At 50.6% G+C, this 69,406-nt stretch overlaps 3 protein-coding genes and 1 long non-coding RNA gene across 20 annotated transcripts; 3 read left to right on the top strand and 1 right to left on the bottom strand.

Annotated features, from left to right (window-relative positions):
- Positions 1-10,048: 10,048 nt before the first annotated feature.
- LOC118706428 (cancer/testis antigen 1) lies at positions 10,049-11,337 on the top strand. Its single transcript, XM_036415739.2, has 3 exons — positions 10,049-10,368; positions 10,682-10,810; positions 11,049-11,337. Exons 1-3 carry the CDS (start codon positions 10,049-10,051, stop codon positions 11,185-11,187), a joined length of 588 nt encoding a protein of 195 aa, XP_036271632.1. The 3' UTR covers positions 11,188-11,337.
- A 17,324-nt stretch (positions 11,338-28,661) lies between these two features.
- Positions 28,662-36,490, top strand: LOC118706418. Its single transcript, XR_004984025.2, has 3 exons — positions 28,662-28,673; positions 30,076-30,078; positions 36,358-36,490. It is a non-coding gene; the product is annotated as an uncharacterized LOC118706418 (long non-coding RNA).
- Positions 34,919-47,981, bottom strand: IKBKG (inhibitor of nuclear factor kappa B kinase regulatory subunit gamma). Of its 8 annotated transcripts, none has more exons than XM_036415705.2 (10): positions 47,411-47,981; positions 45,478-45,729; positions 43,597-43,808; positions 41,801-41,919; positions 39,349-39,501; positions 37,976-38,072; positions 36,501-36,644; positions 35,955-36,097; positions 35,727-35,776; positions 34,919-35,526 (listed from the first exon to the last, which is right to left on the bottom strand). In XM_036415705.2, the coding sequence occupies exons 2-10, from the start codon at positions 45,662-45,664 to the stop codon at positions 35,384-35,386; spliced, it is 1,248 nt and encodes a 415-aa protein (XP_036271598.1). In that variant the 5' UTR covers positions 45,665-45,729; positions 47,411-47,981; the 3' UTR covers positions 34,919-35,383. The 8 variants fall into 8 exon arrangements, with proteins under 8 accessions (XP_036271598.1, XP_036271597.1, XP_036271604.1 ...); XM_036415704.2 differs by having other exon boundaries at positions 47,524-47,981; XM_036415711.2 differs by having other exon boundaries at positions 45,478-45,656; positions 47,524-47,981.
- Positions 47,982-48,040: 59 nt separating this feature from the next.
- G6PD (glucose-6-phosphate dehydrogenase) lies at positions 48,041-65,941 on the top strand. Of its 10 annotated transcripts, none has more exons than XM_045573515.1 (14): positions 48,041-48,566; positions 48,788-48,876; positions 49,432-49,562; positions 59,254-59,291; positions 59,383-59,491; positions 61,074-61,291; positions 61,986-62,144; positions 62,275-62,400; positions 63,159-63,252; positions 63,992-64,178; positions 64,370-64,605; positions 65,154-65,230; positions 65,345-65,437; positions 65,527-65,941. In XM_045573515.1, exons 2-14 carry the CDS (start codon positions 48,792-48,794, stop codon positions 65,615-65,617), a joined length of 1,644 nt encoding a protein of 547 aa, XP_045429471.1. In that variant the 5' UTR covers positions 48,041-48,566; positions 48,788-48,791; the 3' UTR covers positions 65,618-65,941. The 10 variants fall into 10 exon arrangements, with proteins under 10 accessions (XP_045429471.1, XP_045429469.1, XP_045429472.1 ...); XM_045573513.1 differs by having other exon boundaries at positions 48,788-48,888; XM_045573516.1 differs by having other exon boundaries at positions 48,042-48,566; positions 49,435-49,562.
- Positions 65,942-69,406: the final 3,465 nt, after the last annotated feature.

Here is a 69,406-nt window from a genome sequence, read left to right as displayed (position 1 = left end):
GGCCCGGCCCGGACATGGCTCGCGGACAGCAGAAGATTCAGTCTCAGCAGAAAAATGCCGGCCGGGACCGGTTTGGCTCAATGGATGGAGCGTCGGCTTGGCTTGGGGACTGAAGGGTCCCGGGTTTGATTCCCGTCAAGGGCATGTACCTTGGTTGCGGGCATATCCCCAGTAGGGGATGTGCAAGAGGCAGCTGATCGATGACTCTCTCTCATCGATGTTTCTAACTACCTTTCTCCCTTCCTCTCTGTATAAAATCAATAAAAAATATATTTTTAAAAAATGCCAAAAAGCAAGCTGGACAAAAGAAGAAACAAGGACATGACCAAAAGGCTGCAGCCAAAGCTGCTTTAATATACACCTGCACTGTCTGTAGGACACAAATGCCAGACCCTAAGACCTTCAAGCAGCCCTCTGAGAGCAAGCATCCTAAGACTCCACTTCCTCCAGAATTGGCTGATGTCCAGGCATAAAGTTGTTTACAGGTGAATTCATGACACGTTTGACTCTTCTACTGTCTCAGACCTTAGGTAACAAACCTGCAGCTGCTTTTCTAACAAACTGTTGATCAGCAAAAATAAAGGGGCTACAGAAACACTCATTTTTATGCTGTTCCCTTTGGGCTTCATGCAGACAATTCTGTGTAAATGTACAGTTGACTCTAATTTGGAAATCTGAAAATCAGTCCATCCTTGTTATAAATTTTTTTTACAATTGTAATTATATTGATGTTCATATTGTGTAAAATAATTCATTTAATAAAGTAGTACTTAGATTTTACAACATCACAGGATAAATGGTTCTAGAAATTCTGTTCTAACTTTCCACATTATTTGCCTTATAAAAATCTAATGAATTCATCAGCTAGAATTGTAAGTGCAACTCTTAGCTCCCTCTCAGCTCAGTTGCAGATTTGTTAAACTAGAGCGGACTCATTCATTAAATTTGTGAACACAGTTTTATTGGCAGCCGCTGATCTAAAAGAATGACTTACCTGCTGCCTTGGTATATTGCGATCATGTGTCATTTCCCCCTCTGATTGTTTGCTGTGTTTGAGGTTGGAATATTTCAACTTGCTATATGACTTGGCTATAGCTACCAGCCAGGTATACCATGTAGATATGTGATAAATTCCTAAAGTTGTTAGATCGGTAGTAAGCCCTTCTGAAAAACTAGGTTTTGAAGTATGTGTCATAATGAAATAATCAGTAAGCCTAATCATTTATTACAAAATATGATGGAACATGTATGAACTGGTAAAGATTTATCTTTTATAAATTATGTTGGATTCTTTGAAAAGTCTTCAAATTCTTTCATTTGAAATTGAAACGCATCATTTTGGAGGAGTTTTTAGAAATTAATGATTTGATCAATTCTAGAATGAATTTTGCATTAACAGGAAGATTGGAATAACTTGTGGCTGGGTTAGTTCCCAGAGCCTTCTCCCTCCGTTCCTTTTTGAGTCATTGATTTTAGGAGTTTCCTTTGTACTGCTTCCTAAAATCAAAGACTGTGTACAGTATGATTTCTGTCTAAACTAGAAAGTATTAAAATAGGCCAGTGTCTAGATTGATTTGGTTCCAGGGATGGGGAAATGGGTTGGTTCAGATGGATGAGGTAAAGGAGACTAATTTTAGGGTTCTTCTAATTTGCTTTGTCAGCTATTAACTTTACGAGTGAAACTGCTGTAACTCAGTTGAAATTTTAAAGTTAATATAATAGGAAGAACACTCAAATATTTCCTGGTAATTGTTTAGAACCACAAATCGGATCCTGTGGATTAAAAAATGCATTCCCTCCTTGTGCTGCAACTCACTGCTGCATTTGTTTTGTAGCTGTGCATATTCTGCCCACCTTGTTTGTCTTCACTGTAAGTTTAAAATAAGGTATTTTCAAGGAAAATCTTCAGTGGCGATAGTTGCTTAGCAATTCCTATTCTTATACTATTACTTTAATGATTTTTTTCATGTATTTAATTTCCTGAGTTTCATATTTAATATGTTATTTCCCTATATGTTGATTATCAGAACATTAGAGTTTGCCTAATTGCTTGTGGTGGGTATTATAGAAGTTATGGTTAAATTACAATTTAAAAGTTTTTTAAAGTGCTTTGAACATATGTATCTTTATGTTTAGCAACAAATCACTTCAAAACTGCTTACAAGTTTTCGTTTAATTTTTTTCATTTGTTTGACTGACTCTAATTCAGAATAAAAGCTTTTTGTTCTTGTAGAAAAAAATAAAATAAATAAAAATAAAATAAAAAGGAAAGAAATAATCAATGTGAAATTCCCAAAATCATAGAAGGAGCTAGATATTCAAATACAAGAAGCTAAAAGAACACCTAATTATCTCAACACACACACACACACACACACAAAAAAAAAAAAAAAAAAAAAAAAAAAAAAAAAAAAAAAAACCTTCTCCGAGACACATAATAAAGCTGTCAAAAGTTAATGACATGCCGAAACCAGTTTGGCTCAGTGGATAGAGCATCGGCCTGCGGACTGAAGGGTCCTGGGTTCAATTCCGGTCAAGGGCATGTACCTCGGTTGCGGGCACATCCCCAGTGGGAGGTGTGCAGGAGGCCGTTGATCAATGTTTCTCTCTCATCTACGTTTCTAACTCTCTATCCCTGTCTCTTCCTCTCTGTGTAAAATCAATAAAATATATATTTTTTTAAGTTAATGACAAAGAATTCCCTGGAAGCAAGAGGGAAAAACAAGTAACCTATCAAGAAAACCCCATCACATTATCATCAAAATTTTCAGTAGAAACCCTACAAAGCAAGAAAGAACTGAATGACATATACAAAATATTGAAAGAGAGAAACCACGTGCCGAGAAGAACATATCCAGCAAAGTTATCCTTTAAATATGAAAAGGAAAAAAGGCTTTCCCTGCCAAAAGCTGAGAAGAATGTACCACCCCTTCCTTATAAGAAATGTTGAAAATATTTCTTCTACCAAAAATAAAAACACAATAGTATACAATATAGTAAGATGATGGACAGAAGGAGGAAATTGCAACTCCATCTCAGAATAGGATATTAAACATTTAATTATAACACAATGATTAAAGGCATTAAAAATAACTATAACTACTGAAAATTGGTAATAAATGGATAACATAAAATGGACCATTTGTGATAACAAAAGCATAAGAGAAGAGGAAAAGGACTAAACTTATATAGGTAAGTGAAGATGAGATGCAAACAGAAGAAAGAGGACTATTTTTTTTAATATTTTTATTGATTTTATTTTTTTAAATATATTTTATTGATTTTGTACAGAGAGGAAGGAAGAGAGATAGAGAGTTAGAAACATCGATGAGAGAGAGTCATCGATCAGCTGCCTCTTGCACACGCCCTACCGGGGATGTGCCTGCAACCAAGGTACATGCCCTTGACCGGAATCAAACCCGGGACCTTTCAGTCCCCAAGCTGACGCTCTATCTATTGAGCCAAACCGGTTTCGGCTAATATTTTTATTGATTTTAGAGAGAAAGGGAGAAGGAGAGGGATAGAAACACCCAATGATGAGAGAGTTATTGATCAGCTTCTTCCTGCATGCCCCCTACTAGAGATTGAGCACACAATCCAGGCATGTGCCCTTGACCGGAATCAAACCCAGGACCCTTCATTCCACAGGCCAATGCTCTATCCACTCTATTAACCAGCTAGGGCAGAAAGAGGACTATGTTATCTATGAGACATTTTTATAGATCTAATGGTAAAACAAAACAAAAACCCAGGACTGAAATAAGAAATACTAAAAAAAAATAATAATAATAAAAAATAAAATAAAATAAAAACCAAACCATAGAAAACCACAAAACCAAAATAGCAGACAAAAATATGAGGGAAAAGAAACAATAGAAATATACAGCAATCAGAAACAAAATATAAAAATATAAAAGGGCTGTAGTAAGTCCTCATATAGCAATAATCACTCTAAATGTAAATGGACTAAATTCAGCAATCAAAAGGCATAGATTAACAGGATAGATTAAAAAAACAAAACCCTACTGGCTAGTGTGGCTCAGTGGTTGAGTGTCAACCCAGAAACTAAGAAGTCACTGGTTCAATTCCTAATCAAGGCACATGCCTAGGTTCCGGGCTCAATCCCCAGTAGAGGCAGTGCAGGAGGCAGCCAATCAATGACTTCCTCTCTCACCAATGTTTCTATATCTCTATCCCTCTCCCTTCCGCTCTCTCTAAAAAGCAATTTTAAAATATATTAAAATAAGACTCAACTATATGCAACCTTCAGGAGACCCATCTCACCCTGAGAGACAAACAAGGCTGAAAGTGAACATGTGGAAGATGATACTCCAAACAAATGGCACTCAGAGAAAATTGGGTTTAGTTGTGCTTATATCAGACAAAAGAGACAAAGACAGGCATTTTATGACAAAAGGGACAATCCATCAAGAAGACGTAATAGTGCTGTCCACTGGTTCTCAGTGGTTAGAGCATTGCTTGTGTAGCAAAGAGTCTAGGATTCGATTTCCAGTAACGAGCATTTTCCTGGATTGTGGGTTTGCTCCCTGACACCAGTCAGATGTATGTGGGAGGCAACCAATCAATGTGTCTCTTTCGCATAGAGGTTTCTCTCTCTCCAGAGCCACACTGCAGCTGCTAGTTCTGCACTAGGCCTCCCTTCCACTCTTGTCCCTCCCTTCCTCTGTTTCTGAAATCAATGGGAAAATATCCAGTGAAGATTTTTTTAAAAACACGATATATATATATATATATATATATATATATATATATATACACACACACACACACACACACACACACACACACACACACCCAACCTGGGAGCACCAAAATATGAAACAATTATCAATATAATTAAAGGGGGAAATTGACAATAATAGTGGGGGACTTACTTACACCTATGGATAGATCACCCAGACAGAAAGACACAAGGATGCTGAAACCAGTGTGGCTCAGTGGATAGAGCGTCAGCCTTCGGACTGAAGAGTCCCGGGTTCGATTCCGGTCAAGGGCATGTACCTTGGTTACAGGCACATCCCCGGTGGGGGGTGTGCAGGAGGCAGCTGATGGATGATTCTCTCTCATTGATGTTTCTAACTCTCTATCCCTCTTCCTTCCTCTCTGTGAAAAATCAATAAAATATATATATATTTAAAAAAAAAAAAAGAGCCGAAACCCGTTTGGCTCAGTGGTAGAGCATCGGTCTGCAGACTGAAAGGTCCCGCGTTCGATTCCAGTCAGGGGCATGTACGTTGGTTGCAGGCACATCCCCGGTTTCTCTCTCATCGACGTTTCTAGCTCTCTATCTCTCTCCCTTCCTCTCTGTAAAATATCAATAAAATATTTTTTTTAAAGAAGAAAAGAAAGTCACAAGGAAATATTGCTCTTGAACCACACAGCTGGCTGGGTGGATTTAATGATATTTGTAGAATTGTCCATCAAATCACGATATAGAAAGAACATTCTGAGAAGGTGCTGGTGAGACACTGGGTGTGTTTTTATTTGTTTGGAGGTTCGGCAGCACACCCCTGGGTGCTCCTTTCTTGGGGCCCATGCAGATCCAGCAGCTAGCTGCAGTGTGGCTCTGGAAGCCACACACTTCCTGATACTAGACCACAGCCAGGGGGGGGGGGGGTGTTCCCGGAACCAGCGGTGGAGCCAGCAGCTCCCTGATTCCCCACCTCCCTGTGGCCCGGGGGCCGACGCCCTTGGCGGGTCTTTTCGGTGGTCACCGGGCCATTCCCGGCCTCAGCCTACATGCCACTCTGTATGTCTATACCAGCCCTTTACATGTTCTGTAAGCACCTGCTCCCTGTGTAAAAATAGCCAGAGGCTTGCCGTGCCTGCGAATGAACCACGCCCACTACATGAGGATACTCCAAGTCATCCTAAGAGCCTGCACCTGCCGATGGAGTGCCAGTCAAGGTGCCACAGGAAACGAGTGGAACCTGTGAGGTTTGCTGCTAAGTTGTGCTTTATGAAAGGACCATGCAGGGAGGTGCGAGCAGGGGCCAGGGACCAATAAGCAGAGGTGGGGCTCCCAAGAACTGAGTGTTAAATCACTGGAAATTTGGGAGTTGGATGTTCAGTGCCGCCAATAATAAAAGCTCATTCTATCCTATTCTCCTAAGCATTTATTGAGGTATGCTGAACAGGTAGAGGGCTGAGCGTATTTGATGTATACAACTCTACGAGGTTGGGGGTAAGCATACCCGTTAGCCATCACCCCCATCAAGGGCATAGACTATCATCAGCCAAAGTCTCCTCCCACCCCTTTATTATTTGTTGGGTATGTGTGGTGAGAATATTGATCATAAATCTCAACAGAGCAACTTTTAAGGCTATAATACAGTAATGTTCACTATAGACACTGTGCTGCATAGTGATCTCCACTGGTCATTTATCTGGCATAATTATTTTTTTAATATATTTTATTGATTTTTTTACAGAGAGGAAGGGAGAGAGATAGAGAGCCAGAAACGTCAATGAGAGAGAAACATCGACCAGCCGCCTCCTGCACACCCCCCACCGGGGATGTGCCGGCAACCAACGTACATGCCCCCGACTGGAATCGAACCTGGGACCCCTCAGTCCGCAGACCGACGCTCTACCACTGAGCCAAACCGGTCTTGGCTATCTGGCATAATTATTAGAATCTTAATTACATGAAATTACAACCCAATTATAACTGAAATGAATTATACTTCTGAAAGGTACAAAAACACCACTTTCTAATTGTTTTACTACATGGTACTGTCATCTATGCGCTTGTAGCTAATTTTGTGTACTGGGGCTGCCAGGTGGAAATAGTGTATAATCCTTAGCGAGGACACATCTCTCCCTGACACTGGTTCCATGACATCCGCTGGTGGTTTGAAATCAGCCAGAGTTAGAATGTTGACACCATGGAAATTGGCAAATGGTGTAAATCAGGCCTTGGCTTATTGCAGTGGTCGGCAAACTCATTAGTCAACAGAGGGGCAAACCATGGCTTGCGAGCCACTTGTGCTCAAGAGCTCGGGTTTGCTGACCACTGGCTGATTGTCCTGTAGATTGCCTAGACTTAAGGAAGTGACAGAGGAAATTTTACTAATGAGATTCAATGAACTTGAAATTGTGTGTTACTTGTAGCTGGCCCAATGTGAATAGCATAAAAATGTGAGGAAATGCGTTTGCCATATTCCAACATTTTGATTTGACAACATTATGATGGATGGATGTCTGTGTTGTTTTTGCCTTACTCAAGAACATGAATGAAAATATCAAGTGACAATCATGTCTGGTCCACATTGGCAATTACAGATTGGCAAAAGTCAGCTAAAACAATCTGTGGGAATCCATGAAGTCCATGAAATTTACAATAAATAGTAACTTATATTTTATTATACTTTTAAATTGGGGGTACTACACATTCCTTATGGGAGTCAGAATTATGACAGAGTTAGAATTCTAATAAACTTCTATACAGATGTATGTGCATACTTTCCAGTTTCCCCACCTGCCCACACACCAAGAACAAGTAGCCAAACATTTACCGGTATGCCACAGCCACCATGGGTGGTCAGGCACCAAAATACAAAAATATCTTCTCAATTTATTCATTTTCGTTAAGCCTCGCCTGAGGAAAAGCCACCTCCCCTATAGCACAGCCTGGGCCAAAGGGGCGGGGACAGGGTCAGTGCTGCTGCAGCCCCTGAGAGCTGAGGGATGCGGCCACGCCCAGAACAGCAGGGAGTCCCCAGGAGCTCTGAGGAGACAAACACCCTTGCTTCGAACTCCTCCCACCCTCTGGTCTCCACTGGCTGAGCCCAACTGGCATCCTGGACAAAGGAGCGCCCTGAGTGGTGCCACCCACCTGGGCAGCTCTGGGGCACAGAGCAGGGCTGGGTAAGGACAGGCACCAGAGCAGCAGGGAGAGGGGGGCCAGAAGCAGCGGAGAGGAACCCAGACACGGCCTGCGGCCCCCCTGTGCCTGAGATGTGGGGGTGGGACCTGGCACAGGAGCAGGAGCATCAGCACCCCTGCAGCGGCCAGCTGGGAAGCAGGGTCTCCCAGGCCCCAGCACAGGGGGGGAAGGGCACTCCCAGGTGAACTTGAGAGAAAGTAGTGTGGGCCTCCATAGCTCTGTGATTCCAGGAGCTTCCTGAGGGCATTGGGAGGTGGATTGCTTTAACAGATTGTTATCACAAAACCTTAGTGCACTGTCGTGTCCTGTCCTGTCCTGTCCCATCCCGCAGCTGGGAGTACCTGTGCGACCCGAGCACCTCCTCCTGTCACACAGCGACCCTGGACTCGCCATCAGTCAAGATGCTGTTTTGATATTTGGTCACATCCATCCTTAGCTCCCCGCTAAAAATAGTCACAAATTCAGCCCTGGCCAGTTTGGCTCAGTGGGCTGAGTGTTGTCCTGCGGACTGAAAGATTTCAGTAGGGGGTGTGCAGGAGGCAGCTGATTGATGTTCCTCCCTCATCGATGTTTCTAACTCTCTATCACTCTCCGTTCCAATCTGTAAAAAATCAATAAAATATATTTTATTTCTTCTTAAAAATATATTTTTATTGATTTTTTTACAGAGAGGAAGGGAAAGGGATAGAGAGCTAGAAATGTCGATAAGAGAAACATCAACCAGCTGCCTCCTGCACACCCCCTACTGGGGATGTGCCTGCAACCAAGGTACATGCCCTTGACCGGAATTGAACCTGGGACCTCTCAGTCCGCAGGCCGACGCTCTATCCACTGATCCAAACCGGTTTCAGCAAATATATATATTTTAAAATAGTCACAAACACATAATGGAGTCAGGGAGGAGCACTCTGCTGTGACTGAATGTTTGGGTCCTTCCCCCGCTCCCATAAAATCCATGTATACTGAAGCCCTGACCCCCAGCCAGACGGTATTTGGAAATGGGGCCTTTGAGAGGTAATGGGGCTTAGATGAGGTCATGAAGGCGGGGCTGCACGAGGAGATGAGTGCCCTGAAGACATCCCTCACGCCTAACCTCCCAATTTGGGGGACAACCTTTTCTTGGAAATCACGGGCCTATCCTGATGCTTCTGTCTGGTCTTTGGATGCATGTGGGGGAGGAGAGGGGGGTGCAGGTGAGCCGGTAGCTCATGTATGTGGGGGAGGGGAGGGGAGTGGAGGTGAGGCGGTAGCTCATGTATGTGAGGGAGGGTAAGGGGAGTGGAGGTGAGGCGGTAGCTCATGTATGTGGGGGAGGGTAGGGGGGTGCAGGTGAGGCGGTAGCCCCTATTGCCTGCCTGGAGCAGCAGGTTTGGGAGCTGCTGTCGCGGCCGTGGGAGTGGAAAGCCTAAAGGCATCTCTTGGGGTCTCCACGGGCACGGGGGCCTTCTACAGCCCATCCTCGGGGGCAGTGAGTTCCTGGGTTGCCCCGAGGGAACTGGCTGCTCGTGGGACAGGAGCCCATCAGTACGTTTTGAGAAATACTGTTTATTCTCAGATTCCTAAAAGTCTGAGGCTGGAGGAGACTTTTAACATGGCCAGCTGTCCCCCAGCGGGCCACCCGCCCCTCGCCATTTACTGATGGACACAGTGAGCCCACAGGGACACGGGCCATGTCCTTCCCTCAGGGCACGGCCTGCAAGCCCGAGGGCTGGTGCTCCTGCACGGCTGAGGCGGCCATGTCTGGAGCCTGTTTCCCGGCCACATTCCACCCACCTTTCTGCTGGCTTCCGGTGGATGGTGGACGCACTCTGCCTCCCAGCACCCAGGCCTTCATTCCAGACCCGCCCTTCCAGGAGGGGCGGGGCCCGTGGGCGGCACGCATGGAGGGGCGGGGCTTCGTGAAGCACGGGGGCGGGGCTTCGTGAAGAACGGGGGCGGGGCTTCGTGAAGGCTCCCAGCCACTCCTCTCGCGGGGTCTCCCTGCAGGGCAGACTTCAGACAGGAGCCAATCCAGTGCCAGGAGCCGCCCCCCAGGTCAGTGTGCGCAGGCGCAGCCTGTAGGGGGCGGAGCTTCTTGGGAGAGCCTATTTTCTCACCGTGAGTGTGAGGAGACTTCTGGCTTGTGGTGGCAGAGCAACCATGCAGGCGCCAAAGGAGGACGACGACGGCAGGGGTGGAGTGGACGGCGGTGCTGGGCCACCTGATGGCCCAGAGGGCGCCGTGGGCTCTGGAGACCAGAACAACCCCAGAGAGGAAATCCCTGCTGCTGAGGGAGACCCCCAGGTCGAGAGGGCCTCGCGGGCCTCGCGGGCCTCGCGCCCCTTGAGGACCTCGCGGGCCTCGCGGGCCTCGCGGGTCTCAGGGCAGGCTGCAGTGGATTCCACCTCCCACAGACGCCAGAGAACTCGAGTGTCGGAGTTGTATCTTTTCCATGGAGCCCCCTCCCGTGGGAGGAAAGGGTGAGGGGATGGGCGGGAGGCGGGGGGACTCAGGGGGTTGGGCAGGATAGGCTTCGGGGCCCGGGGGTCCGGGGTGGAAATCTGGGAGGACAGGGGGACTTATGGAACCAAGGTGGCTGGGGGAAGCAGCCGTGGTGGCCTGGGGACGTGGGGTGTGGCCTGGAGGCACGGGAAGTTGCTCACCAGGGGCTGTGGTCCAGAGTCCTTGAAGGGTCATCCTGGAGGGTCATGGGGGGCCTGAGGGGGGGCCTGGGGCAAAGGGGCCTGAACTGAAAAGCCTGTGTGGATGGAGCCTTTACCTTAACCCCACCAGCAATCTCACGGTGCCTTTCCTGTCCTACGTGGATGCGGAGGTGGCCCGCAGGTACCTCTTGGCAGGTGCTGAGACCTACCACGGGAGGGTTCACTTGAACCTCTCGGTGACTGACTGCGACCTGTTTATGTAAGTTCCAGGAGGGACTGGGCGGGGGTAGCAGCAGGGAGCGGGCGGGGCCGATCTCTGGCCCAGGGGCGCTGTTAGCGATGTGGGGACCCCAGAAGGGTGGCCGTGGGGCACCTGGCAGGCTGATCGCCTCTCTGATGAAGGAGTTGGTCGAATTGCCAGTTGGGGGAGGGGTTGGAGTGTTGAAGGCGCCCAGTTACCGCCTCTAAAATGCTTTTTCTTCTCCCCTCGCTCTTAGCCGATTAACATCTGAGGACGCTGACCTCCTGCAGATTTCTACTGCTTCGTTGCTCCACCGGCTTTCCATAGTGGTGCAGACCATGCAGCACTTCGTCCCCCAGTTTTGCTGTAAATGTCAGACCCAAAAGGGGCCTTGAGGCCACAGGAGTGTCCTGTCCCGGGAAATACATCCTTCCCTGGGGCCATGGTTTTTGCAGTAGCTGCGGTTTGATTTGGGGAGGGGGGTTCGTTTGCTGTTTGCCTACACCAGCCCTGGGGCACTCTCTGCCCTCTTGTTTAATTGTTGCTTAAATGTCGCTTAACTCGAGTAGTAAAAGTGAGCTGCTATTTTGCATCTGAGTTTCTTGTCAGCGTCGTTTTTCTGGCCTTTGTCCTTGAGTTGGAGGGAAGGTTCTGGGGTTCAAATAATCAAAAATATTCAAATATTAAATGGAAGACGATTTCGGAAACAGAAACCAATGAAAGCTACTTGGATCTTGTCATTCAGCATGAACTGCTACCAGCAGTTGGGAACACTTTTATAGTTCTAGAATTGTAGGTCCACAGTGAATGTAGATTTTTCAAGGTTAGCATTGGGTTTTTTTTCCCTGAAATTTTCTCATTTAGTATCTGGACCATAGTTCTTACTGAATGATGCATGGAAGATGCGTTATAATGTCCTTATTCAACACGTGAATCATTTTCATTTTCCCCATTATACATAATGTGTTAGTGGGTTTATTGTATATAATATCTGCATGGTTGTTTTCTTAAGATAGATTCCAACAGGTAGATCTATAATGCAAACTTGATTTCCAGAAAATGTGCCCACCCACACCAGAATGCCCACGTCCCTGTCACTGCTGGAATTGTTTCCTGGCACCAAATACACACACACACACACACACACACACAATTTGCATGAACAGAGCAAAGAATCCAGAAACACTAGAATAAGAATTGTGTGCTTTCCCTGGCCAGTTTGGCTCAGTGGATAGAGCATCAGCCTGCAGACTGAAGGGTCCCAGGTTCGATTCTGGTCAAGGGCACATGTCTGGGGTGCGGGCTCAATCCAACAAGCAGGAGGAAGCTGAGTAATGTCTCTCTCTCATCATGGATGTTTCTCTCTCTCTTCCTCTCCCTCTCTGAAATAATATATATGTATGTATGTGTGTATATATATATATATATATATATATATATATATATATATATATATATAAATTGTGTGCTTTACTGTCCTTGTTTCAGGTCAGAGAAGCCAAGTGCTGGGGCAGATGGTTAAGACTTTGGGGAAGGGAGAGGGGGAGGCAGTGTACTATAGTCTTCGGGAACTATAATTAAAAACAAAGCCAAAACCGGTTTGGCTTAGTGGATAGAGCGTTGGCCTGCGGACTGAAAGGTCCCAGGTTCAGTTCCAGTCAAGGACATGTACATTGGTTGCAGACACATCCCTGGTGGGGGGTGTGCAGGAGGCAGCTGGTTGATGATTCTTTCATCAATGTTGCTAGCTCTCTATCCCTCCCTTCCTCTCTGTAAAAATAAAATATATTTTTTAAAAGATCTGTATGTACTTGACTGACATTGTTATATACACTGAGCAGCCAGATTATTATGATCTCTGGCAATCCTATATAATAAAAGGGTAATATGCAAATTGTCCCCTCAACCAGGAGTTCAACCAGCAGGCAGGCCGACCAACCGCCCATGTCCCCTCCCCCTGGCCAGGCTGGCTGGACCCCACCCATGCACTAATTCATGCACCTTGCCACTCTGTATAATTCTCAAAACAACCCAGTGAGCTAGATACTATTATACCTTTTGAAGCTCAGAGAAGCTAAGTAACTTTCTCAAGGTCACTCAGCTAGGAAGCATCAGAGGCTGGATTTGAGGTTTTGTTTGATTCAAGCACCCACTCTCCTATCCACGGTACCATACCTCCCTCAGCACTGCCACCTGGAGCCCCCGGGAGGCTGGGGTAGTGCTTTCCCCCCCGGAGGCTCTGGGGAAGGTCCATGTGACTAACGCCGGGGGCAGGAGCGGACAAGTGCAGGGAAAGGAGAGTCAAGGTTGGTAAGAGCCCTCCCCCCCTTTCGGGTGGCTTCCCTATACTCCCAGGTCCTGCCTCCCCTCTCCTTCCCTCCCTCCCTCTCCCCCCTCTCCATCCCCGTGCACCAGGGAAGGCCATGTGAAGACACAAGAGAAGGTGGCCACCCACAAGCCAGGACGAGTCCTCCCCAGAAGCTGGATTTCCTGGCTCCTTGACTGTGGGCTCCCAGCCTCCAGGTCCCTAAGGAAATAAATGTCTGTCCTTTGAGCCTCCCTGTTGGTATTTTGCTGGAGCAGCTGGAGTAGAGGGAAATGAATGCCTTGTTTCTGTGTGACAGGAGCGAGTTTTGCAGCTTGGAGCCAGGCGTCCACTGAAGTTAGGCTTCCACCTCCCACAGAAACCGGAGTCACGACGCTAACTTGCTTGATGTTTCCATTGCAAAGAGCTGCTCCCCAGGCCCGTGAAAAAGCTATTCCTGGGCCAGAAAGCTGGGGAGGGGCCTAACAATGGATACGTGCCTCCTGCACTGGACCGTGGGTGGGTGCGGGCTGCTGGGGAGCGCGGGGAGAGCTACTGAGGGCATCTCCCTGTTTGGAGGGTCCACCCCGCTCGTCCACACCCTGAACTTCCTCGCGCCTGTCTCCCCAGCTTCTCCCCAGCTTCGGGTGCCTCCTGGCCCCTGGGGTCTGCGCACTGAGTGCGTGGCTCAGAGCTGGTTTGTGCGAGGCCTTAACTAGGAGAATGCACTGGGTCCCGCCTCAGGCCGCGCAGGGGCGGTGCTGGAGCCACAGCTGTGGTCTCCTCACGCTCGGCCCCAGTCTCACCAGCTCTGGGTCCCTTTCTGGGCCTGTGTTTGGCGTGGGGACAGGCTGCCTGCGTCGTGGGAGGCAGGCAGGGGACAGGCGGTGAGGTGTTCCTCATGCTCGGAGGATCCACCCTGTCCCTTCCCATGAGACAGCCTGGGGGACTGCCGGGGACCGGTGTGAGGCTCACGGGAGGCGGGTGTGGGTGCATTCAGATCCTAAGGCGTGGACTCCCCACGTGGCTTTCTGGGGATGAGCAAGATGGCTTTCTGCACATCCAGGTAGTGCCTGGTGGCCAGTCACGTGCTGGTTTCTTGTCTCCTGCAGGAAAAGAAATGTGCATGCTTTCAAAGAGGCAGACAAAGCAGTTACAAGCTTTCTAAAGAAAATGCTTTATGGCCGAAGCCGGTTTGGCTCAGTGGTAGAGCGTAGGTCTGCGGACTGAAAGGTCCCAGGTTTGATTCCGGTCAAGGGCATGTACATTGGTTGCAGGCACATCCCCGGTGGGGGGTGTGCAGGAGGCCGCTGGTCGATGTTTCTCTCTCACTGACGTTTCTAGCTCTCTATCCCTCTCCCTTCCTCTCTGTAAAAAATCAATAAAATATATAATTAATTAATTAATTAATTAATTTTAAAAAATAAAGTAAATGCTTTACGGAAGGGGAAGTGGGGATGTCTCCTATGGTAACAGGGAGAACTAAGCCTCTTATTTTGAACTTTTACACGTTCTTCTAGTTGCTCTCTCTAAAAAGATGTTGCCTTGCCTGACTCGTTTGGCTCAGTGGATAGAGCGTCAGCCTGTGGACTGAGGGGTCCCAGGTTCGATTCCTGCCAAGGGCACATGCCTGGGTTGTGGGCTCGTCCCCAGTTGGGGGCGGGGGTGCTGGAGGTAGCCGGTCAATGATTCTCTCTCATCATTGATGTTTATATCTCTCTCCTTCTCCCTTCTTCTCTGAAATCAACAAAGAAATATATTTCAAAAAACAAATAAATAAAAAATAAAAAGATGTTGCCTCACCTGACTGCTTTGGCTCAGTGAATAGAGCATTGGTCTGCGAACTAAGGGGTCCCCGGTTCGATTCCGATCAAGGGCGTGTCATACCTTGGTTGCGGGCACATCCCCAGTGGGGGGTGTGCAGGAGGCAGCTAATCGATGTTTCTCTCTCATCGATGTTTCTAACTCTCTATCCCTCTCCCTTCCTCTCTGTAAAAAATCAATAAAATATATATTTTAAAAATAAAATGAAATAATAAAATTAAAAAGATGTTGCCTCCTGCAAACTTGCGAAACTCCCTGATTAGTAGCTCTTCTGCAGAAACCGTCAGATTTTCTCTGTGGCGATCATCTCTGCAAATAAAGGACCGTTTTTCTTTCTTTCCAGCCTTTTTCTTGCATGATTCCTCTCCTCATTATTGGTTGTTGTTTTTTCTGCTTCTGATTGGTTTTTGGATGCCAGACATTACAATTTCCCCCTAAGTGCAGGGTATCTTTATAGTTCTAGACGTACAGTGTGGGGCAAAAGTAGGTTTACAGCCGGGACCGGTTTGGCTCAGTGGATAGAGCGTCGGCCTGCGGACTGAAAGGTCCCGGGTTCGATTCCAGTCAGGGGCATGTACCTCGGTTGCGGGCACATCCCCAGTGGGGGCAGGGGGTGCAAGAGGCAGCTGATTGATGTTTCTCTCTAATCGATGTTTCTAACTCTCTGTGCCTCTCAATTCCTCTCTGTGTAAAATCAATAAAATATATATTTTTTAAAGTAGGTTTACAGTTAGGAGTATGTGGAACAGAGTTTATCCTTGTGTCATTTTTTTTATTTATTGTTTAATTTTCCATACAAACAACTGTAAACCTATTTTGCCCCACCCTGCATCTTTTTTTTTTTTTTTTTTTTTTTTTTTACCCTGCATCTTTTGAGCTTTGTCCTTGATGCTGTTAAGTGACTTGGAAATGGACGGATCCTTTAGAATAGGGGTGTCGAACTCAATCAGAGAAGGGGCCAAAATCTAAAATCCAGCCTAAATCGCGGGCCGAATGGTTTACTGAACAGTCATAAACTGTCATTGTGATGGAAACGCAGCGGAGTGCAGTGATGACAGCGCGGTGCGGGCCACATTGCAAGGCCTGGCGGGACGGATTTGGCCCGCGGGCCTTGTGTTTGACACATGTGCTTTAGAATCTGGCTCTGAAGATTTGCTGTGTGGGCCCTTTTTTAAAAAATTATATTTTTATTGTTTTTTTACAGAGAGGAAAGGAGAGGGATAGAAAGTCAGAAACATCGATGAGAGAGAAGCATCAATCAGCTGCCTCCTGCACACCCCGCACTGGGGATGTGCCCGCAACCAAGGTACATGCCCTTGACCGGAATCAAACCCAGGATCCTTCAGTCCACAGGCCGACGCTCTATCCACTGAGCCAAATTGGTTTTGGCCCTGTGGGCCCTTTCTTTGTAGGAGTCATTGTCCCCACACTACTGAGGCAAGATCCTTCTGAGCGCCCGCCCGGTGCCTCCCGAATCCTGAGGTCTGCCATCCTGGCCGCCGGGGACAGCCACCCCCAGTCCCTGTCCTGCGTGAGCGCTGGGCAGCAGCGCCTTTCATCCTGCGGTGGCTACTGCCCAGCCCCACGCAGTCCCTCACGCACGTGTGCTGGTCAGTGGTCAGCGGGATGCTCCGGGGGGACCCTCTGTGGACACGCGGGGGTCCCGCCCTCTGCCACGCTTCCCTCTGGGCCTCCCCCCCCCCCCAAACTCCGGGTGCAAGAACTCCAGTTCCTTCTCCTGAATGCGGGGTGGCCACTGGCCTCTGCCAGGAAGCCCCTCCCCACACAGTCCTGGGGCAGAGGCAGGCACACCTCCTGTTTCTCCCAGACAGCTCTGTCCTTCAATGTCTGACGCCCCTTTTCTTTACAGCCTGTGCTTCACATATTGTGCCTGGTTTGGGGGTTCTTTCAAGGAAGTGGCAGGGCCAGGGCAGTCCCTGTTACTCCACCGGTGTGAACAGTCTGCCACTGAGAGCTGGGAGCACATTGTGAGCTGGAGGGAGAGAGGTATGTCGATGGGGATACTGCTGGTGGTCATGACAACAGTGAAGCATCTCACCGGACAGCGTGCAGCTGCTGTAGTGGCTACAGGGAGGGTCTCAGTCCTCCCTCCACCCATACATTCCTCCGTTCTTTTTTTTAAATTGGCCTTTTTTTCTTCCTTCCTTCCTCCGATTTCTCTTGCTTTCCTTCCCTTTCTGTCTTCCTCCTTCACTCCATCCTTCTCTCTTTCTCTTCCTCTCTTTCTTGCTCCTTTCTTCTTTTTCCTTTCTTGCTTCTTATTTTTTAGAAATTAATTAACAATGAACAGAAGAGAATTCAGCCCTGACTGGTTTGGCTCAGTGGCTAGAGCATTGGCCTCTGGACTCAAGGCTCCCAGGTTCGATTCCGGTCAAGGGCATGTATTGATACCTTCATTGCGGGCACATCCCCAATAGGGGGTGTGCAGGTGGAAGCTGATCAATGTTTCTCTCTCATCGATGTTTCTGACTCTCTATCCCTTTCTCTTCCTCTCTGTAAAAAATCAATAAAATATATATTTTTAAAATAAGAGAATTCAGCCATTTTACAACACTGTCCACTCTCTTCTGCTCCTCACTCTTCCATTATGATTCTAGTACATTTTGTTCATTTATGAAAATTTGGATATTTATTGGTTAAAATAGTACAATTCATGGATGTTCTATGTGGCATTGCCAACAAAGGGCACAGGAGGAATCCACGGCTCCATTCTTCCACGCAAGCAGCTAATTAGCTGGCAAAAAGTATCAGATCAACATTTACAGAAGTCTGGAATCTAGTCAAAAATGTACCACGAGGGCCTGGCCGACGTGACTCAGGGGTTGAGTGTCAACCTATGAACCTGGAGGTCACAGTTCAATTCTCGGTCAGCGCACATACCCAGGTTGTGAGCTCAGTCCCCAGTGTGGTACGAGCAGGAAGCAGCCAATGAATGGATTCCCTCTCATCAATGACCTCTCTCCCTCTCTCTCTCTCTCTCTCTTTCTCTCTCTCTCTCTCTCTTCCCTCCCCCTTCCTCTCTGAAATCAATAAAAATATATTTTTTAAATGTACTACTAGGGAAAAGCTTGGCGAAAAAAGAAGGTATTGATTTGTAGTAAGAGAGTGCAATGACATTTTAAATTGCCCGCCCCGCATCCTTAATATTCAAATCAGCAGAGGCTGGAGCGGGCAGCCAGCACACTGGGTGCAGGTTGCTGGTGCCATCACCTTTTCTGCTTCCTTCTCCTTTGAGCAGAGAGGCTTATACAGCGTGTACACAACAGGGCTTAGAATCGGTGTGGCTATTCTTAAATTCTACCTTCCACAGAAAAGGATTGGGGAAAGGCCCTGTGTGTGAATTATAATCTCTACCTTTTATGGTTTTCTATGTATCATGGAAGTATTTTACTTAGAGCACTTGTCAGTTTTTAAATGGAGAACCAATGAATATTAGAGTGTATCCTATATAATAAAAGCCTAACATGCAAATTGCCCCTCTGCTGGTCGTTCAACCAGGAGACCAGGAATTTGGCCACTCGCTAGGAAGTGTGCTGACCACCATGGGGTGGCACAGAACATGGCGGGCATCGACGACGTGCTCCCTGGAGGCAGGTGTGACAGGGACAGAGGTGTGGTGAGAATAAGGGGGTGTCTGCCGAGCTGGCCCTCACCCCCCTGCTACCCTCCCCTGGATGCCAGGGCTTGCACTGGGGAAGCCCCTGTGCTCAGGTGTCAGGCACCCACAAGGAGCCCACCCTGCACCCACATGTCTCTTCTGGGTGAGCCAGGCCACAGCCACCAGGACTGCAGGGGCCAATTGGGCTTCCCTTGGGTTTGCACAGTAGCTGGTCTGCAAGGCCGGCTGGGAGAGAGTGTGCTGCCCGCCCGGCTTCCATGCAGCGCACTGGGCGGCCCAGAGGCCCACACTGTGCCCTGGCCCACAGTGTCTGGCCGCGCTCACTGCATTTCGCATGAAGACTCGGGCACCATAACTCAGGTGGAGGGGGGCACACGGGGACCTGGGGGCCCAGGTGATGCCCAAAGTCCAGAGGTCAGCTGGGAACTGCCTTTCCATGCCAGATGCTTGCACTTCAATCACCAGCCAGACAGTATATAGTATACACTGAGTGTCCAGATTATGATGATCTCTGAACACATAATAACCTGGCCACTCAGTGTATATCCTATATAATAAAAGGCTACTATGCAAATTGTCCCCTCTACCAGGAGTTCAACCAGCAGACAGGCCTGCCAACCACCCATGTCCCCTCCCCCTGGCCAGGCTGGCCGGACCCCACCCATGTACAAATTCATGCACCGGGCCTCTAATATATATGTATACACACTAAGTGGCCAGATTATTATGCGTTCAGAGATCATCATAATCTGGCCACTCAGTATATATGTACATGTGAGGAAGTTGGGGCAGTAGGGAGCCTTTGAATGGTGTCAGGGGGAATCAAGGAAGACTGATAGGTTCCAGGACAGGGCTGTACCATGTACCAGCATTCTCTACTCGTCCTGGCTCAGCCCCTTCTGTCCTGAACAAGTTGTTTTTCTCCTGGGCTCTCTAGACTGGGCCTGCTGGCTGTTTCTCTTTCTTTCCTAGTCATGTGCTGTCAGGCACGTAGGATAGCAAGAGGTTACCGTTGGGGGCAATTTACTTAACGTCATGGAGCATCACCGGCTCAAAATAAAAGTTTGCCCTTCATAGAGAATGTTCTTTTCATTTAAATCACTTCTGACCTTTTTGTTAAGCTCTTCCCTTGCTGTCCTGAGACACACTGCCACTTGATCACACTCTCGGGTCTGGTGGTTGCGCTGGGTGTCCTAGATCCTATGACTGGTGGGGAATGTCTGGCCGGCGGGCTGTATAAGGCCCATGACATTATTTGGTCTGTCCCTGCCAAAGCATTAGGGGTGAGATAATTAAATGTCTGACCATACATAGCAGGCTAATTTCTGAGTGGATGATTGTATATGGCCTGTGAATGATGTTATACAATATCCAAAAGGCCCTGGAAGGAAAAAAGGTTCCCCGCCTCTGGTCTAAGATGCAAAATCCTGTGAACCCCAGCCTTCTCTTTACCCTAGAGAGGTCACACTCGCTCTTTCCATTTTGGAGCTGAGGCTTTTTGTTTGGCTCTCTGTGGTCCCTCAGCAGATTTCCTAAACAAAAACTGAAATCCGCACACCTCCTCTGGCATTGCCCTCTGCCCCATGGCCTCGCTGCCCACCGCGTGCAAGTTCAGACGCGGGAAGCAGAACCAGAAGCAGCCTGACACGTGGGACAGTGGCTCTGAGCGTGGGCTCTGGAGCCAGACTGCAAGGACTCAGTCGAAGGCCCTCCCCTTGAGAGCTAGGTGACCTTTGACCAAAAGCCATCAGCTCTGGACCTAGGCTTCTGGGTCTGGCGACTGGAGATGGTGGAATACCTACCTGGCAGCGTTGTCTTGAGAAGTAATTCAAATGGATATAGTTAAAGTGCTTGGAATAAGGACCAGTACAAAGTCAGTGTCGTGTAAAACTGAGCATCCATAGTTCATTGTTTTGCTGTGGCAACATAAGAAATCACCCCCAAAGTTAAGCTACTTAAAACAGCCACATGTTGCGGGGAGGCTGGCTGAAGTTGTTGGCAGAGCAGGTGATCTTGCTAGCAATGCCTCCCAGAACCAAACTGGAAGTTACAACTAAATTGGGAAACAATCACCCTCATTTACCAAGTGAAAACTCTCTGAAGAGGAGACTTTTAGCCAAGGACTGGCAGAAGAAGCCACCTGGAGACTGGTAGGAAGGGCAGAGACCTAAAGGGGCTGGCCCTGCTCCTACAGGCGGCAGGCCAAGCTTATGGAGGGATATCTCAGCTGTGGGAGGTCCCCTCTGAGGGGTGTGAAGTCTCAACCCCAGACCAGGTCCCCCAACCCGGAACACAAGAGCCAGGAGCAGGCACCCTCATAGCATTCCGCTGTGAATGGCACAGGGTTTATGTCCACCAAGGGGAGGCAGAGCCTGCTGCAGACACAGCCACCCCTTAAAGGGCCAATGCACTATTCTTCCCAGCCACTTACCCTGGGCTCCTGCAGAGGAAGGTGGTGCAGACTGGAGTTGCCTGAAGAGTCTGGGGCGGGTGGCTTTGGGAAGACATGTGGGAGAGCAGCCACTGGGACCCTAGGGCTGGGCCATCCTCTGCTACTGCAGCTGCCCTTTTTCTTGGGAGAAACAATCCCCTCCAAGCAGCATCAGCCTGGAGAAAAGCAATTTCCCCACCTCTGAAATCCCACTCATCCCACCCTGCGTCTTAAGCCCTGCTGAGGAGTCAGTGGTATCGGCTAGGGCATAGAGGTCTGAGCGGTCTCAGGGGGTGTCATAGACTGGCTTTGGCGGGGGGGGGGGGGCATTCCCCCCACTTTCTCATGAAACTGACTGGCACTTCCTCCTCTCAGGAGGTCAGATAGAAATGCCCTTCCTGCTTCTGGCAGACCCAACCTCTGTTCCAAGTCCCACCCACTTGACTACTAGGGGCTCTGCCCTACTGAGGTCATGGAAAAAAATCTGGGACAGACTCAGACATGTGGCTCTGGGGCAAGGAGCACATCCATCATCTTCCCTGAAATCTGAACAGCACCACCCCCTCCCAGGAGATTCAATCGTCCCATTCTCCGGATTCCGCCAGAGGCTCTTTCAGAGACAGCCTTTTCAGTGACTAAGCTGGCAAGCTGAGGCAGGCAGAGGCGGATTCCTGGGCTGACTTTGGACATTTGTTGACCCACCCCAAGGCCCTGTGCTGGTAAAACCGGGCCTTGGAACATGGCTTAGTCCTTCCCATGTTCAACCAAGCCCAGCAGAGGCAGCCACAAACTATGGATCACTTTTCGTTTCAGACAGATTGTCAAGGGCAAAGCATAGACAGCATCTGACATTGCCTTACATCAGAGAACCTCCCCTGAGGCCTAGAACCAGCACACCAAGTGGTCAGCTTCAGACAGCATTGGAGCAGGATCCAACTAGCTTCACAAACAGCATACCCAAAGGGAGATCACAGCAGACACTAAACTGCTGCAGAAAACTCCACTTTTTTCTTTATTCTTTTCCTTTTTTTATGCTTTTCTATTTTTTTATTTTTCTCTGTTTTCCTTTCTATTTCTTACTAGAGGCCTGGTGCACAAATTTGTGCATGGGTGGGGTCCCTCAGAGTGGCCCCAGCTCGAACCTCGCAGCCTCACAGGCCTGCAGCCCCACCTGGCACCCCGCCAGGGTCCTGCTCTCGGCAGGGCCCATCAGGGCTGGCAGCGCCTCCACTGCCGCCCACTGCCAACTGTGTCACTGACACCCACCATATTCCACGTCACCCATTGGTGGTCCGCACACATCATACCTATCAATAATAACCTTAGCCCTAGCTGGTGTGACTCAATGGATAGACCATCAGACTGTGGACTAAAGAGTCCCAGGTTTGATTCCAATCAAGGGCACATGCCCAGGCTGCGGGCTCAGAAGGCAGCTGGTCATTGATTCTCTCTCATCACTGATGTTTCTATCTCTCTCTCCCTCTCCCTTCCTCTCTAAATCAATAAAAAATATATATTAAAAAATAATATGCTGAAACCGGTTTGGCTCAGTGGATAGAGCGTCGGCCTGTGGACTGAAGGGTCCCGGGTTCGATTCCAGTCAAGGGCATGTACCTTGGTTGTGGGCACATCCCCAGTAGGGGGTGTGCAAGAGGCAGCTGATCTATGATTCTCTCATCGATGTTTCTAATTCTCTATCCCTCTCTCTTCCTCTCTGTAAAAAATCAATAAAATATTTTTAAATAATAATAATAATAATAATAATAATAACCTTAAATATAAAAGGATTAAATGCTCCAATCAAAGGACATATGGTAGCTGAATAGATAAGAAAATGTGACCCATGTGCCCACCTCAGAACAAAAGATTCCCAGAAGCTGAAAGTGGAGGGATGAAAAATATATTCCATGCAAATGGAAACAAACAAACAAAAAAGCTAGGTTACCAATACTCACATCTGACAAAATAGACTGCAATACAAAGGCCATTAACAACATCCAAAAAGGTCACTACATAATACTAAAGGGATAACTAACAAGAAAATATAACCCTTGTAAACATATACACATCCAATAGATGAGCACCTGAATATATTTTTAAAACTCTTGGTAGACTTTAAGGGAAAGATCAATAGCAATACAGTCATAGTAGTGGACTTAAAAACCCCATTGTCATCACTGGATAGATCTTCCAGACAAAAAAATCAACAAAGCAACAGTGACTTTAAATGACAAACTAGATCAGATGGATTTAATTGATATTTACAAAACATTTCATCCCAAAGCTGCAGAATATACATTCTCCTCAAGTGCATATGGGACATTATAAAAGATAGACCACATGGTAGGACACAAAATAAGCCTTAACAAATTCAAAAAGATTGAAATCATATCTTCTTGGATCACAATAGCATGAAACTAGAAATCAACTATGATAAAAATAACTCAAAAACACTTAAACATGTGTAGGCTAAATCACATGTTATTAAACAATGAATGGGTTATCAGTGAGATCAAGGAAAAAATTTTAAAATGACCTGAAAACAAATGAAAATGAATATAAACAACCCAAAATCTATGGGGCACAACAAAAGCAGTCTTGATAAGGAAGTTCATAGCATTACAGGCCTACCTCAAGAAACAAGAAAAATCTCAAATAAACAATCTAACCTTACAACACAAAGAACTAAAAAGAGGACAATAAAAGCCCAGAGAAAGCAGAAGAAAGGAAATAATAAAAATAAAAAAATCAATGACATAGAGACTAAAAACAATACAAAAGATCAATGAAACCAAGAGCTGGCCCTTTGAAAAAATAAACAAGTTTGATGAACCTTTAGCCAGGCACATCAAAAAACAAAGAGAGAGGAGATCCAAGATGGCTGCGCCCAGGTGAACACCTAGCCGCAGCCGCACACAACAATTTCAATAAAATACAACTAAAATATAAAACGGACATTGCCCAGAACTACAGGAAGGTTGACTGACTGGAAATTCTACAGTGAGAAGCAAGGAGAAAACCAGAAGGAGGTGCGGAGGAGCTGGAAAAGCCAAGGTACGGAGACGCGGAGACGCGGTGCGCAGAGAGGACAGAGCCGGAGAGGAGGAAGGCCGAGTGCCTGGCGGGCGTTCCCTAGCGGAAAGGAGATAAAGCTCCGACTGTGCTGGGCCCCCGACTGCTCTGATCCCCAGTTTTAAGCCAGACCCCGGGGACTCAGGCTCAGCCATAGGGAGCCGGGCTGTAAGGTGGAACCCCGGGGAAGTGGCGAAAGGAGGTCCCAGCGGTGCGCACACTGCGCGCAGAGAAGGGACATTCGGCTGTGCCGCGGGCTTGCCCTGACGGGAAGGAGACTGGGGCTCCAGACTGCTCTGAACGCCACCTCCAACTCCACTTCCAACTGAACTGAACCCCAATACCGGGCTCATTGTGGGAGAGCATAGACTGTTTGGCAGCAGGCGAAAATCGAGGGCACCTTTCTCTCAGAGGCGCCGGCAGTGAGCTCTGAAGGACCCGCATAGGGCGGGGCTGACGGAAGCCAAAGCTGCAGGCTCCACCCTGAAACCCCGTCCCATCTGTAACTGCGAAATGCGACAACAAAATAGATCACAAACGAAAGAAATGGAGGACAAAAAGCGTCTGGATATAGAGTTCAAATCTACGCTTATAAGGTTTTTCAAGAATTTCCTAGAAAAGATGGATAAGGCCTATGAGGATATGAAAAGAGATCAACTAGAATTAATAAGGGATCAACAAGACATAAAGAATACATTGTCTGAAATAAAAAATATTTTACAGAGTCCTAAAAACAGAAGGGAAGATCACAAGAATCAAGTCAAAGATTTGGAACATAAAGAGCCAGAAGACACTCCTCCACAGAAGCTAGAAGGCAAGAGAATCCAGAAAATTGAAGATAATGTAAGAAACCTCTGGGACAACTTCAAGCGAACCAACATCAGAATTATTGGGGTCCCAGAAGATGAGAGAGGGCAAGATATCGAAAACATACTGAAAGAAATAGTGACAGAAAACTTCCCCCACCTGGGGAAAGAATTAGACTTACAAGTCCAGGAAGCGCATAGAACTCCAAACAAAAGGAATCCAAAGAGGACCACACCGAGACACATCATTATTAAAATTCCAAGAGCAAAAGACAAAGAGAGAATATTAAAAGAAGCAAGAGCAAAGAAGGTAGTAATCTATAAAGGAGCACCTATACGATTGTCAGCTGACTTCTCAACAGAAACCATGCAGGCCAGAAGGGAATGGCAAGAAATATTCAAGGTGATGAATAGCAAGAACCTACAGCCAAAGATAATCTATCCAGCAAAGCTATCACTCAGAATCGAAGGCCAGATAAAGAGCTTCACTAATAAAAAAAAGCTAAAGGAGTTCATCACCGCCAAACCAGATTTATATGAATTGCTGAAGGGGGTTCTTTCAGAAGATAAAGTAAACAAAGATAAAAATTATGAACAACAAATACGTAACTATCAACAAGTGAATCTAAAAACCAAGGAAATTAAAAAAATCTGATGAACAATATTAACTGTTGAATATAATAGAATCAGAGGTATGGAAGGGGAGTGAACTGACAATTCTTGGGGAAAAGGGGAGAGGGGGGCGTGGGAAGAGACTGAACATAAACTGTGCACATATGGATGAGGACAATGGGGAGAGGGGAAAGGGCAGAGGGTGGGGTGGGAACCTGGTGGAGGAGAGCAATGGTGGTGGGGGGGGAAGGAACATTTGTAATAATATGAACAATAAAAACTTATAAAAAATAAAAATAAAAAAAAATAAATAAATAAATAAAAAAAAAAAAAAGAAGAGGAAGAAGAAGAAAAGGTAAAGATAAAAATTATGAACAATAAAGACATATCTATCAAAAAACTAATCTAAAAATCAAGTGAATAAAAAAATCTGATGAACAGATTAAATTGGTGACTATAATAGAATCAGGGGCACAAAAAGGGAGGGGATTGATAATTCTCAGCTGGGGGGGAGGGAGAAGTGTAGGGGGGAGGAGGGAGATTGGACAAAATCGTACACCTAAGGATGAAGACAGTGGAAGGGGGTAAGGGCAAAAGGTGGGATGGGAACTGGGTAGAGGGGAGCTATGGGGGGAAAAAGAGAATAATTGTAATGATTGGAACAATAAAGATTTATTAAATTAAAATAAATAAATAAATACAAAAAAAAAAAAAAAAAAAAAAAAAACAAAGAGAGAGAAGAGAACCAAGATGGTGGCATAGGTAACACCTGTACTTGCTGTCTCTCACCACCACATCAAAATTACAATTAAAAGGCAAAACTACCACCAGAACCACAGGAAAGCTGGCTGCGTGGAAGTTCCACAACTAAAGAGGTGAAGAAAGCGCATTGAGACTGGTAAGATGGCCCTGACCAGTTTGGCTCAGTGGATAGAGCATTAGCCTACAGACTGCAGAGTGCCAGGTTCGATTCTAGTCAAGGGCATGTACCTTGGTTGTAGGCACATCCCCAGCAGGGCATGTGCAGGACACAGCTGATCAATGTTACTCTCTCATCGATGTTTCTAACTCTCTACCCCTCTCCTTTCTTCTCTGTAAAAAATTAATTTTAAAAAGTTTTTAAAATAAATAAATAAAAGAGACTGGTAAGAGGTACAGAGGCACAGAAAGTGCTGGCACCTGGATGTGCTGCTCTTTTAATCGGGAGGGAGATACAAGCTCTCGCTTGCTCTGAACTCCAATTCTGGGTGAGACTCTGGGGAACCCAGACACATACAGGGAGAAACTGGACTGTCTGGCACCAGGACAGGAACATGAGGGAAGATTTCTCTCAGAGGTGCTCACAGTGATCATTGTTCCTGCATGGAGACAAAGGATGCAGAGACCCAGGGACCTCTCTGGTTCAGGGCTGACTGGCAGCCATTGCTGTTTGCTCTACCCTGGTGATTCCCAGAGACCCCACCCCACCCAATTTGCAACCCCACCCAAGCTGTGCACATTGGCTTTTGAATATGAATGGCCTGTCCTTTCTCCACCTAAAACCTGTCAAACTGCAGCTGGGTCAGAGAGCCCCAGAGCATCCAAAAGAAGGCCCGAGGCCCGGCAGCAGCAGCCCACCTTGCATCACAGCTGGGCCTTGTCTGGGCACTTCCAAACCCCAATCAAAGAGGAGGAATCCGCAGATCTCTCTGTAGCTCCTGCTGGGTGATCCCACCCAGTGGCTGACCTTGCACCTCCTTGGAGATCCAAGAGCCAGGGTACCCAGTGGTCAGAGTGAGACCATACTGGATTACAACTCCTCACATCCATAAGAAACACACTCAAGAAGCAGACTCAGTGAGCACCAAAGCCCTACTGAAGCAAGTCCTGCCCCATAAGAGTGTCTCCTTGCAACAGATCTTCCAGTATAGACACAGATGGTCATCACAGCCAATTGTCCTGGAGGTCAATTCCTCACAGTGATACCAACAACAATCAAGGCTTAACTACAACAAGACTGTGCAAACAGCCCACAGAGGTGTGCACCAAGAGTGTTCACCTCAGGTGAATGGGGAGGCTGGGCCACTGGGCCCTATAGGACACCTACCACAGAAGGCCACTCTATCAACTCAAGGAGACTTAGCAGCTACCCAATACATAGAAACAAACACAGGGAAACAGCCAAAATGCAGAGACAAAGAAACAAGTCAAATGAAAGACATGGATGAATGCAAAATACTGGATATAGAGTTCAAAACTATGGTTATACAGATACTCAAGAATCTTCTAGAAACCTCCAAGAAATGTAGTGAGAACCTCCAGGATATGAAAAAGGACCAATCATAAATTAAGCATACACTGACTGAAATAAAGAATATTATACAAAGATTCAAGAGCAGACTAGAGGATTCCAAGAATTAAGTCAAAGATTTGAAATACAAAGAAGCAAAAAACACCCAACCATAAAAGCAAAAAGAAAAAAGAATCCAAAAATATGAAGATAGTGTAAGGAGCCTCTGGTACAACTTCAAGCGTACCAACATCCAAATTATGGGGGTGCCAGAAGAGAGAGAGCAAGATATTGAAAACCTATTTGAAGAAATAATGACAGAAAACTTCCCCTACCTGGTGAAAGAAATAGACTTATAAGTTCAGGAAGCTCACAGAACCCCAAACAAGAGGAATCTAAAGATGACCACAGCAAGACACATCATAATTAAAATTCCAAGGGCAAAAGACAAAGATAGAATCTTAAAATCAGCAAGAGAAAAACAGATACCTACAAGGAAGTACCCATATGACTGTTAGCTGATTTCTCAACAGAAACTATGCAGGCCAGAAGGGAATGGCAAGAAATACACAAAGTGATGAATAGCAAGAACCTACAACCAAGATTACCCAGCAAAGCTATCATTTAGAATTGAAGGTCAGATAAAGAGCTTCCCAGAGAAGAAAAAGCTAAAAGAGTTCATCACCACCAAACCAGTATTATATGAAATGATGAAGGGTATTCTTTAAGAAGAAGAAAATGTTAAAGATTAAAAAAAAATGAACAATAAAGTGACAACAAATACATATCTATCAACAACTGAACCTAAAAATCAAATGAATAAAAAAAATCTGATGAACAGAACAGACTGGTGAATGTAATAGAATCAAGGGCATGGAAAGGAAGCATACTGAGAATTCTCAGGAGGAAGGGGTTGTGGGGGGTGCGGGAAGAGATTAGACAAAGAGCTTACACCTATGGATGAGGTCAGTAGTAGGGGGAAGGCCTGGAGTGGGGTGAGAACTGGGTGGAGGGGAACTATGGGGGAGGAAAAGAGAAACATCTGTAATAATCTAAACAATAAATATTTTTTAAAATAACAACAACAAGGAGAGCCCTGACTGGGTAGCTCAGTTGACTAGGCATTGTCCTGATATGCCAAAGTTGTGGGTTCAATCCCCGGTCAGGGCATATACAAGAAACAACCATTGAATACATTAATAAATAGAACAACAAATTAATGTTTCTCTCTCTAAATATCAATCTTTAAAAAAAAAAAAAGGTACAAAGAGAGAGGATCCAAATAAATAAAATCAGAAATGAAAGAAGTAAAGTAACAACTGACACCATATAAATACAAATGATCATAAGACAAGTACTATGAACAACTATGTATAAGCCAACAAGCTGGACAACCTGGATGAAATGGACAAATTCCTAGAAAAATACAATCTTCCAAAACTGAATCAGGAAGAACCAGAAACCCTGAATAGGCCAATAACAGCTGATGAAACTGAAGCAGCAATCAAAAAACTCCCAGCAAACAAAAACCCTGGTCCGGGTGGCTACACAGGGGAGTTTTAACAAATATTCAAAGAACTAACACCTATCCTCCTTGAACTATTCCAATAAATCAAGAGAAAAGAAGTTTGAAGGGGCACCCATCTCTTTTCTCCACTTGCCTCACAGCCCACTGAGTGTGCCGTGAAGCCACAGCCCGTGCATATACAGCCACCTAGTGACAAGGGCCTCCAACTGCACATTTTGTCCTCTTAGAAGTCACAGGAGCCTCTGTAGTTCCACCTAAAAAATCATTCCTATACCAGCAGGAGGTGGGCATGTCATCCCTTCTTTTTTAAAATATATTTTATTAATTTTTTACAGAGAGGAAGAGAGAGGGATAGTCAGAAACATCGAAGAGAGAGAAACCTCGATCAGCTGCCTCCTGCACAGCTCCTACTGGGGATATGCCCACAACCAAGGTACATGCCCTTGACTGGAATCGAACCTGGGACCTTTCAGTCCGCAGGCCGATGCTCTATCAACTAAGCCAGTGTTTCCCAAACTTTTGCCATATGTGTACCCCTTCTATAATTTTCGTAACACTGAGTACCCCTCGTACTCATGAGAACGTAGAATTAGGTGCGGCTAAGCACGGTGCAGTGCATATCCCCACCAAACTCCAATGCAACGCGTACCCAGACCAAACTCTTCCCCTACCCCTAGGGGTACATGTACCACACTTTGGGAAACACTGAAGCCAAACCAGTTAGGGTTCCATCCCTTCTTGATGACATTCTCCATCAAGAAGCACCCTCAGAAAGTGCGAGGTGGTTTGTGATTAGCAGGTACTTATTGGTCCAGCTGGGGAAAGCCGAGACCCCCATCACACTGCAGGAGAGAGAAGAAGAGAGCCCAGCTGTCACCGTCCCCCGTGGGCAACTGGGACCAAGTGCTCTCTGAAGGCCAGCTCTGGGATTTGGGCAGAGGCTGCCGTGAAACCATTTTTAAAGGTGACGCCTGGGTAGACCTTCACTTCTGATAGTCTACAGACCCAGAAGGAATCTTCTGGCCTCTCCCCGAACTTGCTGATGGGGTCCCTTAGTGCAGCGTTTTTCAACCGCTGTTCGGCGGCACACTAGTGTGCCGCGAGATGTTGCCTGGTGTGCCGTAGGTGCAGAAAAGACAAGAATTTTATAATTTTTCACTATTTTGTTTACTTAATATTTCATAATAAAGTAATTATAAAATACTTTCTTTGTGTTTATTTGATTCCTATTCAAGAGAATTACTTTATATATAGTTAATATAGGCACAGAGTTAAATTTTTTAACATTTTCTAATGGTGGTGTGCCTCGTGATTTTTTTCATGAAACAAGTGTGCCTTTGCCCAAAAAAGGTTGAAAAACACTGCCTTAGTGCATGTAACTAAAGTGGAAGAACAAATATGCAAGAATTTGGTGATGGGAACTTATAATTTGATGAAGATGATATTTTAATTCAGTGGGGAAATATGGGTTAGTCAATAAATGGTGTTGGCACACCTAAAACTTTGAAGAGAAAACAAAGTTAGATCCCGATGCCCTTTATCACTGAAATAAATTTCCCGTAGATTAAAATGTTAAAGCACTAAAGGATCTTGTGAGTGGAAAGTTTTATAATTTTATCATCACTTTTTCATAGGACAGAACATCCAGGAAACATCATGAAAAATTGATCACATGAATACATTGACACTTTTTATTTATGCATAGAAAAGGACTGTGAACAAAGTTAAAATGCAGCAATGAGTAGGGAAAGTATTTTCCAATCAGGATAAAGATTTGATATTCTGAACGTGTACAGAATATTTACTAATCAATATGAAAAACATGACTGTCCCAGATAGACAATTCTCAGATGACTAGATGCCACTGGGCAAATGTCACACACATTATCATTCAATTGTATTAAAATCAAAAGGAAAGTGGAACACTGCTGAGATGTGATTTCAGTTACTATATGTATTTAGTTTTACAAAAATGTAAAAGATTGAACATATTCTGTGTGAGGTGGGTAGTGGGAAAATGGTCTTTCATACACAATTAGTTGGAGTTCAAATTGGTGCAAACTTTGGGAGGCAATTTGATGATATGTATCAAATACCTTTTCATTTTGTTTTGTTTTGAATATTGTTAGAGGTATTACATATGCCCCCCTCTTTTCCCCCATTGACCCCCTCCAGCCTGCCCCGCCCCAGGCCTTCACCACCCTATTGTGTGTGTCCATGGGCTATGCATATATGCACACAAGTTCTGTGGTTGATCTCTTCCCATCCACCCACCTTCCTCCAACATTCTGCACTCTGTTCCATGCTCCCATGTCTCTGAATCCACTCTGTTCATCGGTTTATTAATTAGATTCCATATATGAGTGAGATCATGTGATACTTGTCTTTCTCTGACGGGCTTATTTCACTTAGCATGATACTCTCCAGTTCCCTCCATGCTGTCTCAAAGGGTAAAAGATTCTTCTTTTTACAGCTGCATAGTATTCCATGGACCGAATACCTTTAAAAGGATTATACTTCAACCCAACAATTCCCCTTCTAAATATATATTGCACAAAAACAAATGTACCAGGATATTGGTTTCAGCACTGTTTATAATAATAAAATTTGAGAACCGAATAAAGGCCTATACATAGGGGACTGGTTAAAATAGCTATGAAATATACATTTGTGGATTATTATATAGCCTACTGCCTCCTGTTTGGGAATAGAGAAACTTAAAATCACAAAAAGGTGCCCAATGGCTCGTAGGTGAGTCATGGTTCAATTCCCGGTCAGGGTTACGGGCTTGATCCCCAATGTGGGGTGTGCAGGAGGCAGCCGATCAAAGATTCTGATCATTTATGTTTCTATCTCTCTCTTCCTCTCCCTTCCTCTCTGAAAGCAATAAAAATATGTATTCTTTAAAAAGCACAAAAAGGTGGGGGAGGAAGGGAGAGGGAGAAATAACATCCATGCAAGAGAGAAACATTGATCAGTTGTCTCCCATACACACTCTGACTGGGGATCAAACCTGAAACCCAAGTGTGTGACCTGACCAGGAATCAGCATTCCTCTGCATGGGACAATGTCCCAACCCACTGAGCCACACTGTCCAGGGCTGGAAACATGTTTTAAAGGATTCCCCAGGCATCTTTGAAAAGAGAAATAAACTAGACAAATATCTGGAAAGATTGATTTTTTTTAAAGTTACACATTCTGAATAGAAATGTTACGAGTAAAAAGTATATAATACAGTACAGCAGAGATTTTTAAATGATAGGATAAATTTATTGCAGTAAATTTGAAGTGATTAACTGAACACTGTGCTAAGAAAATATAACTTACTCAAGAAACAGAACACCTGAGTACAACTAAATTCAAGAAATTTTCAAGAAAATTGAATCAGTGGTTTAAAATCTACCCTCACCCATATGAAATCCATTAGATCTAAGCAGTTTTACCAAGCATTCAAAGAGCAGCTATTCCTAATGTTATGCAAACATTTATATAGAAGAATTATGAATGTTCTCACAGCTCACTTAACAAAGCATCCTATATTAATTTCATGCACAAATACTGGTTTGTATCCTTAAGAGAAAGGGCCTTGTTTTTTTGTTCAAAAGACAATAATACCATTTCCCACCCAAATGACGGCAGGGTATGCATCTGCAGTTTTTACTTTTTAAAAATATTTTACTGATTTTTTTCAGAGAGGAAGGGAGAGAGATAGAAAGCAGAAACATCGATGAAAGAGAAACATTGATCAGCTGCCACCTGCACACCCCCCACTGGGGATGTGCCCGCAACCAAGGTACATGCCCTTGACCGGAACTGAACCTGAGACCTCTCAGTCCGCAGACCGACGCTCTATCCACTGAGCCAAACAGGTTTCGACAACTTTTACTTTATTATTGGGGTCATACTTTATACATAATTTTGTCTATTGGCTTTTTCACACCAAACTGCTACAGAGCACGCTCCACACTGCAAGATGTTCACAAGCCTCTCTGTGTGGGCCCATGTGGACCAGAGGGAAGTCTCCTCCTTCACCACAACTTTTGGCAGCTACAAATGAAGCAGCCCGGCCAGTGTGGCTCAGTGGTTAAGCATCAACCTATGAACCAGGAGGTCCAAGGTTTGATTCCCAGTCAGGTTGAGGGCTCAATCCTCAGTGTGGGGCGTGCAAGAGGCAGCCGATCGATGATTCTCTCTCATCATTGATGTTTCTATCTCTCCTTCCTTCCTATAATCAATATTTTAAAAAAAAAAGAGAGAGAGAGAGAGAGAGAGAGAGAGAGAGAGAGAGAGAGCGAGCGCAGAGGTTCCCAATCACAGCAGGTGCCGTGTTCAGCTTCTGACAGGTGGTCCAGGGCCCGGGCAGAAACATTTGTAAAGCTCCCAGCTGCTGCCACTGCGGTGCAGCCCTCATGGGTGCCACTATCGAAGCCTCGGGAAAGTCCCCCCCAAAAAAGAATGTCCACCTCTCACTGCTGTCATTACCTGCTTTCTCTCAACCCCCCTTCGGAAGAGGGAGCTGGTCAGAGGACTCCTACGTGCCTGTGAGAAGTACAAAGCCAGTAGCCACCACCCAGGGCGCAGCTGGTCTGACAGCTCCATCGTACTGCAGCCTACCCCCTCCTCCCTGCTGGAACAGTATCAGACTTCTGGAACATGAGGAAACATGGCTGCCACCACTCACCCTGGGTGGTGATGACCTCGGGAAGGACAAGAGCATGCTTCCGTGTTGGGAAAAGGAAAAGTGTACTTGGGAGCCTGGCTGGTGTGGCTCAGTGGTTGAACATCAGCTTGTAAACCGGGAGGTCACAGTTCAACTCCTGGTCAGGGCACATGCCCAGGTTGTGGGCTCCATCCCCAGTAGGGGGCGTGCAGGAGGCAGCTTATCAATGATATTTCTATTGTATCCATCATTTATGTTTCTCTCTCCCCATCTCCCTTCCTCTCTGAAATCAATATATATATATAATATATATAATTTTGAAGTGTACTTTCAGCTGGCCAGCATAGTTGAACATCTACCTATAGACTAGGAAAGTCACAGTTCGATTCCCGGTCAGGGCCCATACCCAGGTTGTGGGCTCGAACCCTGGTCAGGGACGTGCCTGAGGCAGCCAATCAATGATTCCCTCTCATCATCGATGTTTCTCTCTCTCTCCTTCTCCCTTCCTCTCTGAAATCAATACAAATACATATTTTTTTAAAAGTGTGCTTGTGAGAAGCATCCCCCCTCCCCTCCGTCAGACCATGAGGTGGCCACAACTCCAAACCCAAAGCAGGGGGGGAGGGGGGGGAAATGTGCCTACACAAAGATAACAAACTTCAAGTCCAAACCGCACTAGTACCAAGTCAGGGTGGGAAAAAGATCACTGCACCTTCCACCACATGGCAGAGCTGACCCCACTAAGGGCCAAAAAGCTCCTATAAAGCGAGGAACAAGAGACTAACAGCTCAAGAGCAAACTGGTCAACCAATACAAACAGGCCATTCACAGGTTGACTATGCCCTCCCCAGGGCAAGGCTATGGGGAATGAGGGGAAACCACACTGGGGGGCACCGGCACCATCCACCCCGTTTGCAGATGCTCAGTGTGGCCGCTTCTAAGAATCTGACCCAAAGACACACAAGGTTGACCCAATGCATTTTCACTGCGACATTATCTATGACAATAAAAGGACTGGCAACAAGGCAAATGCCGTGATGCAGCCTCCCAGCGGAAGAGCACACAGCCCAGGACTGTGCTGGCAGCGCATGCGCTGGAGCTGGGTCAGAGGGAAGGGCTCCCTCCCATCTCAGGCTGGGAAGCAGTCCTTCTCTGAGAGCCTTGACCTTGATTCCTGACTTCCTCAGTGGAGGTGAAAGAGGGAGCCCGAGAGGCAAGTGGTTCAAGCAGGCAGAACGGACGAAACGAGCACAGCGTCAGGCTGGGACCCCGTGGGACCTGAAAGAGGCAAACCAGCGGCCGGGGAAGCGGAAGCGGAAGTCCCTGCAGCTAGCTCGGGGCGCTCAAAGAAGCAGCCTGCTCTTCGTCACCTCGCCTGCAACGAGGCAGGCGGGAGAGGAGAGCGAAGATTGCACTGTCCTGGGCTGGTCCCTGGCAGGCGGCTCTACTGAATGCACTCCATGACGTGGATCTGCAGGGTGTCCATGTCAGGAGCCTGATACTGGCACTTGGGGCAGCAGAAGTCAGGCGGCTCCTCGGGGGGGCTTCTCCTCTGGCTGAACAAGGCGGGGTGAAAGGACTGGTGAGCTGCAGAAGGAGAACAGGCACCCGGTTACAGCACAAACTGCAGGGGGGGAGGGGACAGAAAGTACTGAGACCTGATCGGACCATCGGATCCAAGTACCAAGGTCATTGCCACTAGCGCCTTCCCATTCGAGCTCCCGCCGCCCAGGCTCCCCAGGCTGCCAGCACCCTGCCCTCCCAGCCCATCCTCCTGCAGCTCTCACCTTGGGCAGGGGGCTGCGAGACCTCATGCCGCTTCCTCATATCTTCAATCCTTTGAGAAGAGAAACTATGCAATCAATACGTGCAAGCCAAGCTCCGAGCGGGGTGCAAAGCTGACGGAAGGATGGGGCGGCAGGAGGAGAGACGGAGGGCCAGAAGCCCTCGCTGCTGGAGCCCCCACAGCACCCATCCCGCTCTGCTCTGCGTGGGCCACGTGCTCCCAGACCTACCTGGCCGACTCCTGACAGCTGGCCTTCAGCCTGCTGTACTCCCGCTGCAGCTGCTCCAGCTGCTCCTGCAGCAGCTCCTTCTTCTCGGCCAGCTTCTCCCGGGCCTGCCTCTCAGCCTGGAAATCAGCCTCGTAGATATCCGCCTGGCAACGCCAAGAGAGAGGAACGTGGCCCCCCACCCGTCAGCCACTCACTGGACACTGCGAGCCGCAGTTTGCCGACCACTGCGATGGGGCAGCCGAATGGCACTCAAGAGCCAGCACTAGACATTGCCTTTCTGTTCCAAGGTTTGGGGGAGGGGGCCCGCTGAAACTCTCAGCAGTGGACTTCCAGGTCCCCATGCTCCTAGGATCACCAGTGCTCGCCCTCACCAGCCACTTCCCTGTGTCCCTTCTCTCCTTAGGAAGAGCTCAGTCTTCAAGGAAGGCCCCGCCCATGGATCCTTCTCAGGACAACACAAAGGCAACAGCGAGGCTGCCCTCCTAAGCCACAGAGGGCCTGGGCTCCCCATCCTGCTCACCAGCACATGGACCACACACCCCTCACCTGGGCCTTGAGCACCGGAACGGTCTCCATCACAATCTTGTGCTGCTCCGCCTCTTCCTTCAGCTTATCGATCAATTCCTGCTTAGCCACAAGGGCCTCCTCGGCCTGCTGGAGCTGCTGCTTGAGATCTTCCAGCTGCATTCCCTGGGGATGGGCGAGGGGAGCTGATGAAGCCTGAGCTGCCCAGGCCCGGGGTCGTGCCACCCCCAGGCCGGCTGCTACTTTCGGGCAAGAAGAACCAAGAGGAACAGAAGATCGGCCCCAGGTGGCCTGCCAGCCACAAGATGGCAGTGTGTGCAGGGCACGGGAAGGTGGAGGCTGAAGGGGATCTGAGATGACCCTGAGGTCATCTGGCACAAGCTCCCACCCAGGCCGACACTCCCTTCCCAGAATCCCAGCTGGACAGCCCTCCCCCAACCCGCCCAAGGTCAAGAGCCGTGCTTCCTCCGGAGGCCGCGCGCCCACGCTGAGCTGGTCTCACAAATTAACTCCACCACGCGTCCACTACCCCAAAACGCATTGATCCTTCCATTCTGCCACCTGGTCAAAGGTCTGCTGGTCCCTCCCAGACACCCACATACACACACACACACACAGATACTCACACTCAGACACACACATACACAGATGCACTCAGACATAGCACAAATACACAAGCACAGAAACAGACACACATACAGACAGGCACATGCACAGATGCACAGACACAAGGACACATGCATGCACACACACCACCCAGCCATCCCTTTAGAGATTAAAGGGCCACAATATGGCAACTAACTCTTCCTGTGTGACTGGTTTCAGGCTTTACCCTTATAAGTCTCTTCTGCATATATTCATGTTTGACCAGCTCCTTCTTAAATTGTGGTGACTAAAAACTGTACCCAGCCCCGCCAGCATGGCCCAGCGGTTGAGCGTCTACCTATGAACCAGAAGGTCATGGTTCGATTCCTGGTCGGGGCACATGCCCGGGATTGCAGGCTCCATCCCAGTACTGGGTGTGTAAGAGGCAGCCGATTGATGATTCTCTCTCATCATTGATGTTTCTCTCTCCCTCCCTCTCCCATCCTTTCTGAAATCAATAAAAACATTTTTTTAAAAAAACAAAAACTGAACTCAGTAGAGGTCTAATAAGGACAAATTAGAAAAGGGCTCCCCGTTGACTTCAACACTGAAATGGAATCATGGAATCATTCCCAGAGAAATCTGAGCTAGGAGCCAAACTGGTGACGGCTAACAAGAGGACCCAGCCCAAGGAGGAGGTGGAGGCCCAACCCAGGTCACCACAGGCAGTAAGCAGCACAGCCCGTGGCCCCATCTCCCTGCAGTCTACCCTGAGCCAGCACACTGCGGCCTTGACAAAACTCTAAGATAAGTAGAGTGTCCCTCCCTTGCATTTGAGAGAGCAGGCCCCATAGGGGAGAAGCTGGGCCAGCTCAGTCCTAGCCAGTCCTGGGTGTGCCCGCCATACTCACTCGGTTTCGCTCATTACTCACGAGGCTACTCTTCATGTGGTTGTCATAATCTTGGAAGAGCTGGTGATAGGCTGCCTGGAGCTGCGCCAGCTTCCTCCTAAGAAAAAGGAGCTTTCCCTGGAGAAACCACCCTGTCCTGGACCAGCCACAGCTTTTCCTGTCTCCAACCCCGCCCTATTTCTTCCTCCCACAACCCCGAATGGGGCTGCCAGGGCACATACGTGCCTCAGAGGCCATCAGTTCCAAGGTACATAGTTAATATTCTTTTCCTCATAGCTAGCATATTTTGAAGTATGAAAAGAAATGTTTATAATAAAATGAAACTGCACTCTTTAAAAAAGTCAACTTCAAAAACAAAAAGTCAACTTCACACCCTAGCCAGTAAGGCTCAGTGGATAGAGTGTCAGCCTATGGACTGCAGGGTCCCAGGTTTGATTCTGGTCAAGGGCATGTACCTCGGTTGCAGGCTTGATCCCTGACCCTGGTTGAGGCACGTGTGGGAGGCAACCAATCCATGTGTATCTCTCACATTGATGTTTCTCTCCGTTTCTCCCCCTCCCTTACATTCTCTCTAAAGAATCAATAGGAAGCCTGGCCTGGTGTAGCTCAGCGATTGAGCATTGACCCAGGAACCAAGAGGTCACCAGTTCGATTCCTGGTCAGGGCACATGACTGGGTTGTGGGCTCAGGCCCCTGTGGAGGGCGTGCAGGAGTCAGCCGATTGATGATATTTCTCTCTCATCAATGTTTCCATCTCTCTATCCCTCTCCCTAAAAATATTAAAAATAAAAACGTTTAAAAAATAAATGAAATTGAAAAATAAGAAATCAAAAAATAAGAAATCAGTTTGGCTCAGTGGATAGAGCGTCGACCTGCAGACTGAAAGGTCCCAGGTTCGATTCCGGTCAAGGGCATGTACCCTGGTTGTGGGCACATCCCCAGTAGGGAGCGTGCAAGAGGCAGCTGATCGATGACTCTCTCTCACCGATGTTTCTAACTCTATCCCTCTCCCCTCCTCTCTGTAAAGAAATCGATAAAATATATTTTTTAAAAGAATCAATGGGGCAAATATCCTCAGGCGAGGATTAACAAAACAAAACAAAAAAAGTCAACTTCATGAAAAACAGAAAGGCAGGACTAGTCAAAGGTACACCAATCCTGGACCAGATGCTGCGAACACGTGGCCAAACAGTGGAGTCTGAATATGGCCTGGAGAATGCTGTCATTTCAAGTCTGAGTCACTTGGGAGTGACAATGGTTAAGGAACTGAATCCAGCCCGCAGCTACCGACAGTCCCTCGAAGGACTCTCCCACAGGCAGAAAGCCACCGTCCCTCTCTGGTCTCCATCCCTCTCACGTCAGGCACCACTCACTTCTCCTCGGAGGCAGCCTGGCGCTCCATGCGCAGAGCCGCCTCCATGCTCTGGTTCTGCATGCGCAGCTGGTCCACCTGCACGCTGTGCTGCTGCTGCAGCGCCTCCCGCTCGCTCTCCAGCTGCCGGGCCTGCTCACTGGCTGCCCGGGCCCTGGGTGGGGGAATGGGGAGGTCACGGTGGGGCCCCAGCAGGAGTGAGGGTGCTCACAGGAGCCCTGGGGAAGGCAGGTGGGAGCCAGGGAGCACTAGAAGCTCTGCAGTCTGAGGGGAGAGGACGGGGAGTCGTGGTTCAGAACATCCTGTCAATGCAGACCCAACACAGTGCGAGAAAGGGGAAGGTTGCCCTAGCTGGTTTGGCTCAGTGGATAGGACATCAGTTTTCAGACTGAAGGGTCCAAGGTTTGATTCCAGTTAAGGGCACGTACCTCAGTTGCAGGCTCGATCCCTGGCCTTAGTCAGGGAACATGCGGGAGGCAACCAATCGATGTGTCTCTCCCACATCGATGTTTCTCTCTGGGTCTCTCTCCTCCCTTCCATTCTCTCTAAAAATCAATAGAAAAATATCCTGGGGTGAGGATAACAAAACAAAACAAAGGAGGCACTGTCACTGGAGACAGGGACAACCGCAGGGCACCAGGTTAGGGGCAACGTGTTTGTGTCAATGCAGGAGCCCAGCCAACAACCCAGTGCAGGCGCCAAGGAGACCTGGGGCTCGGGTTCAGGCTGATGCCGTCCATTATGGAAGCCCCTTCAAAGGTGAAGGAGTGACCCCAGAAGAGGATGCTGATGGGCCAGGGGAGAGGAGCTCTCAGGAACCACCCCGTAGGGGCCAAGAGGCGGGGAATGGGCCCCAGGCAGAGTAGTCTCAGTGGAGGGGCCAGGAGAGATTGGCAGGAGAGGAAGTGGAGGCAGCCAGAAAAAAATAAGACTTTCTAGAAGGTGAGGGGAGCAAGGTAAGAAATAGGGTGGGAGTGGCCGGCCAGTGTGGCTCAGTGGTTGAGCATCGACCTATGAACCAGGAGGTCATGGTTTGATTCCCAGTCAGGGCACATGCCCGGGTTGTGGGCTCCATCCCCAGTGTGGGGCGTGCAGGAGGCAGCCGATCACTGATTCTCTCTCATCATTGATGTTTCTCTCTCTCTCCTTCTCCCTTCCTCTCTGAAATTGATAAAAAAAAAAAAAAAATTTTTTTTTAAAGAAACGGGTGGGGCAACTGGAGGGGGAGGCAGGGTCAGTGTGCTCAGGCAACTCTCTCCCTCCCAGTGACTATTCTAGAAGTGGCAAGGAAGTGGCTGGCCCGCCTCAGTGGCTCGTTTGGCAATCCAAACATCCACACCTGTGAGGAGAGCCTCCCGCCGGCCTGCCTGGGGGCAGCAGTAGCGTGGGGAGGAAATTCCTCTTTCCCTCCGTACCCCTGCAGCAGCAGCTCTCTCTTCTCCCCTGGGCGCCCCACAGCCCCCAGTCTTCCAATTGAGGCCCCATCTTACCCTCCAGTCTCCGATCTCCCATCTCCACATTCATATCCCCCTAATCTACAGTTCCAGGTTCCAACGTGTCACCCTGCCATCCCGAGGCCTTCCGCAGGCCCCACTAGGAGGGCAACAGTGAGTGTTTCTGGGTGGGGGCAGGTTACTGGACTTCGTTCCCCACACCCATCCAAATATACACCGAGTGCCAAATTATTAAGATATCTGAATATATAATATCAATAATATGGCCACTCGGTATATATACATTAGAGGCCAGGTGCATGAATTCGTGCATGGGTGGGGTGGGGTCCGTCCAGCCTGGCCAGGGGGAGGAGACATGGGTGGTTGGCCGGCCTGCCTGCTGATCAAACTCCTGGTGGAGGGGACAATTTGCATATTAGCCTTTTATTATATAGGATATACACTGAGTGCCCTATTATGCGTTCAGAGATCATAATAATCTGGCCACTCAGTGTGTGTGTGTGTGTGTGTGTGTATTGAACACACATTTGCATCTGTTATCAGATAAAAGTTAGGTGCTGATGCCCATCCAGCATGGCTCAGTAACTGAACATTGACCTATAAACCAGGAGGTCACGATTCGATTCCTGGTCAGGGCACAGCTCAGCTAAGCACCTGTCTCCACGCCCCTATGCTCACTCCCAGTCCTCCAGTCCCACATCATAGCCTAGAGTAGGGGTGTCGAACTCAATCAGAGAAGGGGCCAAAATCTAAAATCCAGCCTAAATCGCGGGCCGAATGGTTTACTGAACAGTCATAAACTGTCATTGTGATGGAAACGCAGCGGAGTGCAGTGATGACAGCGCGGTGCGGGCCACATTGCAAGGCCTGGCGGGACGGATTTGGCCCGCGGGCCTTGTGTTTGACACATGTGGCCTAGAGGAACGCCCGGAGATATCTGAGTGGCCTCAGTCTTCTCAGGTGCCCTGACGGAGGCCTCCAGGAGGGCTCGCCACTCACCTGGCCTCCAAAGCCTGCCGATCCTTGGTGGCAGCCTCCAAGCGGCTCTGGCTCTCCTGGAGCTCCCCCAGCAAGGACGTCACCTGGGCTTTCACCGAGGCCTTGTCCTCAGCCATCTGCTACATGGAAAAAACCCACTTCCTGTCAGCAATGCTTTCTCACCAGCTGCCCACCCCTGGGGGCCCCATCCTCTGGGGCAGCCTGCAAGCGCTAAGATGTGTCACCCTGAGGGTTTCTCTCCTGCCCTTGGCACCCCCACTCATCTCCAGCAGTTTCCAAACCCCAGCAAGGCAACTGATGCAACTGAAAGGGGTCGAATCCCATGAGCCCCTCATCTCTGCCGATGGGGTATGGTGAGACCCAGCACAGAGCGGCCTCGAGTCTCCTAACACTGAGGACCAGGCCCTGCAGGAATCTCTCGGCCTCTCTGAGACTAGACGCCAACTAAGATCTCTGCCAGCGACAAAATTCAAAAGTTGTCCAGCCCAGCCGGTGTGGCTCAGAAGGTGAGCATCGACCTATGAACCAGGACATCACAGTTCGATTCCCAATCAGGGCCACATGCCTGGGTTGCAGGCTCAATTCCCAGTGTGGGGCGTGCAGGAGACAGCCGATTCAGGGGTCCTCAAACTTTTTAAAGTGGGGGCCAGATCACGGTCCCTCAGAGAGCTGGAGGGCCGGACTATATGAACTACTAATTCCTACTGTAACACCTCGGCTGCGCTCACTGCCCAAAAAACCTGGCGGGCCGGATCAGACTCCTCTGCGGGCCACATGTGGCCCGCGGGCCGCAGTTTGAAGACGCCTGCTAGATGATTCTCTCTCATCATTGATGTTTCTCTCTCCCTCTCCTTTCCTCTCTGAAATCAATAAAAATCTATTTAAAAAGGGGAAAAAAATGTGTAGATCAAGTTTCCAGGCTAATTTTTTTTTTTTTAAAGAGCCCTTGCCGGTTTGGCTCAGTGGATAGCGCGTCAGCCTGAGGAACAAAGGGTCCCGGGTTCCAGTCCAGTCAAGGGCACATACCTGGTTGCAGGTTCCTCCCCGTCCCAAGCCCTGGACAGGGCTCGTGCAGGAGGCAACCAATCGATGTGTTTTTCTCACACTGATATTTCTGTCTTTCCCTCTCTCTTCCACTCTCTCTCAAAATCAATGGAAAAATATCCTCGGGTGAGTATTTAAAAAAAAAAAAAAAAAAGTTGCTCAGCCGGAGTGGCTCAGTGGTTGAATGTCGACCTGTGAACCAGGAGAACACGGTTCCATTCGCAGTCAGGGCACATGCCTGTGTTGCAGGCTCAGTCCCTGGTGGGGCGCATGCAGGAGCCAGCCATTTGGTGATTCTCTCTCATCATTGGTGTTTCTACGTCTCTCTCACTCTCCCTTCCTCTGTGAAATTAATTTTTTAAATATATTTCTAAAAAACGATGTCAAAACTCACCACTGCCTGATCTCCCTCCGAACCAGATCCCCTAACCTCAGGCTGCTCAGTCCTCCCATCACTGACCCCTGTGCAGTAACCCCTCCATAGTAACCGCCACTCCTGAGGGTGGTCGGGGGAGTCCCCTCTGGAAACACTGAGGGTTTTCAGAATTCCTGAGGCTGGTCGCACAGGAGGCCAGAGCCCCTAGCTTAAGGTGCCCAGACGTCCCGCTTTTGGCGGGAGAGTCCCGGTTTTTAACAATTCTGAAGCGGGACCATTGTTTAAAAGCGGGACTGTCCCGCCAAAAGCGGGACGCCTGGGCCCCTTACCCAGCTGGGCCGCCCCTGGGAGAAGCCCTGCCTGCCCCCTGGGCTACCTGCTGGCATCGCTTCAGGTGCTCCACCTCCTGCAGGGCCTGCTCCCTCTGTCTCTTCAGGTCCAGCTTCTCCAGGTTCAGTCTCTCCACCAGCTTCCTGGCCTCCTGGAACTTCTGCATGAGGAACTCCTTCTCCTCCCTCTGGCTGCCCTGGAATCGCTGCAGCTCCTCACAGCACTCCCGCAGCATCTGGTTGCTCTGCCGGATGGCATCTGGCAGCAGAGAAAACAGCCGAGGGGCGGTGAGCCCTGGCAGCCAGCCTGCCAGCCCCCTGGGCCTGGCACAGTGCACTCCCTGTAACACCGAGCCGCCTCTCACACCGAGTCTCACTGAATGAGAATCTTGTGATGCCACCTGGGCACGTGGGGCTACGCCTAAGTACCAAAGGGGCAGATTTGAAGCCCCGGAGGCATGATCAAGGGGTGAGGCCCCGTCACACAGAGGAGGAGGAATGCCCGACACCCAGGGACAGCCATGGCGCCAGATGGGCACAGTGCAATGGCCACTGGGACCTGGAGAAACTGCCCCGATTCAGGTGAGGATGTGGGGGTGAGAGTGGGGGCTGTGGTGGAGACAGGGATGGGGTGGTCAGAAAAAAACTCAACCCCCATCCACAAGTGGGGAGGAGGCAGTGGAGGATGGCCTTCAGCTGAGGACTCTTCACAGAGACACCTGGCCTAGGGTCTGGAGCCCAAGACTCCTCCCTTTCTTTCCCAAAGCAGCCCACATTCCCAGGACAGGCCACGCCCTTTCCCACAGAAGACCACGCCCCCTTCCACAGAAAGTCACGCCCCTTCCCACAGAAGGCCACGCCCCCTTCCCAGGATAGCCAGCACTTAATCACTAATCAGTATGGAAATACAAAGGCCTGGCCACCTTGGCTCAACTTGGGAGAACTCAGAAGGGTCATTCCAGCTCCAGAGCTCCCTGTAAGGTCGGCCTGAACTGCAGCCCAACTTCTCCCTCTGCCCACCCCTGCCTCTGCCCTGTCCTTCCCTTCCCTTCCCTACCCTTCCCTTCCTTTCCTCTTCTGGTCCTCAGAGCACTCTAAATAAACTTCCTACCCAGCCAGTGTGGCTCAGTGGTTGAGCATCTACCTATGAACCAGGAGATCATGGTTCAATTACTAGTCAGGTCCCCAGTGGGGGGCATGCAGGAGGCAGGTGATCAATGATTCTCATCGCTGACGTTTCTCTCTCTCTCTCCTTTCCTCTCTGAAATCAATTCTCTAAAATAGGGGTGTCGAACTCAATCAGAGAAGGGGCCAAAATCTAAAATCCAGCCTAAATCGCGGGCCGAATGGTTTACTGAACAGTCATAAACTGTCATTGTGATGGAAACGCAGCGGAGTGCAGTGATGACAGCGCGGTGCGGGCCACATTGCAAGGCCTGGCGGGACGGATTTGGCCCGCGGGCCTTGTGTTTGACACATGTGCTCTAAAAGAAGAAACTGCCTGCATATTTCTCTCTGTCTCACAGCATGCGTCCAGGGAACCCCATCCGAAACTCTGAGGGAGGGTGACTGAGCTTGACTTGCTAGCTGGCTGTCAGATATTCGCCTAGAGGTGACCAGATCGTCCCGCTTTTGGCGGGACAGTCCCTATCTTTAACAATTTTTCCCGCGACCTGCGGCGTTTTAAAAAAAAGTCCCAATTTTTGGAAAGAATCTTTCCAATATTTCCAAAAATCGGGACTTTTTTTAAATGCCTCGGGACGCGGGAAAAATTGTTCAAGATCGGGACTGTCCCGCCAAAAGCGGGACGATCTGGTCACCTTAGTACTAGACCCAGTAGACGCAGAGGCACAGGTGAGCAGAATAAGCCTTCCCCCAGCAGGGCTGGGGCCCCTGACTTTTGACTCCACACCCAGTGTCCTCCTCACCTCGGAGCTCTTGGTTCTCCTCCAGGCAGCGCTGGAAGGTCTCAGGAGCACCCTGCTCCGAAGGCAGGTGGAGCATGGTCGGCTTCCCCAGAGAAGGCTCTTCACCCGGCACGTCCTGGTCCCCAGCCGGGCCCCCGCTGGGCTGCACCATCTCACACTGCGGACTCTTCCAGGGGGGCCTGCTCATTCAACAAGTCAAGGTTTGGAAGAGAAAGGCAGCAGGAGCGTCACCCGGGATCTGTGCGGATTCCCCTGTAGGACAAGGAGCGCAGATGTCAGCAGCTCTGGGGCCATGCTGTGGGCAGAATGCCGAGCACTCTGTCTAGTGTAACAGGATGCGAGAGTGGGCTTTTTGGTCTAAGAGGTGACCCATACTCCCATTCCAAAGGGAGGTGCAGGCCCACATGTGGGACTTGGGAAAAGCCATGGTTCAGCACTGGTTAGAAACGCTTGTCTAGCACCTGTCTCTGGGCTATAAGCTGAAATTAAGAATTTCATGCCCTGGCTGGTGTGCTCCGTGGTTAGAGAGCCAGCCCACACACTGAAGGATTTCCGGTCAAGAGCACATACCTGGGTTGCACGTTCTATCTCCAGCCTGGCCTACTAGAGGCAATCAATCACCAATCGATGATTTCTCTGTCTCTCCCCCCTCCCTTCCATTCTGTCTAAAAAATGAATGGAAAAATATGCTCAGAAGGATTAACAAAAAATAAGAGAAAGAAACCATTCACAAAAGACCACATATTGGCCGAAACCGGTTTGGCTCAATGGATAGAGCGTCGGACTGCAGACTGAAAGGTCCCGGGTTCGATTCCGGTCAAGGGCATGTACCTTGGTTGTGGGCACATCCCCAGTAGGAGGTGTGCAAGAGGCAGCTGATCGATGATTCTCTCTCATCGATGTTTCTAACTCTCTCTCTGTAAAAAGTCAATAAAATATATTTTTTTTTAAAAAGACCACATATTGTATGATTCTGTTTATATGAAATGTACAGAATAAGCAAATATATAAAGACAGAAAGCTGCTCTGTCGGGGTGGCTCAATGGTTGAGCATCGACCCATGAACCAGGAAGTCTCTGTGTAATTCCTGGTCAAGGCACATGCCCAGATTGTGGGCTTCATCCCCAGTAGGAAGTGTACACAGCCAATCAATGATTCTCGCTCTCCCTTCCTCTCTCTGAAATAACTAAAAAGAAAAGTTTTTTTTTTTTTTTTTTTAAAGAAAGCTTAGTGGATGCTTAGAGGTAGGGGAGATGGAGTGATGGAGGTGATAGCTAAAGGGCAATGGGTTTCTTTTTGAAATGATGAAAATGTTTTGGAATTACCAGTGATGGTTGTACAACTCTGAATATCCTAAAACCCAGTGGATTGTACACTTTAAATGGGTGAATTCTGTGGTATGTGAATTATATCTCAATAAAGCTGTTCTTGAGCAATAATAATAATGAGGCAGGATTATAAGGGGTATAAACAAAATCGGCCATGAGTTGATAATTGTTCAAGCTGGGATGTGGGTACATGGGGTTTTCTATACGATTCTTCCTACTTTTGTTCATCTTTTAAATCTTCATAATAAAATGCTCAAAGTACCATGTCTCCTATCAGGCCATCCTGTTCCTAACCTTGCTCCCTACAATCGGCCAGAAAAATCAGCCTAAAAAAGTAATTCCAATCACTTCCCTGCTCTAGTCAGACGCCTACCAAGGATCCTCATTGCCCTCCGTGCAAAAGCCAAAGTTTCTAGTAGAGCCTAAAGATCCGGTACTATCTGATTCCCCATAACTTCCTCTCCAGGTGCCTTACTCCGATCCAGCTACAGTGGCCTCTGCTGTTTTAAAAACATGCCAGGATGGACCATTCATTCTCGAGTCACACACACGCGCGCGCGCGCGCGCGCGCACACACACACACACACACACACACACACACACACACGGTATGAGGTCGGGTAGACAGTAATCGTTTTTGCAAAGTGAGCAAACGGAGGCACGTGGAGATAAGATCGCTGCCAAATTGTATTGGGATCTTTTTTAAGAATTTAACAACCTCAAATGCAGTCAAGTTTGATGAACAGAAAATATCTCCGAACTAGAAGAGTCATCCACGAACTAGGGGCGTGGTCAAACTCCGCAGCCACGGAGGAGGGACAAGCGGAACAGTCAAGCTCGCCGCCAAAGTAACCTGGGTCCAGCATTGGCCCCGCCTGGGCCAGTGCCCTAGGAGCGGGCAGCAGAAACGGACCGGGGCCCAACAGGAGTAGGAAGCCTGGACGTCCGGGGGAATCTAGGAGGCGGTGGGCCGCCCACCGATGGTACCCTGTCTTCCTGTCTTCGGGGAAGAGGGCCACACCTGTCAGCAGAATCGATCCGACGGGAGAAGGGCGGGAGCAGCGGGTCGCGAGCGCTCCTCGAACCCGTCACTCCAAGTCCCGATTCCGCGGTAGCTCTTCCCTTCTCCGGCGGCTGAAATCCCCACTTCCGGCTTCCGGTGTCGTTGCCACGGTATCCGGGCTCCTCGAGTCCGTCACTCCAAGTCCCGATTCCGCGGTAGCTCTTCCCTTCTCCGGCTGCTGAAACCCCCACTTCCGGCTTCCGGTGTCGTTGCCACGGTATCCGGAAGAAAAACACATAAGCCCTGCCCACGTCCAGGAGGCCGGCAAGAGGTGTGAAGGAGGCTGTTCCCCAAGAAGCCCGAGCCCGCCAGCCTCCGCCGGCCCTCAGTACTTTCCCTAGTGACGTGAGCACCCGCTGTTTTTCCCAGCGTCAAGCCCACATTTCTCCTAGTCTCTCCGGCAGCGGCATCCAGCCCCGGGTCGCGCGGCAGCCCCGCCCCCGCAGGGGGAGGAGTCACGACGAGGCGATTTAATTGGACCCGTTTGACCCCAGCGACCCGTCTGGACCAGGAGGCGGGGCCAAGCCGTAAACGGGGGTCCAGGAGGCGTGGCCAAGCCGCCGGCGGATGTGGAGCCCTTCGCGAGGGCACAGGGCGACCCGGGTCGGAGGAGAAAGCCGATTGCAGGGGCGGGGCCGAACCTGCAATGGATAAGTGAGCAAACGGCCAGAGCTGCCCCCGATCCTGCTAGGCGTCAGGTACGCGGAACAGTGGCGGCCGGATCGGCAGCTTGACCGCAGCTCAGGAACCGGCGCAGGTGCCCAAGGGGCGGGGCGGGCAAAAGGAGGGGGGGCGGCCTGGGATGCGCGCGCATCTGCCCGCGCCGCGCCCCGCCCCCGCGAGGGAGGGGTCCGCGGAGGCCCCGCCCACGCGCCTCGCCTGAGGCGGTCAGCTCAGCCCGGGCGCCCGCCTCCGCTAGTTAAATGGACCGGCGGGTCGCAGCGTCCGGAAACGGCCAGCAACTCCAGGGCTGCGAGCGCGGCGACAGGCGGCGGCAACCGGACACAAGTAACGAAGCGGGTGAGTGTCACGCCGTCCGAGGGGCGTGCTGCGCCGCGAGGCCCTCCGATGTGCGCGCTGAGTAGCCGGGCAGAATCAAAGGGTCTCACATCCAATCGTCCCCATCGGACCCCTGGGGAGACAGACCCTGAGAGGGACAGGGACTCGCCGGAGTCTCCCAGCTTGGCCTGAGGAGGGCTGGAGCTGCAGGGCTCACGTGCTCCAGCTCACAGGGGAGTTTCCACTTGGGATCCTGGGTGAGATGCTGCAGCAGAGTTTTGCTCACTCCTCCAGAATGGTGGCTCCAGTTGGAATCCACCGGTTCTTTGTGTAACTTTGTAAAGCACATCCTGAAAGGAGGCTGATCTGGGGAGTATGGCCGGAACGCACAGCCAGAAGTTTCTAACCCCCTCCCCCATTTTGCTCCTGCCCCCCGCCATCCACAGCGAGTGGTTTCCATCCTTAGACCTCAGCTGGGTGAGAGCTCAAAAGGCCCCTTAAGAGAGGGACCAAGTTCTCAAAGCTTTTCTGTTCCCCTGCCTTGCCAACAAGTCTTTCTCTCAGCAGAGAGCATCATGGCAGAGCAGGTGGACCTGAGCCGGACCCAGGTGTGCGGGATCCTGCGGGAAGAGCTGTACCAGGGTGATGCCTTCCATCAGTCCGAGACACATGTCTTCATCATCATGGGGGCATCGGTGAGTCTCCCCTAGGCCCTGCCTCTGAAAATGCAAAGTTAGAGCGCGATGTTGCTTAAGAGCCTTTCCTGCCAGGTGCTGGAGCTTCCCCAACCGATTGTTGGGGGGCCACTGGGGCTCCCCCTCTTGTTCCTGCCTCTGTGCCGTGATCCCCCCCAGCCCCGCCTGGAATACACTCACTTCCAGGCATTTCTGAAATCTCTGTGCAGCCCTTGACTGCAGGCCTGTGTCCTAGCGCTGGGAGGTCCTTGGGGACGGTCTGATCGGGCTTCCTCCCCCCTGGGGAAAAGTGAGGTGCAGACAGGGGAGGCGATTCATGCCACGCCTGTCTTTTTCAAACCTGTTTGTGACCTGACAAATGTCACACAGCCTGCTGATTCCAGAGGCGGGATCCGAGGCCCTATCTGCATCTTGTCTCTTTCCCAGTCAAGTTCCCCGGGGACAAACTCCCATCCCTCCTTTGAACACTGCCTCTTTGCCTTGACTTCCAAGGCCTGCTGAGCCCCATGGCCTAGCCAGTGGCCCCATCATTTTGCTCTGAAAAGATCTGCTAAGCAGCGCATGACCATTTTTGCCCATAACTTAATCTTGAGCCAGAATTCTACCAAAAGCCCTGGTGGATGATGATTCGAGCGTTGGCCTGATGACCGAAGGGTCTTGGGATCAATTCTCAGTCAAGAGCACGCGCACCTGGGTTGCAGGCCCTAGCCCTGGTTAGGGTGCGTGCTGGAGGCAACCAATCCATGTGTATCTCTCACATGGGTGTTTTCTCTCTCTCCCCCATCCCTTCTACTCTCTATAAATCAATGGGGAAATATCCCCAGGAGAGGATTAACAAACAAAAAAAAAGAATTCACCAAAACCGGTTTGGCTCAGTGGATAGAGTGTCGGCCTGCGGACTGGAAGGTCCCGGGTTCGATTCCGGTCAAGGGCATGTACCTTGGTGGCGGGCACATCCCCAGTGGAGGGTGTGCAAGAGGCAGCTGATCGATGTTTCTCTCTCATCATCGATGTTTCTAACTTTCTATCCCTCTCCCTTCCTCTCTGTAAAAAAAAAAAAAAAAAAAAAGAATTCTACCAAAACTAGTTGGCTCTTGACAGCGTAGTCATTGTCTCTCTGTGCCTTTCACATCTTGGTCCCCTCAGCTCTGGAGGACCTTGGTTCTTTGTTCCCTTTGCAGAGCCTGCTCCCTACCATCTTGGAAAAGGAGAGCCAGGGAGGAGGGTCTGCCGGTGGGGGGCAGGGAGGTCCCCCTTAAGCATCACCCTCTGCCTCCCCATAAGCCCAAGTCGGGGGGATGCACAAGAGGAACACGGGGAGGAAGGCTTGGCCTCCAAGCCTGGTCCCCCCCTCCCCCAGAGGAGCTGTACCTGTGTTGGCCGCTAACTTTAAGACCTAGGACTCTGACCATTAGGCCCTTTGTCTAGGACAGTGGTCGGCAAACCGCGGCTCTCGAGCCACATGCGGCTCTTGGGCCCCTTGAGTGTGGCTCTTCCACAAAATACCACGGCCTGGGCGAGTCTATGTTGAAGAAGCGGCGTTAGAAGAAGTTTAAGTTTAAAAAATGTGGCTCTCCAAAGGAATTGCAATTGTTCTGATGATAGTTGGCTCTGTTGACTAATGAGTTTGCCAACCACTGTGCCAGGAAATAGTTTGGAAAAGAAAGTAACTTGGGATTATGTCTCCTCCTTTCCCTCATCCCCATACCAGCCTGTCACTGGATGCACCAACAGAGCATCCCAGGCCACAAGAAATGGCTTACAGCCGAAACTGGTTTGGCTCAGCGGATAGAGCGTCAGCCTGTGGACTGAAAGGTCCCAGGTTTGATTCCGGTCAAGGGCATGTACCTTGGTTGCGGGCACATGCCCAGTGTGGGGTGTGCAGGAGGCAGCTGATCGATGTTTCTCCCTCATCGATGTTTCTAACTCTATCTCTCTCCCTTTCTCTCTGTAAAAAAAAAATCAATAAAATTTTAAAAAATGGCTTACAGCTCCAGGTCCTCACATTTTAGATGTTTCATTGAGAGCATCCAAGCTTGCTGTGTGACCTGGGGCAAGTGTCTTCCCTTCTCTGAACCTGTGTTTCTACATAGTAAATGAGGGCGCCTTTTTTTTCCATATATTTTTATTGATTTCAGAGAGGGAGAGAGAGAGAAACATCCATGATGAGAGAGAATCATTCATCGGTTGCCTCCCACAACCTGGGCATGTGCCCTGACGGGGAATTGAGCTGTGACCTCTTGGTTCATAGATCGACGCTCAACCACTGAGCCACACCGGCTGGGCGCAAATGAGTTTTTTGAAGCAAGTGCCAGGGGTCCTTGGACTCGCCGAGCTGATTCTGTGACTCCTCACTGCCTTCAGCTGTAACCAGCTTGGGGTTGGGCAACTTTGTTTTTCTTGCAATTAGTAGGGTTCCCCTTTGCTCTCCTCTGCCCTAGAGTGATAATCAGAAGCTTCTAGAGCAGAAGTAGGAAGTGCTGCTCCAGCAGGTGGAGTGGGGGAGCGCAGGAAGGGTGTCCGTCCTCCTGTTCATTTCTCCATCTCCTGTTTAAGGGCTGGAGCTGGGTGAGCCAGCCTCCCACACTCAGACAGCACGTAGAACAGCTCCCAGCGTCAGGCCTCCCATGCCTGCTCCTTCATCGCAGGAGGTAGGTGGGGCGGTACTATGAGAAACCAGTGAGTTTTCTGTTCATTCTTCCAACAAATGGCCATCAAGTGCCTCCTTGCAGCACAGAGACAGGCCCCGCCCTCCCCCTGGGACCTGTGTGCTGGGGGCTCCGGACCCAAGGTGATTTAGCAACACAATAAGAATTCAGAGTGGCGCGTGTGACAGAAGACACAAGTAGGCCTTTGTGTCACCTCCCCTGTCCCTCAGCAGCCAGATCTCATAAGGAGAGGTCTGCGGAGCCAGGGAGCATTCCACGCAAAGGAAAGAGCAAACATAGAACCCCCAGTGACTGGTGGGCCCCCCCCGGGGCAGCCTGAGCCCATGTGGCCAACTTCTGCCCCTTCCTCCTCCCCCACCCGCTTACCCAACCCTCGCCATACACCCAACTTCCTTCCGGAAGTGTTGTGATGCTGGCTCACGGGGTTACCCAATGGGCTTGAAGCTGCTGTTTGTTCCCCCTGCTGTGTAGCCACTTCCCCCCTCATCAGGAATCCCAACCCAAGCAAGAAGAGCGTGTAGTTACTTCCTGCCCCAGTCCAGAAAACTTTGGGATAAAAGAAACCAGTTTCTGTCTGGCCGGTGTGGCTCAGTGGTTAAGTGTCAACCAGGTCACAGCTCCATTCCTGGTCAGGGCACATGCCTGGGTTGCGGGCTCCATCCCCAGTGGAGGGCATGCAGGAGGCAGCCGATCAGGGATTCTCTCTCATCACTGATGCTTCTGTCTCTCTCTCCTCCCTTCCTGTCTGAAATCAATAATAAATAAATAAAATATATTTTTAAGAAAGAAACCAGTTTCTCCTTACAGATCAGCATGAGGGGAAGAATCCTGGGCCCGGCAGATCCCTTTGTTCCCCATCTGGTAGGACCTGGGCCAGCCTGGGGTGACTCTTCCCTCCACGGATACAGAGAGGAATGGGAGTAAGAGAAAGAGACCCGACTGGGAATCCACGAGGACAGGATTGGCTGACTGTATGGTTCTCAGGGAGCCCCTCATCTCTCTTGGCCTCAGTCTCCTCACCTGGACCCCAGAGGCCATGGGCTCAGTGAGTGCCCAGTGACCTGGCAACCCGGCACCTCCCTTTCTTTCCTCGGAATGTTCCTGGACTACCTTCCCCTTGGGTCGATAAGATTCTTGCTGTGTCATGATGACATTGGCAACAACCCCCGCCCCCCCAAAGTTCTGGTGATTCACCAGCCCTAGGGTGGAGCAGGGAGCTCCTTTTGTTGGCTTTGCAGCTAAGCCTACCTCGGCAGCCCTCAGTTATCTCAGCCCACTGGCCAAGGGCCAACTGGGCCCCAGCCAGGGCCCAGGCTCCACCCCAAGAGACCCAGCAGGTCCTTTTTAAAAAATGTGTTTTTATTGATTTCAGAGAGAGAGAGAGAAACACGAATGATGAGAGAGAATCATTGTTCGGCTGCCTCCTGCACGCTCCCCATTGGGGATCGAGCCCGCAACCCGGATGTGTGCCGTGAGCGGGAATCAAATCACAACCTCCTGGTCCATAAGTCGACTGGGCCACGCTGGTTGGGCACCCAGCAGACTCTTGACCTCAGTGACCCTAGCGGGACAAGATGGCCCACCCTTCGGAGCTTTGAGCCGGCAGCCAGCCCCTGGAGCGCTCTGTCACGCCTTTTGCCATAAAACCCTCGCAAACACATCAGTGGTGGTTTGTGCCTATAAGACAGGCTACAGAAGTCAAACCTGGGTGGCAACAAGCGGGTGGTGGGCAGGCTTCTCTGCCCCAGCCAGACCAGAGACTGGTGGCTGGAGATCCCAGGCAGGTCCTGCTTCTCCGGCTAAGTCACATGTTCCCAAGCAGCTCCTCTCCACTGTGATGCTCCAGCAAAATGAAGGGTTTAGGGCTCAGCCAGGGAGGCTCAGTGATTGAGCGTGGACCTATGAACCAGGAAGTCACGCTTCGATTCACGGTCGGGGCATACGCCATGGTTGCGAAGCTCAATCCCCTGTGTGGGGCGTTCAGGAGGCAACCGATCCATGATTCTCCCTCATCATTGATGTTTCTCTCTCTGTCCTTCTGCCTTCCTCTCTGAAATCAATATAATTTTTTTTTTTTTAAATGAAGGATAGAGCCGAAACCGGTTTGGCTCAGTGGATAGAGCGTCGGCCTGCGGAGTGAAAGGTCCCAGGTTCGATTCCGGTCAAGGGCAAGTACCTTGGTTGCGGGCACAGTCCCAGTAGGGAGTGTGCAGGAGGCAGCTGATCGAAGTTTCTCTCTCATCGATGTTTCTGGCTCTCAATCCCTCTCCCTTCCTCTCTGTAAAAAAATCTATAAAATATATATTTTTTAAAAATATATTTTAAATAAATTGCCGAGGCCGGTTTGGCTCAATGGATAGAGCGTCGGCTTGGGGACTGAAGGGACCCGGGTTCGATTCCGGTCAAGGGCATGTACCTTGGTTGCGGGCATATCCCCGGTAGGGGCTGTGCAAGAGGCGGCTGATCGATGACTCTCTCTCATCGATGTTTCTAACTCTCTATCTCTCTCCCTTCCTCTCTGTACAAAATCAATAAAATATATTTTTAAATATATATATATATATTTAATAAATATATAATAAATGAATAAAAATAAATAAAAATAAATAAAAATAAATAAATAAAAATAAATAAATAAAATAAATAAAAATAAATGAAGGATAGAGGAAAGATTGCCGCATCTCACCAAAAGCCCCTGTAATTGCTCCACACCCACATGTGGCATGCTTAGATCTGATCAGTGTCTTCCCACATTCCTTCTGGCAGAGGAGTCCGGCCCAGGCCGGCTTCGAGAGCTGCTGCCAGGCCTCACACCCTCCTCTGCCCTGGGTGCTGTCACCTCTTCCTCAGGTGACCTGGGGCCCAGCAGACCCGCTGGGTGCAGAGGCTGAGCGGAACAAGACAAGCAGGTTCTCTGGCTAATTAATCCCAGAGGGAATGGCAAGAGCAAACAGACGGGTGTGGGCACCGTGACTCAGCAGACAGGAAACTAGTCCCCTGCCACCACTCCATGCCCACGGCCTGTCCCGATTCCCCACGGCCTGCTGGAATGTGACGGTAAGCAAACAGCTCCTGCCACCAGGCATTTGCAGGCCGAGCTTCTGATTATGTCTCCTGCGGACTAGTCCCCAGCAAACCCTCTCCTGGACAACAGGCCGAACACTGAGCCAGGTGACAGAAGCAGAGTCCTCACCCAGCCCCACTGATGGGAGAGGCCAGAGGCGGGCACTGCTGTTCGCTATAGGTATTGCCGCCCTGAGGGCTCCTGGGTCCCGAGGGACAGAGAGGGGAAGCCTCGGAGCTGGTGAGGGCAGCCATCTGATGCCACTATGGTAGTGCTTCGCGTGGAAGGTGGCAGTTAGGGACGCGCTCCCAGCCATTAGAGATCAGCGGTGAGCAGTTGGCAGGCTTGGGCAGGGGCACCGGCACGGCATACCCTGATTTGGAAACGGCCCGCTTTGCAAGTTTGGGGTCCCGACTGGAGATGGCCAGCCCACACCTGCTTGTGTGAGCTGGTGCTCAGCAGACTCTGGGCTGGAAGACACCTGGAGGTGTCCGCCTGCAGGTCCCCACCTTAAGCCCTGGGTAGAGGTGAGGTCACCCAAGGACACTGAAGACGAAGCAAAGGACAGGAGGAGCATGAACATTCAAGGCAGCAGGCATTCCAGGGAACCTGCATTTTCAGAAACTGCCTTCCCCCACCTCTGCCCACAAAGGGACCTCCCCCCTCCAGGAGCACCCTCCTAGGCCCCCAGTGCCTCCTGACTGCCTGTCTTTGGAGGGATTTTCTTTCATTTATTCTCAAGTGCCACTAGTCCTTTTTTTTTTTTTTTTTTAATATATTTTTGTTGATTTCAGAGAGGAAGGAAGAGGGAGAGAGAGAGAGAAACATCAATGATGAGCCGAAACCGGTTTGGCTCAGTGGTAGAGCGTCGGTTTGAGGACTGAAAGGTCCCAGGTTCGATTCCGGTCAAGGGCATGTACCTTGGTTGCGGGCACATCCCCGGTAGGGAGTGGGTAGGGGGTGTGCAAGAGGCAGCTGGTCGATGTTTCTCTCTCATCGACGTTTCTAGCTCTATCCCTCTCTCCTCCTCTCTGTAAAAAAATCAATAAAATATATTTTTTTAAAAAGAAAAAGAAAAGAAACATCAATGATGAGAGAGAATCATGGATCGGCTGCCTCCTGCACGCCCCACACTGGGGATCAAGCCCACAACCCAGGCACGTGCCCTTGACCGGAATCGAACCTGGGACCTTTCAGCCCTCAGGCCGACGCTCTATTCCACCCAGCCAAACCGGCTAGGGCGCCGCTAGACTTTTTAAAATATATATTTTTAATTGATTTCAGAGAGGAAGGGAGAGAGAAACAGCAATGATGAGAGAATCATTGACTGGCTGCCTCCTGCACTCCCCACACTGGGAATGAAGCCCACAACCCGGGCATCTGCCCTGACCAGGACTCGATCTGTGACCACTGAGCCACACCGGCCAGGCAGCAGAGGGGTTTTAACCAGGTTGGGATTGCATTGGTCCCAGGCGCATGGCCTCCTTTTTTTCTGCCTGGGGCGAATTCAGATCCATCGCAGCCTAGCATGATCTTATCCCCGCCCCCACCCCATTGATTGGCAACGCCGAGTGGAGCCTCGGTCGTGTCCGGGCCCGTCCCGAGCTTCAATTACAGGGCAGGCAGATGAAAGGGCTTGCTGCTCTGTTCCTCTCCCGGAGCCTGTGACCGGAGGCTGACAAAGTGACAGCGCGTGGGAATGCCCACAGCCACTGGGCCGGAACCTGGGGAGAAGGAACCTTGTGATTCTTTCTAATGAGTCTGCTGTCAAGTTTGTGCACTTTGCCATATCGTTGCTCACAGTTGCCGTGTATCACACCCTTGCTTTTCTTTTGGGAAATGTTCACACGCACACAGAGTCGACAGAATAGCCCTATGAATGGCCACTGTCCATGGCCCAGCTCCCACAGTGCTCTGCCATCTTGCTTTACCCACTTTCTACCCTCTGCTCAATTCCTGTGGGTTTGTTCTTTTTTACCATGTTTTTATTGATTTCAGAGAGGGAGAGGGAGGGAGAGAGAGAAACATCAATGATGAGAGAAAATCATTGATCGGCTGCCTCCTGCGCGCCCCCCACTGGGGATCAAGCCTGCAAACCCCAGCGTATATATACCCTGATCCGGAATCAAGCCCGGGACCATTCAGTCTGCAGGCCGATGCTCTAATCACTGAGCCAAACCTGGTAGGGTTTTATTAGTCTTTTTCAAACACCAGATTTTGGCTTTGTTCATCTTTTGCTTTGCTTTCTATTTTATTAATTCTTCTTTATTTCCCGCCTTGTAAATTGTTCAGCTTGAAAATTCTGCTGTGCTTGCCCTGGCTGGTGTGGCTCAGCTAGTGTGGCTCAGTTGGTCGTCCCATGCACCAAAAGGTCGTGGGTTCGATTCCCAGTTAGGGCACATATTCAGGTTGTAGATTCGATCCCCAGCCCCAATTGGGAGCATGTACAGAAGGCAGCCAGCTGATCGATGTTTCTGATGTCAATGTGTTTCTCTCTCTCTGTCTCTCTCTCTCACACACCCCCACCCCTCTCTATAAAAATCAATGCAAATGTCGGGTGAAAAAAAAATTTAAATATATTTTATTAATTTTTTACAGAGAGGAAGAGAGAGGGATAGAGAGTTAGAAACATCGATGAGAGAGACTCATCGATCAGCTGCCTCTTGCACACCCCCTACTGGGGATGTGCCCTCAACTAAGGTACATGCCCTTGACCGGAATCGAACCTGGAACCTTTCAGTCCGCAGACCAAGGCTCTATCCACTGAGCCAAACCGGTTTCGGCCTTCGTACAAGTTTTGATATGTGCCACTTCCACTGCCATTCGGCTCCAGTGAGCAGCATATCCGGGTTTCCTTCAGCCCGGGAGCTGCCCGGAAGTGGGCCCTCTGGTTGGGGTTTGGCTCCCTTTGCTTGCACCAAGGCCAGAGACCACGGCCTGTGTGACTGCAGAGTGGCCAGGCTGGTCCTGGTGCCTCCTGGCCAGCAGAGGGGCCGCCTACCTCAAGGAGGCTCCTGCGATACGTGGGTGCTGTTAGTTCAGGGTCACCGTAAAGGCTCTCATTCAAGCTCCTCTGACTACCTCAAGGAGGAAAACAGGTATGCTTCTGGCCGAGACCGGTTTGGCTCAGTGGATAGAGCGTCGGCCTGCGGACTGAAAGGTCCCGGGTTCGATACCGGTCAAGGGCATGTACCTTGGTGGCGGGCACATCCCCGGTAGGGGGTGTGCAGGAGGCAGCTGATCGATGATTCTCTCTCATCGATGTTTCTAACTCTCTATCCCTCTCTCTTCCTCTAGGTAAAAAAATCAATAAAAAAATATTTTAAAAAAATATCCAGGATATCTCTAAATTAAAAACAAAACAAAACCAAAAAAAAACAGGGATGCTTCTGGTTGAGTGCTGACCCCGAGTGAGTACCCAGATCCCAAAGTGGGGTGACAACCTAGGTCATGTCCCCAGCTTCTCTTTCTTTTAAAACATGTATTTTTATTAATTTCTGAGAGGAAGGGAGAGGGGGAGAGAGAGAAACATCAATGATGAGCCAAAACCGGTGTGGCTCAGTGGATAGATCATTGGCCTGTGGACTGAAGGGTCCCGGGTTCGATTCCGGTCAAGGACATGTACCCTGGTTGCGGGCACATCCCCAGTAGGGGGTGTGCAGGAGGCAGCTGATGGATGTTTCTCTTTCATCGATGTTTCTGACTCTGTATTCCTTTCCCTTCCTCTCGGTAAAAAATCAATAAAATATATTTGAGGGGAAAAAAAAAGAAAGAAAAACATCAATGATGAGAGACAATCATTGATCAGCTGCCTCCTGCACGCTCCACACTGGGAATGGAGCCCACAACCCAGGCACGGAACCGTGACCTCCTGGTTCATAGGTCAGTGCTCAACCACTGAGCCATGCTGTCCGGGCTCCCCAGCTTCTCCTAACCATGCCTGTTCCCTCCGCCACAGGGTGACCTGGCCAAGAAGAAGATCTACCCCACCATCTGGTAAGCACCCCCTCCACTCATCCCACTGCCCCGGGCCTTCCAGGCCTTCCCCCCCCTCCCCGCCCTGCCCTCGGCCATGCTTTGCCCTCAGGTGGCTGTTCCGGGACGGCCTTCTGCCCGAAAACACCTTCATCGTGGGCTATGCCCGCTCTCGCCTCACGGTGGCTGACATCCGGAAGCAGAGCGAGCCCTTCTTCAAGGTGAGTAGCTGCTGGGGTCTGTGAAGGGGTGCCCTTCCCTCCTCCCATTCCCGCTCTCTGCTTCTCCTCCCCCCGAGCCCGGCCCTCCTCTCCTTGTCCCGGTCAGGCCTTGTTAAGACAGTCACCGGGGGCCACTCATGCCCAAGCGTGTCATCCTTTCCCTCCTCAAAACCACCCACACCACTCTGCCAAGTTGGCACAGAAAACTCTGCCCTCCTGCTTCTGCCACTTCCTTGATGACAGGGGGAGCGCAGAGTGGAGTATAGGAACCCCGTGAGCCTGAGACTCCTGTTTCCCACCCCCCTCATGTGGGCTCGCTGGGCCCCAGGACCAGGAGCAGAAAAAGCCTCTAGCCCAGGGGTGGGGAATGTCCGGCCCGAGGGCCGTATAAGGCCCGCAAAATCCTTTAATCCAGCCCTGCCAAGGCATTAGGAGTGAATGAAATGTCTGACCAAATATAGCAGGCTAATTTTTTAAAGGCCATTTATTTATTTATGTAGATGTTATTGTTCATTCTCACCTGGGGATATTTTTTCCATTGATTTTTTTTTTTATTCTAACTTCTCTAGATTCCTTTTTACTTGTTTTATTTGTATAGATTTCACAGAGGAAGACAGAGGGAGAGAGATAGGAACATCAGTGATGAGAGAGAATCATCGATCGGCTGCCTCCTGCATGCCCCCTACTAGGGATCAAGCCAGCAACCTGCATGTGCCCTGGACCAGAATCAAACCCGGGACCCTTTAACCCACAGGCTGACGCTCTACGCACTGAGCCAAACCGGCTAGGGCTCCATTGATTTTTAGAGAGAACGGGTGGGAGGGGGAGAGACAGAGAAACTTCAATGTAAGAGAGACACATTGTTTGGTTGCCTCCTGCACGAGTCCAAGCAGGGCCAGGGACAGAGCCTAAACTAGCTATTAAGTTAAGTGGATAATTTTGTATGGCCCTCGAATGATGTTATAAATATCCATATGACCCTTGCCAGATTAAAGGTTCCCCACCCCTGCTCTAGACTAGGGGTGTCGAACTCAATCAGAGAAGGGGCCAAAATCTAAAATCCAGCCTAAATCGCGGGCCGAATGGTTTACTGAACAGTCATAAACTGTCATTGTGATGGAAACGCAGCGGAGTGCAGTGATGACAGCGCGGTGCGGGCCACATTGCAAGGCCTGGCGGGACAGATTTGGCCCACGGGCCTTGTGTTTGACACATGTGCTCTAGACCATAGAAATCCTAGCTTTGCGTTTTCCCAACACAACGAAGTTTGCAGTAATGACCTTAGAAAGAGAAATCTTTCTCCGGTGTGTTTCTCCCAGGTCAACCTTTCCCGAAGTCTGACTTCTGTCTTAGGGCACGAGGTCCCCAGGAGTGACTGTGCCCATCCTGGCCCTCGCCTGGCACTGCGAGGCCCCATCTCCTGCAATGATCGTGTGGGAAGGCCTCCCCTTCCAGTGTGGAAGGCTGACGAAATGGGGGTGTGAACCTCGTGTGGGGCTAGGGTGATGGACTCCCAGAGGAGCCTGCCCTGGCTGCGGAATGGGTGAGGGGGGGCTGACATCCCTGTGTCCGTCTCCCCCAGGCCACCCCCGAGGAGAAGGCCAAGCTGGAGGAGTTCTTTGCCTGCAACTCCTACGTGTCTGGCCAGTACGATCAGGCAGTCTCCTATGAGCACCTCAATGAGCACATCAATGCCCTCTGCCAGGGCTCACAGGCCAACCGCCTCTTCTACCTGGCCTTGCCCCCCACCGTCTATGAGGCCGTCACCAAGAACATCCGAGAGACCTGCATGAGCCAGACGTAAGGCTTGTCTTTTGCCCTTCCTTCCTGCCTCCTCGGTGGGCCCTACCTGGAGCTGGCCTGCCCTGGCAGCTGTCCATGGACCCCGGGCACACCAGTCTAGGGAGCCGCAAAAAGGCTCGACGTTAATTAACTCCACAAAGAATGGAATAGGCTGCAAACACGGTAGCTTTCCAACATCCTTGCTGAAAATGCTACCACACATATTTACATTGCAAAGTCTGTGTGGACCCTCAAAGGTTTACCTCACTAGAAATTGGACTGTTCCTGGACGCAATCCCCAATAACACCACAAGGTGTCAGTGTGGTTCCATGAAACTGCCCGTTGCGGCTGCGTTGACTTTTTGGCATTTCCCAAGGTTCCCTTCCAGAACACAAGGTGGCGGTGTTGCTCCACAAGAAATCACGCTTCCTGGGCTTGGCCTTTCCCTTGTTTCCCCAAAGCCACAGCCATCTTTTTCTTTGGCCTGGTTTAGAATACAGAACGCCATGTTAACTCTCAGTGGGCATTAACCAAAAAAGGGACTTTCTGCCATTTTGAAACCCACAGATATAATTGCCCCCTCCTCCTGTTCTCCCCCACTAGCTCTGGGGCCACTCGGGAGGAGAGGTTATTGGGGGGGGGGAGGGGTGAGGTTCTGGCCTCTGCTCCCCTCGGAGGGTGCGGGAGTCACGCAGCTCTGGGCTCCTGCAGGGGCTGGAACCGCATCATTGTGGAGAAGCCCTTCGGAAAGGATCTGCAGAGCTCCGACCGCCTGTCCAACCACATCGCCTCCCTGTTCTGCGAGGACCAGATCTACCGCATCGACCACTACCTGGGCAAGGAGATGGTCCAGAACCTCATGGTGCTGAGGTGCAGCCCGGGATGGTTATGGGGGATGGGGGGAGGGGGACTGGGTTGAGGGCGGGCTCTGGGGGGCTTAGCCTGCCCTGTTGCTGCCCCATCGGATGCAGCACCGGCCTCTGCCCTGCCCCTCCTGCAGGTTTGCCAACCGGATCTTCGGCCCCATCTGGAACCGGGACAATGTCGCCTGCGTCATCCTCACCTTCAAGGAGCCCTTTGGTACCGAGGGCCGCGGGGGCTACTTCGATGAATTTGGGATCATCCGGTGAGAGCCCTTGACCCCTTCCTAGGAGGCCAGAATGGGCATGGGGCGCAAGCCTGCCTCCTACAGGGTTCCTCCTTCGCCACCCAAAGTTTAAATTCTGCAGGAGAGTCTCATCAGTCAGCGGTAGCTATGAAGGGAGAGCCACTGCCTCCTTCCTTGCCTTGAGGGAACCTGGGAGACACTAGATTTAGGAAATGAGTCTTGTAACTTGCGGCTCAGAAGTCTCACTTGAGCCCTGGCTAGTGTGACTCCGTTGGTTGGAGCATCGTCCCATACACCAAAAGGGCATGGGTTCGATTCCAGGTTGTGGGTTTGATTCCCAGTCAGGGTGCATACAGGAGGCAACCAATTGATGTTCCTCTCCCACATCGATGTTTCTCTCCCCCACCACCTCTCAAAGAAAAAAATCAATAAAAACATATTGGCTCAGTGGATAGTGTCGGCCTCCGGACTGAAGGGTCCCGGGTTCGATTCCAGTCAGGGACACATGCCCGGGTTTCAGACTCCATCCTCAGTGTGGGGAGTGCAGGAGGCAGCCGATCAATGATTTCTCATCATTGATGTTTCTGTCTGTCTCCCCCTCTCCCTTCCTCTCTGAAATCAATAAAAATATTGGGGAGGAGTAAAAACAAAAAGTCCCACTTGAAGCCGCAGCCCCCAAAACCTGGCCCACAGGGAGGGGGCCGAGGCGGGCTCACTCCTCACACCTGCCTTCCAACCCGCAAGCCCTGACCCACTTCCGCCTGCTTCCCCGCCAGGGATGTGATGCAAAACCACCTGCTGCAGATGCTGTGTCTGGTTGCCATGGAGAAGCCAGCCTCCACAAACTCCGACGATGTCCGCAATGAGAAGGTAGGTGGAGGCATGCCCTCCCCATCCTCGCTGCCAGCTCTGTGAAGGCGTGCCCTGGCTGGCAGTCAGAAGACCCGGATGTCATGTGGCAGGACCAACAGTGACTGCTGTGTGACCACGGGCAGACCCATTGCCTGTCTAAGCCTTAGCTTCTCCTTCAGGAAAAAAAATGAGGTTTTTCTGGGGGTTTCCGGGTCATGTGGCTCCTCATGCTGTGCTCCATCTTCTTTTTAAATATATTCTAGTATTTTATTGATTTTTTTTACAGAGAGGAAGGGAGGGGGATAGAGAGTTAGAAACATCGATGAGAGAAACATCGATCAGCTGCCTCTTGCACACCCCCTACTGGGGATGTGCCCGCAACCAAGGTACATGCCCCTGACCGGAATCGAACCCGGGACCTTTCAGTCCGCAGGCCGACGCTCTAGCCACTGAGCCAAACCGGTCAGGGCTCCATCTTTTTTTTTTTTTTTTTTTTTTAGTACATTTTTATTGATTTCAGAGAGGAAGGGAGAGGGAGAGAGAGATAGAAGCATGAATGATGAGAGAACCATCCGATCGGCTGCCTCCTGCACGCTCTGCATTGGGGATCGAGCCCGCCACCTGGGCACGTGCCCTGACAGAGAATTGAACCGTGACCTCCTGGTTCATAGGTCAATGCTCAACCACCGAGCCCCATGGGCCAGGCTAGCTCCATCTTTTTACTCAAGGGATCCCTCTCTCCCTGCCTCTATCCCAGGTCAAGGTGTTAAAATGCATCTCAGAGGCGCAGGTGAAAAACGTGGTGCTGGGCCAGTACGTAGGCAATCCCAAGGGCGAGGGTGAGGCCGCCAAAGGGTACCTGGACGACCCCACGGTGCCCCGGGGATCCACCACCGCCACCTTCGCAGCTGTGGTCCTCTATGTGGAGAACGAGCGGTGGGATGGTGAGTGACACGTCACAGAGCGCTTCTCCCCGGGGTCTGACCACGCAGGGACAGGGGACCCCAAAAGGGAAAGGGCCAACAGGGTGGGACCCGGGCGCCTCACTACCCAGGGCCACGCACACACCCTGTCGCGCACACGGCCGGCCTGGGCCGTGGCAGAGCCCGCCCTGAGGCAACCCACTCCCGCCCAGGCGTGCCCTTCATCCTGCGCTGCGGCAAAGCCCTGAACGAGCGCAAGGCCGAGGTGCGCCTGCAGTTCCGCGACGTGGCCGGCGACATCTTCCAGCAGCAGTGCAAGCGCAACGAGCTGGTGATCCGCGTGCAGCCCAACGAGGCAGTGTACACCAAGATGATGACCAAGAAGCCCGGCATGTTCTTCAACCCCGAGGAGTCCGAGCTGGACCTCACCTACGGCAACAGATACAAGGTGGGCGCCCAGACCTGGCGGGGGGCACCGGCCCTGGGGGAGGCACCCGGCCCTGGGGGAGGCACCCGGCCCTGGGGGAGGCACCCAGTCCTGGGGGAGGCACCCAGTCCTGAGGGTGGACATCCAGCCCTGGGGGAGGCACCCAGCCCTGGGGGGATCACCCAGCCCTGGGGGGGCACCCAGTCCTGGGGGGGGACCCAGCCCTGAGGGGGGGCACCCAGCCCTGGGGAGATCACCCAGCCCAGAGGGGGGGCACCCAGCCCTGGGGGAGGCACCCAGCCCTGAGGGAGGGCACCCAGTCCTGGGGGAGGCACCCAGCCCTGAAGGGCACCCAGCCCTGGGGGAGGGCACCCAGTCCTGGGGAGGCACCCAGCCCTGAGGGAGGGCACCCAGCCCTGGGGGAGGCACCCAGCCCTGAGGGAGGGCACCCAGTCCTGGGGGTCACCCAGTCCTGGGGGGATCACCCAGCCCTGAGTGGGGACACCCAGCCCTAGGGATGCAGGGGGCTGGGGGCACGCAGGCAGCCTCAGCGCCATCCTCTCCTCCAGAACGTGAAGCTCCCCGATGCTTACGAGCGCCTCATCCTGGACGTGTTCTGTGGGAGCCAGATGCACTTTGTGCGCAGGTGAGGGGGTTCCCGTGCTCCTGTGTGCCCGGGGGCGGGGCTCCAGGCGGTGGGCACAGCCTGCGCCCGCCCTTCCCTCCACGTCCCCCCAAAGACGCACACGTGTCCCCCCAGTGACGAGCTGCGGGAGGCCTGGCGGATCTTCACGCCGCTGCTGCACCAGATCGAGCGCGAGAAGCCACAGCCCATCCCCTACGTGTACGGCAGGTGAGGCGCACACAGGGCGAGGGCGACACGGAAGGGGACCCTGGAGCTTGGGGGGACACTCACGTCTCCCCTCTGCCTCTCTCTCTCAGCCGAGGTCCAGCGGAAGCAGATGAGCTGATGAAGAGAGTGGGCTTCCAGTATGAGGGCACTTACAAGTGGGTGAACCCCCACAAGCTCTGAGCCCTGGGCCCCTCCCCACCTCCCGTTGGGAGGACTTCGGGACCATAGGCGTCAGCCTCACATTCCCGGCCTCGGGCCCAGCTACATTCCTGAACCTCCGACACCCGCGCTGTGACTGCCCCTGGCCACCACGGGCCCCGCCTGAGCCAGCTGCCCAGCAGTCCCCCGTGTCTTGGGCCCCCTGAACTGTCCCTGCGCCCTGCCAGGCCAACTCTGCACTCCACGGCCCACCCTCCATAGGGGCCCCTCTCGCTACTAGAAAAGCAGAAGCAGCAGGTGGGACGCCCCGCCTCCGCCCATGCCATTAAATCCACAAGCACACCTCTCCCCTGGCTGTTTCCTTTCTGCCACCCGTGACCACGAGGCCAGCCCACCTGGTGGGGGCCTCTGGCTCCCTGCCTTTCTCAGGACCCATCCCTCACCTCTGCCCCCGTTTCCTGTTCCTGCATCCCAGCACCCCGAGGGTCCCCCTCACGTCTGTGCCTCCACCCTGTCCCACCCCACAGGACACAAGGATAAGAGCGAGTCTTTTGCACCTGAATGCTTCCGTGAGCGTGCCGCCCGCACGGACCTGCACCCTGAGTGTTCCTGCAGGGACTCCATGAGGGCCGTTGGCACATTGCTGGTCCACGGAAGTAAGAAGGATTTAGGAAGGAAAGGCAGCAGGGCTCATGACTAACATCAGAGGCCAAGAGGGAGGAGGTAGTCCAGGGAGGCGCCACCGCCTGGCCACTCTGAGGTAGACAGCTGGGGTTCCCAGGCACCTAACAAGCATGCCCTGGGGCTTAGGAGAACTTACGTATCCCGTTACAATCCCGTTACAATCCGGGAGGCCAAAAGTGTATTCTAGGAGTAGGCAAGGCCGAACTGCCTCCAAACTAGGGGAGGGACCTTCCTTGTCTCTTCCAACTTCTGCTGGTGGCGAGCACTCCTTGGCTTGTAGGCACATCCCTGTCTGCTTTCTTCTTCATGTAGCCATCTCCCTGTGTGTATCTGTCTCCTGCTTTCTTAAACCTGCCTTGACTACCTCTGCAGACACGCTATTTTCAAATAAGGTCGCATTCCGAAGATCCAGGGAGACACGGATTTGGGGGGCACACTGTTCAACCCAGTATGATCGGAACAAAGGCAGCACCCCTTGTGCGGCTGTCCCCCCTCCTCCCCAGCTCCTAAGCTGAGCACTGGAAAGATGGCAGGAACCAGCACTGTGGTCCCTGCGTTCATAAGCCTGGGTTCCTTTAGGTGCAGCCAACCAGAAACAAAAGGGACAGATAAAATGATCAGATGGCCCTGGCCGGTGGGCTCAATGGTTAGAGTGTTGGCCCTAGGTTGCAGGTTTGATCCTGTGTGTCTCACATCTATGTTTCTCTCCCTGCCCTCTCCCTTCCACTCTAAAAATCAATGGAAAATATGTCCTCCAGTGAGGACTAGCAACGACACAATAATCAGATGGTGGGTAGTACATTTTCTGGAGGGAAGAAACCAGCAATCTAGGAGGTGAGAACACGTCCTGGGGCCCTGCCACTGCCACGGCTGGGGTGCCAGGATAGGGAAGGCCCTCAAGCTGTTGGCAAGAACTTGATCACCACAAATCCTTTCTCCAGCTTGGCCTGTGCTCCCCCTGTCCCCACCTCTGCTTGGAAAGCAATTGCCTGGGGCTCTTTCCTCCCACCATCCTTGGACTGCCATTGGAAGCCAACTTCTTACTCCTGCACAGCCTATTGCCATCCCATAAGCGAGGATGGCATGTCACCCCACACATACACAGCATATACAAACCATCTCTGGGCACCATTCCTTCTCTCCCCATCTCCATGGGAGGCGGCACCTCCGGGATGTGGGAGGAGGGAGATCAAGTTCACCTGGACCCCATTGAATAGGGAAAGAGGAGCTTTATGGGACAGGGACAGGTCATAGACCCTTAAGTAAGGTGGCTTTTCAAAGCTGAGTGTGGACTGTGTCCAGGTCCACGCAGAGCACCTGAGAAGGCTCCATGTGGACAGGATTGGAGGCCAGGCCTTGGCCATGGCCTTGGTCCTCACCCCTGTGCCCTGGAGAAGGGGCAGTGGACCAGTCTAGGGACTCAGGCTCCCTCTAAGCCTTTGGCTCCGCTGTGGCTACAGAGGATCTTTCCCTTGACTGAGGTGCAGTCACGTGGCAGCAATGGTGTAGAGGCAGCTTTGCAAAAGGCCCAGGATGGCACAAAGAGCAATGAACCCCCAGATGGTGACCTGAATAGTGCAGAGCCAGTCTCTGAAGGCCCAGCCACGCCTTCCCCCTGCTTACCACCAGAGGGCGGTGTCAACCCTGCCGGCTGGCAGAGTAGGCTCAGCTAAATCCCCACCCACCTGGCCTGCACTCCTGAAACCCAATCCTCAAAAGACAGACCTGAGGAGGACCTCAGCCTTGGGGGCCAAAGCAGATAAACTAAGGTACAGGGGCCCTCAACAGCCCCGCGGGGGTCTTCATGCTCAGAGTCCTTTCACAGAAACCACCCCCCCCCAACTTGACATACTTTGGGGGGGCTAGCAGATCTGGGTACTAGCGATAGTGTTTTCCAGGGGAAGGTGCCAGCATGGCATCATCAAGGGGGCCCCTCCAAGAAGTGTGGGAAGCTCCAAATAGGGCAGCAGCAGGGGCCATGGACGGGGGGCCCCCAGCTCCTGCCTAGGCCCCCAGCACATGGTGACCGTGTGTGAGCAGGGAGGAGGGACTCGGGGGGGCCATCTGATCCTGCTCTGGGTGTATCCGCTGTGACACAGATCTGGGTGCTACACTGGGGCTTAGATGTGAGGACACTCAACTGTCACCTGATCCCTGAGTGCCTATGAGGGAGAACTAGGTGAAAGCGCTGATGAGGACAGCCAGCTGTCATGTCCGCTGTGGAAGCCTGCAATGGGGAGAGGCATGAGGTCCGAGTATCTACAACACATGTGTCAAACACAAGGCCCGCGGGCCAAATCCGTCCCGCCAGGCCTTGCAATGTGGCCCGCACCGCGCTGTCATCACTGCACTCCGCTGCGTTTCCATCACAATGACAGTTTATGACTGTTCAGTAAACCACTCGGCCCACGATTTAGGCTGGATTTTAGATTTTGGCCCCTTCTCTGATTGAGTTCGACACCCCTAATCTACAATGAGGGATCCAGTGAAGACAGTCACTTGTCACCTCATCTCTGGGTCAATCCATTCCGACACAGACCTTAGGGCCTCCCTGATCCGAGTCAAATGTCACCTCAGCTCTGGGGCCCCACATTGTGGAACAGAGGTGACAGACCTGGTGAGGAGAGTCTGGAATGTCTGTGCGCTTACACTGGGACAGAGGTGACAGCCTCGGGTGAGGAAAGACGCCCATCACCTCAGCTCGGGGTGGTGACATTGGTGCTGAGGTATAAGGCTTTCGACTGGGACCAAGCAGAAGGGCCATGTGAGGACAGCCAACAGCTCCCTCAGCTCTGGGGCCTGCACTGGCGTAGAGGCATGGCATTGAGTCAACATTTAATTTCTAGATGCCTAGACTACACTGAGTGGCCAAATTATGATGATCTCTGAATGCATAGTAATCTGGCCAATCGGTGTATAGCCTATATAATAAAAGGCTAATATGTAAGTTGTTCCCTCCACCAGGAGTTCGTCCAGCATGTAAGCCAGCCAACCATCCATGTTCCCTCCCCCTGGCCAAGCTGGCCAGACCCCACCCATGCACAAATTCATGCTCCAGGCCTCTAATATACAATATATACATACATGCACACACGTTCAGAGATCATCATAATCTGGCCACTCAGT

Source organism: Pipistrellus kuhlii, unplaced genomic scaffold, assembly GCF_014108245.1.
Source record: "Pipistrellus kuhlii isolate mPipKuh1 unplaced genomic scaffold, mPipKuh1.p scaffold_m20_p_51, whole genome shotgun sequence".
Taxonomy (NCBI): domain Eukaryota; kingdom Metazoa; phylum Chordata; class Mammalia; order Chiroptera; family Vespertilionidae; genus Pipistrellus; species Pipistrellus kuhlii.
Note: the sequence above shows the minus strand (reverse complement) of the source record. Positions and strands in the feature narration are given on the sequence as shown.

Excerpts from the sequence above, each read along its gene's own strand:
- LOC118706428 (XM_036415739.2), top strand. The coding sequence starts at position 10,049 with ATGCAGGCGCCAAAGGAGGACGACGACGGCAGGGGTGGAGTGGACGGC. Across the intron at positions 10,369-10,681 it reads CCCTCCCGTGGGAGGAAAGG|CAATCTCACGGTGCCTTTCC; the intron begins GTGAGGGGATGG and ends TAACCCCACCAG. Across the intron at positions 10,811-11,048 it reads ACTGACTGCGACCTGTTTAT|CCGATTAACATCTGAGGACG; the intron begins GTAAGTTCCAGG and ends CCTCGCTCTTAG.
- IKBKG (XM_036415705.2), bottom strand. The coding sequence starts at position 45,664 with ATGAGCAGGCCCCCCTGGAAGAGTCCGCAGTGTGAGATGGTGCAGCCC. Across the intron at positions 41,920-43,596 it reads ACCTGAAGCGATGCCAGCAG|CAGATGGCTGAGGACAAGGC; the intron begins GTAGCCCAGGGG and ends TTTTCCATGTAG. Across the intron at positions 35,777-35,954 it reads AGCTGTCAGGAGTCGGCCAG|GATTGAAGATATGAGGAAGC; the intron begins GTAGGTCTGGGA and ends CTCTTCTCAAAG.
- G6PD (XM_045573513.1), top strand. The coding sequence starts at position 48,792 with ATGGACCGGCGGGTCGCAGCGTCCGGAAACGGCCAGCAACTCCAGGGC. Across the intron at positions 48,889-49,431 it reads GGACACAAGTAACGAAGCGG|CAGAGAGCATCATGGCAGAG; the intron begins GTGAGTGTCACG and ends TCTTTCTCTCAG. Across the intron at positions 49,563-59,253 it reads TCATCATCATGGGGGCATCG|GGTGACCTGGCCAAGAAGAA; the intron begins GTGAGTCTCCCC and ends CCTCCGCCACAG.